At 44.5% G+C, this 62,974-nt stretch overlaps 2 protein-coding genes across 4 annotated transcripts; one reads left to right on the top strand and one right to left on the bottom strand.

Annotated features, from left to right (window-relative positions):
• Positions 1-6,575: 6,575 nt before the first annotated feature.
• Positions 6,576-11,425, top strand: SYCE3 (synaptonemal complex central element protein 3). 2 transcript variants are annotated; one of them, XM_067565685.1, is made up of 3 exons: positions 6,576-6,590; positions 8,444-8,552; positions 10,989-11,425. In XM_067565685.1, the coding sequence occupies exons 2-3, from the start codon at positions 8,444-8,446 to the stop codon at positions 11,156-11,158; spliced, it is 279 nt and encodes a 92-aa protein (XP_067421786.1). In that variant the 5' UTR covers positions 6,576-6,590; the 3' UTR covers positions 11,159-11,425. The 2 variants fall into 2 exon arrangements, with proteins under 2 accessions (XP_067421786.1, XP_067421785.1); XM_067565684.1 differs by lacking the exon at positions 6,576-6,590 and adding an exon at positions 6,818-6,954 and having other exon boundaries at positions 10,989-11,424.
• A 10,919-nt stretch (positions 11,426-22,344) lies between these two features.
• On the bottom strand, positions 22,345-60,880 carry YBX3 (Y-box binding protein 3). Of its 2 annotated transcripts, XM_067565677.1 has the most exons (10): positions 60,529-60,879; positions 55,028-55,091; positions 52,597-52,630; positions 40,034-40,123; positions 39,026-39,148; positions 32,350-32,547; positions 28,000-28,094; positions 25,670-25,841; positions 24,858-24,958; positions 22,345-22,916 (listed from the first exon to the last, which is right to left on the bottom strand). In XM_067565677.1, the coding sequence occupies exons 1-9, from the start codon at positions 60,737-60,739 to the stop codon at positions 24,893-24,895; spliced, it is 1,053 nt and encodes a 350-aa protein (XP_067421778.1). In that variant the 5' UTR covers positions 60,740-60,879; the 3' UTR covers positions 22,345-22,916; positions 24,858-24,892. The 2 variants fall into 2 exon arrangements, with proteins under 2 accessions (XP_067421778.1, XP_067421779.1); XM_067565678.1 differs by lacking the exon at positions 32,350-32,547 and having other exon boundaries at positions 60,529-60,880.
• Positions 60,881-62,974: the final 2,094 nt, after the last annotated feature.

The following is a 62,974-nucleotide window of genomic DNA, read 5'->3' as shown; positions in this document are numbered from 1 at the left end:
GCCGTCTGCAGGCACCCACCGTCTGCTGGCGCTGACCACTGTTGCACCCGCCACGTGCAGGTGGCGATTACTGCTAGCTCCTCTCTGCTGGTTGTCAGTCAAGGTTTCCTAGTTCCTCCAGTGATTCAGTTCTTAGTGAATTTCAGCTTTCTGCTTACAGGAAAACCTTCTCTGACACAGAAACAATATCCCTGTTTTTAACAAACAAAAGACTTCACAAGGAATCATTAATTCTACCTTTTAACAGTGGAAGAAGATAGTCAATCCATGCCTAAGACTAACGTTTTGCCAGGGCTAGCACCATCTTAACAAGAAACTTCTCACTTTCTTCTTCTGCCCTTATAATGCTGACATATCCATCTGCCACCCTTGTTGGGCTCTGTTTAGGTGAGAGTGAATTTTTCATCAGAATAGGCTAAACACAAATCTGATGCCATTTGTTCATACAATTGAAGGACAACTTTTCATTACCCCTGCAGTTAACACAAAAGTGACTTGTAACACAATACCAAACACATTGACGATTTTCCATCATGCTCAGCACCTAGTGTGCTTATGCAATATGCTGAATACTTAATTGTACTCATGCAAATAAAAGCCCATGCAAACAACATGCCCCCCTTTCAGCTGCCAAGCAGGGGGAGTGCAACTCAGACTTTGCTTACAGGTATAAGACAGGTGGCACCACCTCCTCATTTTTTCTTGAGAATGTTAGAAATAATCAAACAGGTTGTCCCGGGGGTGGATTGGGGAGACGGAACTCTTTATTGCCTGCTCATTCCCCCTCGATGCCATAAGTGAGAGACGAAGGGGTTTCTTTACAATCCTTTTATCCATAATAGTATGTAACTGTATACATTTCCAGCAACTTCCAATAGACCCTTATTTGGTTACATTGACACCTGTAAAATGAATATTAATAACTACATAAAGAATACAATTATACCCGCCTCTGTTTGTTGTTTACAGGATTACTGCACAGAGTGCAGGTACATTACCTTGAAACTTACTAACATTCTTTAAAATATACTGTATGCAAGGGAGGAAAAGAAGATAATGCTGTATTCCCACCAAAGACCTTGAACAGAAGGAAGAATAGTTATTTGTTAGTCTCATTCCTTGCGCAAATGGCTAGGAAGGGAGGGAAAGAAGAGAGATAACAGACTCTAGCTAAAATTCACACCAAGTAACAGAAACAAGGTTTTGCCTGTGCTATGACTCCATTCCCAGGAGCTTAGGCCTGACCACTTGTCCAGCTTTTAACTCTTTACTCTCCTACAGAGAAAGGCCTGGCTTAGGCACTTAACTCCAAGAGATGCTTCACAGCTGTGAATTCCCAGTGGAGGAAAAAACCTCACTATGGCCTGGATTTAGGTGCTTAAGTCTTTTTGAGGGGCAGAGCTTAGGCCAGATACACTCTGCTTTGCATTTCTTACTCACTAGATTCAGAAGCTACCCACTGATTTTGCTGGCTTTTGTGAATCCCTCTTATAGGTGCTTAAATCCAGGAGCAGCCCTATCTATTTTGCCAGCCAGCAAAGAAATTTTTTTCAGAGCCCCCTGTCCTGCTGGTTGAGCAGCAAAAGCGTGCAGTGCGGGAGGCCAGCCAATCAGAGCAGAGCAAAAAAAAGAATAGCTGAATGACAAAGCAGCATGACACACACTGGTAACTGGCACCCAGAATGACCACCTGCACACCCACCCTTAGAACCAGCCCTACCTAACTATCCCCATTCATTATATAAGAAGCCTGGCCACCTAACTCAAGCTGTGAATGCCACACTGCCTAAAAGTTAGGCATTGCAATGCTGCATGTTACAACGCCTAAGTCCTTCTTGTGAACCTATCCCTAAGCGTCAAGGCCTGTTGTTATTTTAATCCTTTTCTTCTCTATTTGTTATGTTCCTATGGATAAGTAAACAATACATTGTTTTGGAGAGGCTGTTCTCTGTCACTCATGTTCATAGTGTTCATTGTTCTTAGTGGAAAGTCTATAGCAGGGACAAAACCTAGTTGGACCTGTTGAGGACCCACAGCTGGTGAACAGGGATGCTGTGACCTGGGGACCCAGCCTAAGAATGGCATGAGTTCCAGGATTCTACCCTGAGAGAAGTATAGGTGCGGGTTTGTCATCTGGAAGGAGTGTCCATGGAGAGACTGAGTGAAAGTGTTAAAGGTACAGATCACCCTGAACCATAGCAGTATTACAGGGGTGGCCAACACACGGCTCTCGAGCCGCATGCGGCTCTTTGCTCATACACATGCGGCTTTTATGCGGAAGATGGAGGGAGTTCCCGTTCCTGGTGGCACGTGCGGCAGCTGCCCAGCTGAGCACTGCGCCCAGCTGAGCCCAGCCGCTGCGCTGCTGCTGCTGCAGCCCCAGCCGCCGCCATAGCCTCCGGGGCCCTGCGCAGCTTCCTCTTTGAGTACGACACCCCCCGCATTGTGCTGATCCGGAGCCACATAGTGGGGCTGGTGAACCGGGTGGTGCAGCTGGCCATCCTGGCCTACGTGATCAGGTGAGCTCAGGCGGGGCTGGCACAGGCAGCGGGTCCCCGGCCAGCCTCGGGGCTGGGCGTGACTGAGCAGCCCCTCCCTGGGCACCGCTGGAGCAGGGGAGCCCGGCACCCCACGGTGTGATCTGCCCCCCCCAAGGAACTTTAACTTTCATCTGTGAGGCTGCTGCTGGGGAAACGGGAAATTCCCACTCCCCTCCCCCATCTCCCAAGGGGATTCCAGGGGAGAGCGTCCCCCCTCGGGCCTGATGGAGGGCGTCTGACCTAGACAGGAGGAGGATGAGGGGTGCGCACTGTCCTGACTCCCCCTGCCCAGGGGGTCAAGCGATGGCTGGAGGCAGTGAGGGCGTGGGACAGGCGAAGCTGATACACCCTTGTGTAGTAGCCACGTTTCTATGTTCGTGTCTTCCATCCCTTTGTATGGGGGGCTGCCTAGGGCAGAGAGTGGACCTGGCCTCTCTTTGTTTGTGCAGCTCCTGGGCAGGGTCTGTGGGGTGTGTGGTAACAGTAGTAGTACCCCGGGGCTGCCCCCAGGATACTTGCACTCAATGCTTTGGGTGCCAGGATGCTGCTGGAGCAAGAAAATTTGAAAGCAAGGATTGCCAAAAGTCCCAATGAGTCAAAAATTGCAACATACAAGGTAATAAACAAACATTTTGATTGTTTTGTCTTATTGTAAATTATTGTTTCAATGTATGTGCCTCCAGTATGTATGTGTGTGTTTATACTGTACTGTATATATATACACACACACAAAAGGTAAATGTGGCTCTTTGTGGTAGCTATAGCTATTTTTTGGCTCTTAGTCTGTGACTGGTTGGCCACCCCTGCAGTATTATATAAGTGTCATTTTTTTAAAAAGTATTTAATAAGTAAATATAATTTTTAAAGCCTTAAATTAATCTCTTCCCCCTCCCTATTCCTTAAAGGGATATTGGCAGAAATTTCTGAGTGAGCCAAGATATGTTGAAATGTTGATCCTTTCATATGATATCATTGGAAGAGCACCCTACTCTAATTATTATTATACAGCAGCATAAGCTATTATTGCTAAACTGTACTAATTACATAAATCGTGGAAGGGAATAATTGTTAGATAAACAAGTATTGTGTGATGCCTAATTTGTACTCATAGAATCATAGAATCATATAGAATCAGAGAATATTAGACTTGGAAGGGACCTCAGGAGGTCATCTAGTCCAACCCCCTGCTCAAAGCAGGACTAACCTCAGCTATATCATCCCAGCCAGGGCTTTGTCAAGCCTCAGCTTAAACACCTCTAAAGATGGCAATTCCACCACCTCCCTAGGTAACCCATTCCAGTGCTTCACCACCCTCCTAGTGAAAAACATTTTCCTAATGTCCAACCTAGACCTCCCCCACTGCAACTTGAGACCATTGCTCCTTGTTCTGTCATCTGCCACCACCAAGAACAGCCTAGCCCCATCTTCCCTGGAACCCCCTTTCAGGCACTTAAAGGCTATCAAATCCCTGCTCATTCTTCTCTTTTGCAGACTAAACAAGCCCAGTTTCCTTAGCCTCTCCTCATAAGTCCTGTGCTCCAGCCCCCTAAACATTTTTTTTGCCCTCCGCTGGACTCTCTCCAACTTGTCTACATCCTTTTTGTAGTGGGGGACCCAAAACTGGACACAATACTCTAAATGCGGCCTTACCAATGCCGAATAGAGGGAAATAATCACTTCCCGCGACCTGCTGGCAATGCTCTTCCTAATGCAGCCCAATATGCTATTAGCCTTCTTGACAACCAGGGCACACTGCTGAATCATATCCAGCTTTTTATCCACTGTTATCCCCAGGTCCTTTTCTGCAGAGCTGCTGCCCAGCTCGTCGGTCCCCAGTCGATAGCTGTGCATGGGATTCTTCCTTCCTAAGTGGAGGACTCTGCACTTTTCTTTGTTGAACCTCTTTAGATTACTTTTGGCCCAATCCTCCAGTTTGTTTAGGTCCTTCTGTATCCTATCCCTACCTTCCAGAGTATCTACTACTCCCCCCAGCTTAGTGTCATCCGCAAACTTGCTGAGGGTGCAATCTAGCCCATCTTCCAGATCATTAATGAAGATGTTGAACAAAACCAGCCCCAGGACCGACCCCTGGGGCACTCCGCTTGTGACCGGTTGCCAGCTAGACATGGAGCCATTGATCACTACTCGTTGAGCCCTATGCTCTAGCCAGTTCTCTAACCATTTTATAGTCCATTCATCCAACCCATACTTCTTTAACTTGCTGATAAGAATACTGTGAGAGACCACATCAAAAGCTTTGTTAAAGTCAAGGTATATCACATCCATCGCCTTTCCTACATCCACAGAGCCAGTCACCTCATCATAGAAAGCAATCAGGTTGGTCAGGCATGACTTTCCCTTGGTGAATCCGTGTTGACCGTTCCTGATCACCTTCCTCTCTGCCAAGTGCCTTAAAATGATCTGATCTGTCCGCATTAAACATCCACGACAAGACTAGATCCAATATCAACCTCATAAAAACATAGATACACATAAGGCCAACAGCCTCCAGGACATAGGTTTAGGGTTTCTGATTCAAATCCTAGTCCCAATCTCTTGCTTCGCTGGGTCAAGAGAAGGATGGAGACAGTGGCCCAAGATCTGAAGTTTTAACCCCACAAACATCTTCTCTGATATGGGAACAGATTGGTCCAATTCTGTAGGGTAGATGGAGAGACAAACTAGATGGACCCACTGGTACACTTACTTAATCTCAAGGTTTTGGCCTGAGACTTAGCATTTCAGACATTTCTTAGGTTCTCAGGGTGATTTCCAAAATCACAAGACTTTTGGTGCAACCAGAGTTGTCAGTGCCCAAGTTGTGGAGCTGCAACAGCTATGAAAGTAACATGAACTAAATTGTAGAGACGTGTCTTTTCCAGGCAGTATGCAGGGTAAATATGTCTTGATTCATTAAGCCTCCAACCACCCTCTTGTCAGAATTCACTTAAAATTGGGGATAGATTATTCTTTTAATGTAAAACAATTACAAATTTAAAATTATTCAATGTCAGTTGTTTTTAACTGGAGCTGGAAACAGGTGTATGTGTGGAATGGGAGCAAGAAACAGTAAATGTGGTGTCAGAGCAGAGGACTATCTCAGGCTTTTCAGTTTCCCAGTGTAGGTAGCTGTTTCCAATGATAGGTAAAGGATGAGAGACAACTAGGTGGGCCAAAGATTTGATCATGTGGTATAGCAGGAGTCAGGACGCAAGATTTGCTGGATTAATGGTTTGGTAGATATAACATGGCAAGAAGCACCGAATAGACCAATGGTTTGATCTGGTACAGCAAAGTCAGTTATCAAACTAAATGGACCAGTGGCTTGATAACCTTGTATGGGGCATGAGGTGACACTGCAGTAGGTGAACTGAAGACATGGTTTGCTACTGTGGTTTAGGGCAGGAGGTGGGACGCAAGGTGAGATGGGCCAATGGGCTAATATCGTGGGGTCCTTGTATGTGAGGGACCATGGAACTTTCTGTATAGCCCGTGGGTGTTTTACTGTTTAAAGCACTGTTACACCCCTTAGTGCTTCCATCTGCCCTTTTGGGGAGGGAGGGAGGGGTATTTGGGGGGAAGGGGGGGTGCCTGGAGGGGACTCTTTTGTCAGATCCAGATAACTGGATATTAAAGAGAAAAATAAAACTTGAGTTTAAATTAATGAGGCGCAGGACTGTCAAACCAACGGAAATCCTAACCCCCCCTCCCCTCACACACACATTTAATTCACCTCAACGCCCTAATTATTAGCCCAGCGCCCCAGTATTTGCCCTTCCGATTATTTTTTTTACTCCGTCTTACCTGTGAAACGTACCCTTTATTGTGGACGTGCGATAGAGCAAGGGAGGGAGCAGATGAGGGAGAAGAGAGGATGATGAACAGGGACCATCCCTTTTTAGTTTCTCGCTCACACCCGCTTGTTTTATTTTCTTTCCTCAGTTCGAGAGGCAGCAGTGACACGTGACAGCAGGCAGGGCTCAGGATTAAAGCACGTGGGATGGACAGGGCGGAATAAACCAGCCGCGCGAGAGCCGGGGGAGGGAGGAGGTGCCCGCCTGTCGGGAGCGCGCGGCGGCGCAAAACTGTTTTTCTGGGGCGCGCAGAGACGCAGCGTTGATTTGAGCGGCGCGCGTTCCTCGGATGGGGGAGGGGAGGGAAAGAAGACAGTTGGTGTGGGCGGGAAATGGGAAAGAGGGCGGGTGAGGCGCTTGCGGTCGTTTAAACTGGGCTATAAAAAAACAACACGCCGCGGGCGGGGGGGGTCACGGGGTCCCTGCCCGGGGGCGGGCGGAGTAGCAGAGGGGGATAGTGCCTGCCTTGCCCCTCCCCCGTGCTGGAGACCCGCGCGGGGCGGGGCGGACTGTGTCTGTCTGTCTGTCTGTCACGGGAGTCGCCCTGAGCGCGGTGACAGGTGTGGGGGGGCTCGGCTCGGGGCAGGGCGCGGGCGTTGAGGCAACGAGACCCTGCCTTGGGCAGACCCCGGGGCAAGGGGTTAACGGGACCTGCCGTGGGAGAGCGGGGTGGGGCAGGGCAGGCAGCTCCGTCCGCCGAGAGCCTGCCCTGGGGACGGGGCAGAAGAGTTTGCCCCTCCTCTGAGGAGCTGAGTGAGCCCTGTGCATCCGCGGACGAATACAGAATTGGACCCCCTGTTGCCATTTTGATTGTGAAGCTCTCCCCTCCCCCCATCCATGTTGTATTGCATCTCTGTCTATCTGTGTCAGGGGTGCTCTGCCCAGACTGCGGGACCTGGCTGCCATTGCAGGCTTGGGGTCCAATACTTTGCATCTTTGGGAGTCTTAAAAGTGGTGTAGGACTGAAAGTGTGCAAACAGGACGTGCTGTGGGACTGGCAAGAGCCTGTGCTGTTTCTGTTAGCAGCAGGCCTTTGAGATAAAGGGTCTGTCACTCTCCAGGCTTCCTCATGAACTTTGCATGGGTGGTAGTGGGGCTCCTTTTAGTCTCAGGCATCTGGGATTAGGCTGGAAATCTTAACTTTTCTTTAAAAGCTTTTAAATCCAATGGGGAAATTGACTTCCTTATTGACAATAGTTATTCAAAATAAAAGCTAGAAAAATAGGCCCACCAAATGTAACTGAGAAATTACCCCCTGACCCCTTCAAAAAAAAAAAAACAACCCACCAACAAAACACAACCTTTGAACTACATGTAGCTCTGATGCCAATGTTTTGGGCTTTGCTCCTTGTCACAATAGGAGATCAAAGTAATTGAAAGTCCCTGGTAACTGTAACTAGTTACATTTTGACTAGTAACATTTTAAAATTTGATTGCTTGAAATTGGGTATCTAAATCTATATTTCAGCACCTAAACAAGTGGCCTGATTTTCAGGTGTTTAGCTCCTGCAACTTCTGTTGAGGTCAATGAATTGTGGAGGCTCAACGGCTCTAAAAATCATGCTATTTATGTGGGTGCCCAGATATGCTATATAGGTGCCTAACTTTGAACACACAAGTTCAGCTTTGGTGTATTGGGGAGATTTTACAACTTTCAGTGAAGCATCAGTTATTAGGCACTGCCAGAGCAGGTGAATGAGGGACCAAATCCAGGATAGCAGAAGATTAGAAAGGATCTGTTAATGGTCGGATTTAGTACAGTGACCTACCTATAAAGTTCACAAAAGGCTTGAGCCTGCAGGCTGTTGATCTTTGTGTCCAAAACTTTTATTGATTTCAAAGGGAATTGAAAGTGCTAGGCAACACACTAGCCATACAGCATCATCCAGGCTATAAATGAATTTATCAGCTGAATCTAGGATATTAATATATATAGTTTTGTATATCTTTTTAGAGATACAGTTTAAAATGTTATTTTTCACTTAGTATGAAAAAGTTTTATTTCCTTACCCCCAGTTTCCAGATTGCCCCACTCTTGTTTTCTTGTAGATGGCCAAATCTGAACCTCAGGAAAGAAACTATGACAACATGGTAAAAATGCTGGAGGACCTGAACAGGGACTTAGAAAAACTGCTGGAAGAAATGGAGAAGCTATCAGGTGTGTTTTATTTCTGGGGAGGATATAGATTTTGCTGCTAAAGGATGAAGGCATTACAGCACTACGTAGAAATAATAATAGTGAACATGTAAGGGTAGAGGAAAGTGGCCTCCAAACTTCTCAGTAGAGCAGAAATATAAGAGAAAGATTCAGATCTACTAATTTATTAATGGGATTGAGGTCTACTAATGACCACAATGTATTACACTGAGGGAATATATCTGGAGGGGAACATCAGTACCTGAAGTCCTTAGATACGACGTTGATGACAAACATGGTATAAATGTCTGCAGAAAGAGACAGGCTGGTCATATTTAACACAATTAGTAATCTGGAAGGCAATAATAGCTCATCTCAAAAATGAAATTCACAGATTATGCTAAAGTGGGAGGAGTTGGTAGTGAGAACAGAAAATAATACAAAGGAATTTACAGAGCCTAAAAACATGATTAGAACATAAACAAAATGAGATTCAGTTTGGAAAAATGTTGGAAGAGCTGTTACCTTCAAGATCAGAGAATGACAAACATTGATTATCTAACTGGTAAAATAAAAGGTTCCTCTGTGAAAGTAATAGTGTTGTATACGTGATGGGAAGGGGTTTAGATAAATGTTTCCACGTTTTTATGATTCCCTTCTATATTTCCCAGTAACCTCCTCCTCTTCAAACAATGCAAGCTAAAGTGCTTTAGCCAGTCCTCATAGATAAGGTGCTCACCTATGCTTCTCTACATTGTCAGTTCTGGAAAATGGAAAGTAGTTTAAATGTTAAATTACTTATCAGGCACTGGAATGGACGTAACCAATGACCAGAGATGCCACCCAGTCAGGGACCAGACTTAGAGCTAAGTTTGTCTCAGCAGAAAGTCACTCTTTCAATTCATCTAAGATACCTGAAAGTGAAATATGGGGGGGTTTCCTCCATCAATATGCGGAATGCGCGTATTTCTTTATTGTAGGGTCATGTGTGAGTACCAGACAAGTTTGTTAATAGAGTCCCTAAAGCAAATGCTGATTTGTTATTACAAGGTTGTTACTGACCACAGGACTGCATATGCTATTTTGTTAGTTACTGTGTGGCTTCCCTAAATCACAGCTATCAATTTTTCAGTATGTGCAGAATGCTGCTTCTTACCTTGACATCTACAAAAAGGCAAGAAGATCACACATTTCCCCATCCCTAGTCCTCAAACTCCACTGACTACTAAAGCTGGAGAAATACTGCAAAAAATAAAATAAAAAATCTTTCAGCAAATATTCATTTACATTTATAATCAAATTTGCTTATAGTATGTTTGTATTGATTGTGCCCATTTTCTACAGATATTCCAGTGAATTAATTTATTGAAAGGGATGTTTACAGAATCAGCAAATTTTAAGTGGGTTTTAAAGAATATTTGTGCAAAGTGAATTTCAGATTTGTAAATTTGAATATCAGCATCAGATTCTGAGGCCTTGTCTACACACTAAAAGTTTCCTTCAATTTTCTCACTGCTGCAGCACAAATGGCAGTAAAACTAGGAACATTAGTGTACAAATGCTTCTAATGGCTGCCAACATTTTAACTCCATAGAATTTTGAGACAGTCTGTACAAAAGTAGCTATAAAGTTTTATTGATATGCTCATGAGCATTGGTGGGCGTGAATTGTTTCTCATTGTAGGATTGCTTGTGAGGTGATAGGCAGTTTGCACCGATTTACTGTGATATTAATGGTAAGCACTTAACTGCTTATCGTAGGATTGCTCACAGTAGTTTGTGTAGACTGTCTAGGCACTTGGAGCTGCTCACATTGGTTTGGTGTTGTGGGATTGATTAGGAAAGATGGGGTTATGCACACTGATTTGTTAATGCAGGGCTGCTTGTGAGCACTAGCTGAGTGCGCGCTTTGATTATTATTAGAGCTAGTTGGAATTCTCTGGCTGAGCTTTCTTCAGTCAAAAAAATGCCAATCCCTCAAAAGCAAAAAGTTTGCAGAAACTGTTGATTTCAATGAAATTTTGTTTCAAAAGAAAATTTGAAAAACGTGTTTGGTAAGATTGAAACATTCCATTTCTGCCTTTTCAGAATAGAATTATATAATTTTCCATTTGAAAATGACATTTCATTTCAGTATTTAAATTTGATATAATGTAAAGTAAAAAAATTTAAAATTGGAACAAAACATTTTGATTGACAAAAAAATTTAATTGCGTTTCATGGGAACTTTCTTTTTTTGTTTTGTTTAGTTTTCACTCTATTTTGGAATGGAAAAAATTCAAAATTGCAGAAAAAAAACAGTTCCCACCCAGCCCAATTTATTATGTTGTAGGATCACTCAGCTATGAATTAGAACTGGTAACCATTCATTCCCACTACTGTTCCCCTGAATATCAGTTGTTTCCCTGCCATTCTAACATTGCTGAAATTCTAATATCTGTTGGTTGGGTTGTTGTAGTGCAGGCAACCTGGATGGCATATGATATGGTAGTTATGCGTACAAACCCAGACTTGGCCAACTCCATGAGGCGACTGGAAGATGCATTCCTGAACTGCAAAGAAGAGATGGAGAAGAACTGGCAAGAGATGCTGAAGGAAACTAAAGGCACGGTACAAAAACAGGAATAAACTGCCCTCAAACCTGTTGATGAAATTGCAACACATAGGAGATCATTTCAGACTCATTTTTTCAGTCATGGAAGATCTACAAATGGATTATCTTCTAGTTTATTAAGAATTATTGATGTGGCTATATATACACAAATGTGTTCTGCCAAATACATGTAATGTTGAAAACAAAAGTAATGATGTCTATTTTTATCTATTCTTATCCTATAATTTTAGGCATAGTATTGTAATTATATTAATTATATTATATTTATCATATATAAAACTGATCTCTTTTTTAGTGTCTTTCTTCCTGAAGGATCCCAATCTGATTTACAGATTGTAGATGTAGGGATTTCTTTGTCCTCCACTAAAAAATAGATGTTTCTGGAGTGGAATACAGCAGTTAGTTTGCACTAGCAACAGGCTTTAGAAAACAAACTAAAGAGTGATTTCTGCAGTTGAAAGAACAGATAGAATTCCAGATTGACCCAAAATTGTTCAATATGGGATTGCAGAGGAGATGGATTAATAGTCTATGGCAAATTTGAATTTTTATGATCACATCCATAGTTATTTCATAGTGTTTCTTTGACTTTTTCATTCTATGGCATATTTCTCAAAATTGTCCCAATAAGAAAGCTATTTTAATCTTTGTTGAAAAGAAGTTCTATGTGTTATTACACTGTGAGAATTGTATAGTGCTTGATGGGGACTGTGTTGAATTGTTTCAGTTTTCTTCCTATAGTGGAAAATATACTGTCTGCACCTGACAATCTAGTGCAGTTCCTCTGATGCAGTCACAGACATCTTCAGTTCCTCCTCATCTAATGCTAGGAAGCAGATGGTGGTAAGCTATCACCATGGGGCACCATAACAGCTCAGAACTCCCTAGCTCTTCCACCAGCAAAGCCCTGAAGAGTCCAGGCTTCTCCAGGGTTCTCTCTTGGTACTAGGTAACAGAGCTATACTGAGTTAGCTGGGGGAAGGAACAATACCATTCTGATCTCCCCACCTGGGGCTTCTCCAGGGTAGAATCCAAGCAGGCAGATGAAAGAAAGAAGTAAGCTTCTGATCAGCCCTTTAGAGTAGCATGGCAAGTGCCAGGCTTTGAGGTCCCCTTCCTTCTGGACCAACATAAGGAGAGAGTACTACACTGCTACAGACTGGGGACTGACTGGCTAAGGACCTGGGGCTGAAAGTGGACAAGAAGGTGGATACAAGTCAACAGTGTGCCCTTGTTGCCAAGAAGGCTAACTGCATATTGGGCTGCATTAATAGAAGCATTGCCAGCAGAGCGGGAGGTGATTATTCCCCTCTATTCAGCCACATTTGGAGTCTTTTTCAGTTTTGGGCCCCCCACTACAGAAAGGATGTGGACAAATTGGAGAGAGTCCAGAGGAGGACAACAAAAATTATTAGAGGGCTGAGGCACATGACTTATGAGGAGAGGTTGAAAGAACTAGGCTTGTTTAATCTACAGAAGAGAATGTGTGTGTGTGGGGGGGTGGATTTGATAGCAGCCTTTATAACTACCTGAATGGGGGTTCCAGGGAGGATGGAGCTAGGCTGTTTTCAGTGGTGGCAGATGACAGAACAAAGAGCAATTGTCTCAAGTTGCTGTTGGGGAGATCTAGGTTGGATATTAGGAAACACTTTTTCACTAGGAAGGTGGTGAAGCACAGGAATGGATTACCTGTTGCGGCGGGGGGGGGGGGGGGTGTGGAATCTCCATCCTTAGAGGTTTTTAAGGCCCGGCTTGACAAAACTCTGGCTGGGACGATTTAGTTGGGGTTGGTCCTGCTTTGAGCAGGGGGTTGGACTAGATGATCACCTGAGGTCCCTTGCAACCCTAATTTTCAGATGTTGAAGTATTAGTTATACTCAGGCAGGGTATAATCCAATGGGTTTAGCCACGACTTTCCAAAAAATATTATCACTGCTGAACTAGGCAGACCACTGGCATAATAGAACTTAATATATCAGGGTAGATGAATTCTAAACCCATGCTGTTTTCAATCCTGAAGTCGGACTGGTCCATATGGCAAATCCTATGTTCCTCATAACCCTCATTCCACTTAAAGGAGTTCTGTGTGTTTTTAGAATAAGAGACTCAACTAGCTTGTTGTGGAGATTGTAGGGTTTTATTTCTTTCATGAATCTCACCACTTGTGTAGATTTTCCACTTTGCTGGGTAGCGTGTGGTTGCAACAGAAACCAGATAACCCACATTCAAATACACTGGTTTCCTGCCAGTATGGGGATGCAGCAATTTTTCAGTGGTCAGGATGTGAAGCAACAGCACCATCTAGTGATCAAAAATTGGTACATAAATTGTATACAATGTAGTTGTAGTCATAACTGTCTCAGGATATTGGAGCGACAAGATGGGTAAGGTAATATCTTTCACTGGATTTCTGTTGGTGAGAGAAACAAGCTTTTTCTCTCTGGTACATAAACTGGCATTTTAACTGATTAAAGTTACTGCACTGACACCTCTTGAAACTGAAGTACTCTCTGCTGAAAAGAAGCCAAATGCCAAGAAACTGCAGATAAAAATGGGCAGTTTGAATTTATGGGCTGAGTTAACACCTAGTGAACTCCACTGAAGTGAGGGTTGTACTAGGAATGCATTTGGCCCTGTGTCAATTATCCAAAGATGGTTACTATTACTGTATTTGGGAAAGGTTCCTTCTACAGAACAACTACAGCTGCAAGGGCTGCATGCAGTGCCACTTTCTCCAGCACTACTGCCCACCAAAATGCCAAAATTCTGACTTGGAGGGACCACCTATAGGAAAGAGATGGAGTCTAGCTTCTCTGGCCACTTCATTCCTTATCATTCCTTAGCCTCTCTGCTAAGACTAGGGAGCAGGTCAATTTGTGTCGGTTATGATTGTGATTCATTTATTTATTTTACATGGACTCCTGGACAGATACTTGGAACCAAATTAAAACTCACTCACTTCATGTAGACAACTAGGCAGTTGGCAGATAGTATAGAACCTTTCACCTATGCAGCTGGGCATTAGTTCTAATCCAACGTCAGGTCACAGGCACAGGATGTGTCTGAAGTTCAGCAGTCTCACTTTTTGTGCACTATTTAGCAAAAGTGCCTTTCAACTCTTGCTTATCAATTCTAATCCAGACAATCCAAGCATGGTTAGAGAACCAACACCATTATCACCTGATGTCCATTCAGTAATTTGAATGAAATGATTTCATAGTCTCAGTACAGTTTTCTAAAGAGGATGATGTCCACATTACAGAAACCACTAACAGCACTGCCAGTCTCATTAGAGGCATTAAGGAATGACTGGACCACAAGCTGGACAACACTCACGAGGAACAGTCAACACGGATTCACCAAGGGAAAGTCATGCCTGACCAACCTGATTGCTTTCTATGATGAGGTGACTGGCTCTGTGGATGTAGGGAAGGCGATGGATGTGATATACCTTGACTTTAGCAAAGCTTTTGATACTGTCTCTCACAGTATTCTTATCAGCAAGTTAAAGAAGTATGGGTTGGATGAATGGACTATAAAATGGATAGAGAACTGGCTAGAGCATAGGGCTCAACGAGTAGTGATCAATGGCTCCATGTCTAGCTGGCAACCGGTCACAAGCGGAGTGCCCCAGGGGTCGGTCCTGGGGCCGGTTTTGTTCAACATCTTTATTAATGATCTGGAGAATGGGGTAGATTGCACCCTCAGCAAGTTTGCGGATGACACTAAGCTGGGGGAGTGGTAGATACCCTGGAAGGTAGGGATAGGATACAGAGTGACCTAAACAAACTGGAGGATTGGGCCAAAAGTAATCTAAGGAGGTTCAACAAAGAAAAGTGCAGAGTCCTCCACTTAGGAAGGAAGAATCCCATGCACAGCTACAGACTGGGGACCGACGAGCTGGGCAGCAGCTCTGCAGAAAAGGACCTGGGGATAACAGTGGATAAAAAGCTGGATATGATTCAGCATTGTGCCCTGGTTGTCAAGAAGGCTAATAGCATATTGGGCTGCATTAGGAGGGGCATTGCCAACAGGTCGCGGGCAGTGATTATTCCCCTCTATTCGACATGGGTGAGGCCGCATTTAGAATATTGTGTCCAGTTTTGGGCCCCCCACTACAAAAAGGATGTGGAGAAGTTGGAGAGAGTCCAGTGGAGGGCAACAAAAATGATTAGGGGGCTGGAGCACAGGACTTATGAGGAGAGGCTGAGGGAACTGGGCTTGTTTAGTCTGCAAAAGAGAAGAATGAGCAGGGATTTGATAGCGGCCTTTAACTACCTGAAAGGGGGTTCCAACTTGAGACCATTGCTCCTTGTTCTGACATCTGCCACCACCGAGAACAGCCTAGCCCCAGTCTGGATTGTACCCTGGTATGTCACACCTAAATCACACACACAAGTATAAACACCATCTCATTGAAGTAGCTCAGAAGATCAAAACCAGAAATTGTCTCCTAAACAAATTGGTAAGGTCTATCTGGCGAGCCAACATGCAAATACTGTATAGGCTGAGGCTCACTTTCTGCTACTCAGTTGGCAAATAGTGTACCCAGTTTGGTTAAATTCTGCCCACGCTAGACTAGGAGGCACACAGCTTAATCAAACCATGAGAATTATTACAGGCACACTGAAGCCGCAAAACTTACAAGGTTACCAGGCCTAGCCAATATTCCTCCACCTAACATCCAGCATCAGAATTCAGCCAACAAATTGATCATCAAGGTACGGCAAATGCCATACTTGCCACTGTTCAAGGACATATGCCCTGCCACTGACTATGTAGCAGAAATCCTATCTGGACGGTGCTGCACTTCATCCACCTGATAAAATCATCAGCTCACTGTGGTGGGAAGAATGGGAGAGACCCTCTGCCAGTATCAGGAACTCCCCTATCATCTCCAGAATGGATGAACAGCTACCTGGCTTTGAGCTCCCACCCCACCTCTGGAGCCATCTTAACAGGGTCAGGTGTGGCATGGTTTGCTGTGCCAAGATGAACCATGCCTTGGGCAAGAGGGGACCACCCAGAACAGTCCACTGTGCATTTATGGTGCTGTGGAGGATGCAGCACACATGCTGGATGATTGCTCTTTTTCTATTGGGCTTCCCAGAGTTATTTCCAAACTGAGCACTGCTGACTCCGAGGCCATTAACTGGCTTAAGACCATTTAGCTGTTGATTTTTTCCCCCCTTAACCTTGCCTTGCTTGTCTTGCCCACTTGCAATAGCTATATATTTACATATTCCATCACTGCTAAATTCACAATTTTAAAAAGGAAATATTTTAAATATTCAAAGTTCTTTCCTTGTCTTTGTGTTTTAGGCATGCTGGACTCACCTCTATATCTTTTTGTACTTTTCACTATATTCGGTATCTTGGAGAAGTGGAAGAAGTATATATACCTGATGTGCCACACACAGCTATATAAATCACACGAGGTGTCATTTCTGTTGGATTTATGCAAGGCTTGAGTACTGGTGGTAGCTCCGCAAGGATTATCTACTGTTTCTGGCTGATGCAGATTAGACTGAATAAATGAGTTCAAGAAGAATAGCATCCCTTAGAAAACTCATATTAAATAAAAGTAAGTGATTTAATAGGAGAGTGACTCCAGTATTCGTTGCAGTGACCCCTAAAACCATCATCCTGCGTTCCAGATACTGTCCTAGAGACTGGAAATTGCTGGATATTTACAGCTTGGCATAGACATAGCATATTTATTGATCAAGAACTTTTTAAATGGAAGATGAGCTGTTTTTTCTGAAGGATCAAATATTTACTTTTAGTTAAGGGAGGCAATGAGCCACTCCACAGATCAGGTAAAAAAGACTTAAGAATTCTGGACACAAAAGATATATGAAAGTGACACAGGCTTAACACACGCACGTATGCACACACATACACATACAATTTCAATAAAAGCAACACACTAAACACTAACGACAGAATCCACAAGAATATACATCAATTGACCTTTAAGCCTTTTACTCTTGGCCACAGGATAGAGCTTGTGGCCTAATCCCCAACCTGTTAAGGAATCACTTTATACAAAACTGCCCGTGACTAACCTTCAGTAGTTGATTTATCCGACTGGAGATAAGACTGGCTAGTCATCAGTCCACATAAAATCTTAGTAAGCATTGGGGACTACATGTGCTATGACAATAGTCAGGAAATATGGTGGAGACCCGTGAAGCAGACACAGTAAAGCTGGACAAAGTTTCTTCTTCCTGTTTGTTGTTTCTTCTGGGAACATCTCAGAGTGACACCTAAGACACTCGCATCCTTCTCACAACAGGTAAGATGGCTCTGATTCTCCTCTCACTTATTGATATGCTGATAATATATCAATGTACTCCTTGATAGTACACTTGAATGAACTCCTGAGCTACACCAGTGCTTGACCATATGTAGTGAAAATGGCATGGACAACATGATTAAGTTCTTGAAGTGACTCTGCATATTCCCACTTTGAGTACTGCACCTCCTGGTGGCCCTTGATGATAGAATCTTCTCCAAGCAGCGCCTGCTGGAGTGCACATGCTCCCCTTCCCCTAGGTATCTCTGAATGTTCCAAGGACGAGGCTATATAAAGGGGCACTGCACTCTCCTGCCTCAGTTCCATGGCAGGCCGAAATGAATTATTCCAGTCCCTTAGAACTGGGGTTTTCTCTACTGTAAGTGTCATTTAGTCTTCTTTTTATATAGTATAGTAGTATAGCTAGTGTTATAGTACAGATCGAGTGTATAGATGTTAAGATCACTTCTGTAATGTTATGGTGTATCTACAGAAGAAAAAGTCAGACGTTGAGTTTGTGCCTATCTGTTTTCCCAGCATCAGACGAGCATGTGAGATGTCTTAAGTATCTGGACAAAGAACACTTTCCCTCCAGTTGCTCCATTTGAGAACTTTCACTCCTTGAGCTCATAATAGGCAGACCAGTCTTCGGTTTCTGTTGCTGAAAGAAGCTCTGGCTACTAAACCATCCAGTTCCAGAGGTTCATTGGAACTGAAGACTAAGAGGCCAGATTTGGCTCCAGTGGCGTCTTCAAGTAAGAAAAGCTTGAAGTCATCAGGATCGTTATTGGTACCAGGTTCCAATCAGCTGATAAAAATTGCCAATGCTTCAAAGGCACCGGAGATAGAAAAAAAAAACCCTTGGCCTGTCAAGGAACTGAAAACTATGTTGGTTCCAGCTGCACTGGTGCCAAAGAAGAAAAAGCCATGGGAGTAGATGGCCATTGTGAGCAGTGCCCGATCCCGCTTGCCAGACTTATTGGATCCATCTAATACAGACCTGGCCACTATAGTTCCAATGTCAAAATTCAAGTCTTCAAAGCCCACAGTTGGGCAGCAGAGTGTTTCTCTGATAGCTTGTAACTCTGTGGTGCAGACCCATCCTCCACTCCAGTTCTGGAGCTGTCATTGAAGCCAAAGATAACAGTAGTGGCCGATGTCCATCCTCTTCCTCCTGAGTGACTGGCAGCCATGGTCTTTGTAGCCCTACTGGATTCAGGCACAACAGTTTTTTTTATCATCTTCCTCATAGATAGAGAAGCGAAGTTTCCTCTGATCAGGATCTGGGGGCATATCAACTCTCGGATCCAGCACCTCTGGATCTGTTGGCACAGACAATGGTACCAGATACACTCTCTGAAGAAGAGGAGAAGGTATTGGCTCCTGTTTTGGAAAAAGGAGCAACTGGACACAGATCTCAATGCAGACTTGCCACCTCAAGAGCATGTGAGTGTGGCTTCAGCATCCTCCTTTCTGAGGCTGCACTACGGTTCCATGACGTTTTGAATTGTATGGTAGCCACATTGAATCTACCTTCAATGGTTGTGGAGGAGACCTCTCAGCCTTTGATGCTTTCTCAGGGTTCCTAGGACTGTGAGTCACCTTGTTACACACCTGTCTCAGCAGAAGACTTGCTGGTGGTAAACTGGGCATCAGCTCTTTGTTAACCACCCAAACACTATCCTCAGAAGCTTTGCCAGCTTTCACTTCACCTTGCAGGTAACACTTGGTGTACCGCAGTCCTCTGATACCTCAGAAGCATCTCCCTTTAGTGTACAGCCCCTGTCACTGGAGACGCTGTAATTACCAAGACCATTGTTGCCAAAGAGACAGTGTATATATACACTACTTATATATACTATAAGCTACAATTCTGGATCAGATCTTTTATAACATATACTATCACTGTAATCTATTTATGGCAAAAACAAATAGAAGTTTATTAACAAAGAGCAGAGATTCACAGATTCAAGTGAGTATTGAGTAAGAATAACAGAAACAGAAATGCTTACAAATAAAACAGAAGTATAGAGACTAAAATTTAACTTAACTGGTTACAACCCTTCTTTAAAGTAGTTTCTCATTTAAGCTGTTCTGCATAGCTTGCTGATTTTCAGTTAAACAAGGAACCAGAATATCACAAACCACTTCACACTACCAAGGATATCCCTTAGTGAAATAGATAACAAAATGTCCTGCTTTTCCTTATATTTTTCAAAGCTTATTGTCTTTATTTCTAGAGCCAGGGTGATCCCCTGTGGATTTTACATCCTCCTGTCAACATTTTTTCCTGTTGACCTAGTATGCAAATGTAACGCCCATTGTTTTTGTCTTCACAATGCTTAATCTATGTTAGAGACTGAGACCATTGAATAGACATGCTTTTATCTGGCAGAAGACCTGTTTGTCCACTCTGCCTTATTACAGACTTTAAAAGCATAATATCAGTAAGTATCCATAATTCTTTGTATAGTGTTAACACATTTCACAAATGATCAATGTGTCACTGGCTTTCAGTTGATGCCTAATAAGTCACTTTTTGGTGAAACACATGTGTCAGGTGCAATGAGTTGCTGATACAGAGTAGTGAACTACCAGTAGGCTTTTCTGCCATATACCCTGTATTTGACATTGTGGGAACTAACTCCAGGAATAGAAGGTCAGTTCCTATTTTGGATGGACTTTTGCAGCCTGCTAAGGCTATTTGGCCAACTCTTGCTTCCTGTCAGTCTGTATCAAAGAAGGCAGACAAACTTTACCAGGTGCGGTAGGAAGGGTTTCATATTTTCACACCCAGTGGTGGCTGCTGCTAGAAACAAATTTAGATCTGATCTACTCCAACAGATAAAGAGGGGAGGAAGATTGATTGACTGGGGAGAAAGGAGGTTTTTTCCCCCTTTTCTCTGGATATTTAGGTGGCTAATTATCAGGCTGTGATGGCCCACTATCATTTTGAAAAATGTGAAAAAGATGGCTGTTTTTGTGCAGCACTTGCCAGAGGACAAACAGAGATTGGCTAATACTCTTCTCTCATGACAGAACGTGGCAAAACAAGCCCTCAGGGCATCATGCGATGCTCCTTCCAGATTCTTCTGCTAGAGCTTTGGCATCTGCAGTCTCGAGGAGGAATGCTTGGCTGTGGTCATCTTTCTTGGCAGCAGATATGAAAGTTATAGTGGAGGACCCCCATCATCTGTCACTAGGTTGCCTCACCCATTCAGTAAGGGGTCCACACTTCTCCGACCTTCTTCTTGTTGCTAACATACCTACAGAAATCCTTCGTTACCCTTCACGTCCCTTGCTAGATGCAACTCCAAATGCGCGTTGGCCTTTCTCATTTTATTCCTGCATGCTCGAGCAGTATTTTTATACTCCGCCCTAGTCATTTGACCAAGCTTCCACTTCTTGTAAGCTTCCTTTTTGTGCTTAAGATCACCAAAGATTTCTCTGTTAAGCCAAGCTGGCCGCCTGCCATATTTGCTGTTCTTTCTGCACATTGGGATAGTTTGCTCCTGCCCCCTCAATAAGGTTTCTTTAAAATACAGCCAGCTCTCTTGGATTCCTTTCCCCCTCATCTTAGCCTCCCAGGGGTCCTGCCAATCAGCCCCCTGAGGGAGTCAAAGCTGCTTTTCTGAAGTCCAGGGTTCATATTCGGCTGCTCTTTCTTCCTTTTGTCAGGATCCTGAACTCTACCTGCCTAGGCTGGCACCCACTTCCCCTACCTAGGATGTTGGTTTCATCCTATTGATTTCAAGGGGATGACTCACATGCTTAAAATTTAAGAACATGCTTAAGCACATTGCTGAATCAGGGCCTAGCTCATCACAGGCTCTAAAGCACTTTTTGATCCTTGGATAAAAGGTGATAAAGCACAAAGTCTTACGAGTCATTTAGAAGAATCTACTAGCTAGATTGGGAAGAAGAATGGCTCAGTGATTGGGGCACTGGCCTGGGATGTAAGAGACCCACATTAATTTCCCTGCTCTGCCATGGAATGTCTATGTGACCTTAGGCAAGTGACTCAGCCTGTGCCTCATTCAGCAACAGGGATCCTAAAGAGATGAGCTAAACTGCCAATTGAAACACTATGAAAATGAAACCCCTACAATTGAGTCAGTCACAAGGTACACATTAGATTGGGGAACCGGAAGTTCAAATATCTGGGTTCCGCTCCTGGCTTTGTCACTGACTCACTCTAAACATGTCAAGCAGCTTGATTGTGGACTGCACATGGGCATCAGCTTACCACAAGAAACACTGGGTTTGAAGCCCAGTGACTGAAGCATCCCTCGGCACTGAGAAATAGAAATCCCAAACCAGGGACAGGACAGAAAAAGAAACTAACCCTCTCTCCTATAAAACCAGAACATTATTTACAATACAATTTTCAGCAAACCAGAGCACTTACCAAGGCATGGCAAGCAATTCCAATGACCATCATGAGCAGCAAGGAGGAACTAAGGGGGATATGGGAAGGCTGGACCCTTTCTACCAACATACAGTAGAACGTGGCAGAGGGTGTTTGAGCTGCCCTGACAGGTACCACGGAGGGAACAATTTCTGACAACTGTATGTGGGGCACATGCACACCACAACAGTGAAATGCACTTGTGCAATCACTCAAAGAAGGGATACACCATTGGTTATGTTTGTTCTATGACAGCACCAGGGAAGTCCAAGGAAGGAGGTATTACAGCAGCTTTGGGACCACTGTACACTGGCTGTGTTGGCACAAAGTGGGCATAACACAAGCATATCTGAATTTCTGTACATGCTTTTGAGCACTGTAAACAAATGAAGTATATTCATGACAGCCTGAAACTACTATACTTTGATCTTTCAGCATTTAAATACGAAAACGATAGCTGTTTTAAAAGTAATAAGACACTTCTACCCCATCTGTTTGTTTTTTGGAAGTTAAATCACTTTTATTTGTGAGGAACATCACCCACACTGCACATTTTCATATAGATCTTACAAAGGAAAGCGGAAATTTCTCCTCCCCGTGTCCTGAAATTAAGCAGGACTGGCACAAAAAAACCCCAAACAAACAAAACCCCTCATCACATCTGGGAGGTTTTAGTAGCACCAGCATCCAGTAAAAAAAGCTTTTGACTTAAAATTTCATATCTTTGGTTGATTTTTTCCCCTCCCCCACCTTCTCTTTTTACAGTTTAGTACCAAAAGAAAAACTGGAGGGGGGAAAAAACAACACACATTTAATAGCGAAATGGTGAAATTTAAAAAACCCCGCAGTTGCCATGGAAGCTGGGGAGGTTGCTCTGTCTCTCGCTCTCTTTCTCTCCATGCATTGGTTGTAGGCGTTCCTGGATCTCAGCTGCTGGTATTTTTTTTTTTTTTTTAATTTCTCTTAAGTTCCGATGTTTCTAATCTTTATTGTTTTTATCACTTGTTTTCATTTTATTGCTTGGATCTTTCTTTGGTGTTATTTTTGTATTTACACTTTAGGGCACCTGTAGAAGAGTTAAATAAAGAAATCACTTGTTTCATTTTTACTTCAAATACTTCTCCCTCCATTAACTCCTCGGCTTTGTCTACATTAAAAGTTAGTTAACTTTTAGTCTTATCTGCACTAAGTTTGTAGCTACAACAGCAAGGAATGTGGTATCAAAACAATAAAGCTGTACGATTGTTGGCTCTAAACACAGCTTTCATCCACACACTAGTGGTAGCAGTCACCAGTCACAATGGGCTGCCCTTTTCAGCGACCTTGTCTGGCACATGGTTTACTGTAACCAGTTAAACAAAACAAAACAAAACACACACTCTTATTTTGCAAGGTAGACAGGACTTCCACTTTCCGACAATGCTTGCATTGCACAATGCTAACTCGTTGGAGGAAGGTGGACCAGCCAAGATCTTTGAGTAGGTGGCCATCCTGGAGTACACTGCACTCCAAGCTGCTGGTGCTGCTCTGTGTGCATCCCACCAGGCACTCTGTCCCCTGCTGAGGTGCTATGGGACAGTACCAGTTATTCCCAGAATGCAACTGACACAAATATAGTGAGGCAACGTAACAAGTACAGACACAAAACACCACTGACACATGGTTTTGTGAAAAATGCTGTTGCTTGGACACAGCTCAGGCAGAATTTGTCTTCGCTGCGTTACTCATGACCTAGTTGCAAATATACAGTTGAATCTGTAATACTCGTAGGTCATGTTCCCTCTCTTACCTGGTCCACACCCCCTCAGAAGCCGCAGCCATGGGGCGCTTCCTCTCTATCCCCGTGGGGGGCTGGCCCATGCCCTGATGCACTCCCCCAAAGGTTCCTCTGCACCCCCCTAAGGGGACACACCCCACAGTTTGGGGACCTCTGAACTAAGAACTGTCTGATGGAAAATTGACTTTAATGGAATAGTGTGATTAACACAGTAGCGTCCCAACATTGTCATAAAACAGTTTGATATTCCTTGTGTGGACAGAAAGAAAAGCATGATGTCATGTTATGCTATTATGATGCAGGCCTTTAAAGATCAGGGGCCCTAATCCATCTCTCATGCAATTCCTTTGAGATCAATGGAATTGTGCCAGGTTTTAATTTGGGCCCAAAGCTAAGACCCAGAAAAATCTTCAGGATTCTGTATTCTGGGATGAAACCTCTCTCCCAGCCATGTTCTTCACCCCCTATTCCTGATGTCATCTTCCACCCACACCTAAGTCCTACATCTTCCTCCCTAGTGTGGGTTGCACAGGACCACAGAGGGGGGGGACCCCCAACAGAGTTGGTTGGACTTCAAATTTCAAGAAAAGGAAATCTCCACCTGGAGATGCAGCTGGGATTGAGGGAGGGATCATGCACACACAGCGAAGGGAACTGCTGAAGATTTCAGAATCATTTCTGTATTATAGAATATAATTGTGCTATTTAGCCTGGTAAGGGAATTTGCCTGACATTCCCCAGACTGGCTATCAGGTGGTACTATTACATCTTATTACACATTTAAAAAAAAAAAAAAAGGAGGTCCCCGCTGCCCAAAGGCAAAGCTTTCCGCAGGACACTTGTTTCCAGCGTGACTACCATATGGGGACACAGAGCTACAGAGGAGACAGAGGGAAAGATGAGGCAGCAAACACTGATAAGGCTTCTTGCACTTCATGAATACCCATCCCAGGGCCCCACCACTGCCATCAAATAAACCCAACTTCCTCTAGCTGCAGTGACTGAGAGGATGTTGTCATGTGACTTTTGTAAGCCTGACCTGTCAATGTGCAAAGAATCATAGAATATTAGAGTTGGAAGGGACCTCAGGAGGTCATCTAGTCCAACCCCCTGCTCAAAGCAGGACTAACCTCAGCTATATAAGGGGGAATTAAGATGGTACTGGCTCACAAAATCATCAGGCCATAGGACAAAGGTCACTCAAACTCTGGATTTTCCCATTTTCCTTACCTGATGGATATTAAAGGTGCCTCGGGAGCCGGACATTATTCAGCACTGCTCTGCTCGGTCACTGGAGCAGGGTTCTCGATAGCTGTTTCGGCCACCTTGGTCTGAAAGAACAAAGTTACATGGAGTAGGCGAATGATTATTTCCAGCCCCTTCCTCTATTTAGTATTGGAATCAATAATGGAGACTTGGAAAACCCCCCACAAATGAATCCTCAAACATTGACCATAGTAGAGTTTTGCCTTTAGGACACTACTTCCAATTCAGCTCCAGCATGGAGGGAAACCAGCTGTTTCATATGGATTAGGAATGAAACCCAGAGCCTTTCATCGCTAAACTTCTTGTTGGACTCTGCAACTAGGTCACTGGGACGGACTGGTTCAAAACTATCAAGGAATGGGATTTGGAGCCTTCACCTCCAGGACACTGGCTCCAATACAGCACCTTATCTGAAGAAAGATGGATGGCTCAGACCGAGTGGGGAAAGGCAATAGAGTTCCATCACCTCAAGGGTACTGGTTCCAGGTCAGGAATGGCCAAGAATTATTCCCATCTGATGGCTGGGTGAAATGAGTGGTTTGTTCTTGAGCAAGTTTCTAATGGGACAGGTGATGATACAGCCATCCTCACATTCAGCACCTCTTTTGGCAGCCTCAACACTCAACTATGACATCCCCTGCCTTTCAGCATAGGGTTAGGCACGTGGGCGGCAAGCGAAGGAAGCTAATGGCTACACAGATGTCTTAGGTATGCATGTCAGCAGCACCAGTCCCAGAACTCAGTCTGCCTTTCTATATTGCCAGGGATGCACTCACCTCTTTGCCATCTTGGGATGGAGCACTGGGTGGGCGGGGGCGGCGCCGATAATTATATGGGCGCCGGTAACCACGACGGGATGGCTGCTGGCTCATAGCATTGGCCTCATGCTGATTCTCCTTGTTTTCAGCCTCTCCGACCACTGGTGCAGGGCGTGGACGTGGGGGCCCTCTGAAGAGGTGGAGATACAGAGAAAATAGGAAAAAAACCAGTAATTGCTACCAGGTGATAACAGCCATCTCAAGCAAGTTCCCTTTGAACTCTAGGAGACCAAACTTAAACTTGGTTCAGCTGTGAATCAGAGATGCTGCAGACCCGTAAGTTCATCCACTCCATCTCCTTGTAGCAACAAAGGACAAGATACCCACCACAACCCCATGAAGGCTTCCTTACCTACCCAGCAGAACACTTTTGGTTTGGAGAGTGTCAAGTCAATACAGCTGAAAATGGTGACCAAAACTTACTGCTCACCATCCAATTTCCATTAGTTATGTAACTTAAGCCATCCTGACACTCACCATAGGAACCATGGGCCAATTCAGCTTTCCAGAAATGAAGGTCTAACAGGAAAGCCTCAGTCACTCTGGATTTACAGCAGGGCAAAGTCCTGCTCACTGACCTCTCAGAGAAAACAGTACGTCATTCACTGGCTTCAAATGTACAAAAGTGATGTCATCCCCATAGGAGGGGCACACAGGAAGGATATGGGACTTATTCATGTGTGCAAAGCTTGTGTTTCTGGAGCTGAAGGACAATGACTCTAGTCCTAGTTCTAACAGAACGAGTATGTGATTTGTGCTGAGGGTCTGTTTGCAGAATGAGTTATTACAGCTGATCAGAAGATCTGGCCTTACTCCAGATGAATGCAGTTCAAGGCTTATCTCACACTCATCATTAATGCCCTCTTTGTGTGATAAATGGGTCACATTCAGGACAAGCATCTGAATGGTCCTTTCAAACTGGAAGGGCTTCGTTCATTAGAAATGGGGCCAAATCTCAAAAAAAGTTTGGTGGTTTCCAGGTTCAAGCCTTGAATGAACGTTCAGGCAGGTCTTTATTTTACCTAACCATGTTCGGTCATATCAGTCCTACTCATGAAACCAAAAGAGGTCAAAGAATCCTAATTGTGATGTGTAATTAGGTTGTGGCATAGTCTCCTCAACAGACATGATGGAAGCGCCATTCTTTGAATCATTTAACACTAGGAGTGGAGAATTTCCTGTTGAATGAAGGGAACACTCCTATATTGGCCACTGGGGGGAAGATGGAAAACACGTAACCCAACAGGAGTCTACAAACTTGCTATTGGAAGGCACCCATGCTCATGTGAAATCCATCTGACCTGTCACTATGTTATTTTTATCCCAGTCATCTAATAACTCTTTTTCGTAGGGTGGGGGAAGGGGGAAGAAACTGGAAGTTCTCTAACCCCAACCCAAAAGCAGTCTTGTGAGTCCCCTTTTAAAAAGCATCACATTTTCTCTGACAGGAATAACTTCACAATAATTTTCCTTTACCTCTGCCCCCATAGCCAGGGTTAACATGAGCATTCAACAAACATTAGGCTTCTCTATACAGGGAAGACATTGTGGAATACAGTGAAGTGTGAATTTAAAGCACAATAGCTATTCCAGGATCCTATTCCATACTAACAGTGCCTTTGTGCAGTTCAGCTTAAATCCACTTGGAAAGTTGATTAAGCTAAACCACCTGAAGGCACTCTCTGTGGAATAAGTGTCTACACAAGAAAACTTGTAGAATAGTTATTTCCCCATGCAGACAATCTTGAGGTCCTCCCTCAAACCTAGCCAAACCCCTCAGACTGGAGCCCAAGCTCTGAAACCCAGCAAGGTGGAGGGTCTCAGAACCCAGGCTCCAGCCCGAGTGGGAATGTCTACATTGCTTTTTTTAAAAGCTTTTTTTAAAGCATGAGCACCACAAGCCCAATTCAGTTGACCCAGGTTCCAAGACATGTTGCTGTGAGTTTCGGGGTTTTTTTGGTGCAGTGTAGATGTACAGGAGAAGAGAGAACATGTGACAAATTTCAAGATGTTGCCAATTGTTGAGACACCAAAGACTACGGAAGAGGATGGGGAATTCACATACCCTAGTTCTACTCCTGGCTCTGTAATTCTCTCACACGACTTTAGTATCACCCCTCCCTCAGCTTCCCCTCTGTAAAATGGGTAGAATGCTTTTTACATAAAAATCTTAGTCAAGTATTTTGAGTTCTGGGGACCGAGTATCAAATGACATTAGGGCCTATGTAGGCATTGTTATGGCCTAAATCCAATGGTGTTTTCGATAGCGGAGGGTGGATGGTACAAACCTGCGATAACGTGGGCGATAGGAGGGATTCCGATGGACTTGCTGATGAAGCTGTGTTCCTTCTGGGGCCCCGTCCTTGATTTCCCCTTCACCTCCCTAAGACCAAACAAAAGGGTTACAAATGTGCAGGGAGCTGATGGACAATTTCTAAACTACACAGGGTTGGAATGAAAATCAATTATTCTTTCCTCTTCTGATCACGGGACATGATATGAAAACAAAAGGGAAATGTGATAAAGTTAGAGGTATGGGTTGGATGAATAGACTACAAGATGGATACAAAGTTGGCTGGATCATTGGTCTCAACGGATAGTAATCAATGGCTCCATGTCTAGTTGGCAGCTGGTAACAAGCAGAGTGCCCCAGAGGTCGGTGCTGGGGCCGGTTTTATTCAATGTCTTCATTAATGATCTGGAGGATGGGATGGATTGCAACCTCAGCAAGCTTGCAGCTGGGATGAGTGGTAGACACTCTGAAGGGTAGGGATAGGATACAGAGTGACCTAGACAAACTGGAAGATTGCCCCCCCCCAAAAAAATCTGGTGAGGTTCAACAAGTGCAGAGTCCTGCACTTAGGATGGAAGAATCCTATGCACTGCTACAGACTGGGGACTGACTGGCTAGGCAGCAGTTCTGCAGAGGAGGACCTGGGGGTTACAGTGGACAAGAAGCTGACTATGAGTCAATAGTATGCCCTTGTCGCCAAGAAGGCTAACAGCATATTGGGCTGCATTAGCAGAAGCATTGCCAGCAGATTGAGAGAAGGTATTATTCCCCTCTATTCGGCACTGGTGAGGTGCATTTGGAGTATTGTGTCCAGTTTTGGGCCCCCCACTACAAAAAGGATGTGGACAAGTTGGAGAGAGTCCAGTGGAAGGCAACAAAAGTGATTAGGGGGCTGGAACACAAGACTTATGAGGAGAGGCTGAGGGAACTAGGCTTGTTTAGTCTGCAAAAAAGAAGAATGAGGGGGGATTTGATAGCAACCTTTAACTTACCTGAAAGGGGGTTCCAGGGAGGATGAAGTTAGGCTGGTCTCAATGGTAGTAGATGACAGAACAAGGAGCAATGGTCTCAAGGTGTAGTGGGGGAGGTCTAGGTTGGCTATTAGGAAAAAGTTTTTCGCTAGGAGGGTGGTGAAGCACTGGAATGGGTTACCTAGGGAGGTGGTGGAATCTCCATCCTTAGAGTTTTTTAAGGAGCAGCTTCACAAAGTCCTGGTTAGGATGATTTAGTTGGGAGTCAGTCCCGCTTTGAGCAGAGGGTTGGAGTAGATGACCTCCTGAGGTCCCTTCCAACCCTCATCTTCTACGATTCTATGAATTAAACAGCCAGTAAATTTAGAACAAATGAAAGCAATGCCTCTTCATGTTGTATATGACTGACCTGTGGAACTAACTGCTGCAGGACAGTCAACAAATATGGCTGGATTTTAAGAAAAGACAGACAGTGTAATACTGTCCATTAAAAGGTATTAAGAACAGATACTTCAAGGTGCAGAATAGTCAGCTACAGGGGACAAGAGGCTTTGAAAACATTATACAATTAGTCAAGTGCATTACAGGGATTTTTACTTCTTTGAAATTGAAGGAATATTTAATGTTGGAGGCAGTATACTGGAGTATATGGACCAGTGAGCTGAACTGTCAGGAGCAAGATACCAGGGTAGATGGATCAATGATCTGTATAGCAATTCCTAGGTACCAAAGAAGGAAGAACATGGTCAGAAGGCTCTCACTTTGACAAAGAAGAGAACGAGCCAGCAGTGCCCCTCCCCTTCCTCAAAGGAAACAGATGGTGGAAAAGCTACTTGAGGAATTCCTACTCATTGCTCTAGAGAAAGGCAGAAATCTTACCAAAATTCCTCAATCCAGAGCACCACATGCTCTTGTATTATTCATCAAAAGAAGAAATGCACTATGGGAAGAAAGCTACTGATGGAAAAACATTACTTCTAAACACTTTTGGGACACTAGATGTATCTTTGGGCTGAACCTCTCTTGGTTGAAGGCCACTCTCTGGCTCTAAGTCACGTGAAGGGAACATCCACCTTGACAAGACTGTTGCAAGATATACCAGTATTATCCTAATCCTACACAATCAAAACCATTCCTAACCCAATCCGAACTATATTTCTTGCCACCTAATGAAGTAAAGCCAATACGTACTATGGGGAGTTTGATATAGATTACACTAGACTGATTTGGAAGAATTATTTTAGGTTGGAGGGCCCAATCCTACAATCCAACTCTTGCAGTCCCTATTTCAATTCATTCCAAAACATTGTAATCAATCCAATTCAAGTTTATTCAATGCAGGCCACATAAATCCAGTTAAATCTATCCCAGTATCTCTAGACCAGCCTAACTGTTTTCATCAAACCAATTAATTCAAAATATGTGCCAAGGAAATTAAAGATTTAAAAAAAATCCTATTAAGTCATCTTGTCCACCATGCTAGCAAACCAGGATTGTTCCTTTCCCTACTTGGCATTTTCACCCTTCAAATACTTGAAGGTTTTATCATATTCCCCCTTACTCATGCTCTGACAAAACTATACATATTTAGTTATTTTAATCTTTCTTTACAGCCCCTCTTGCCAACTCCTTGGTAATAGATCTATCCCAGTATTTTATTTTATGATACAAAGGTTTACAATTTAAGCCGATATAGAGATAGATGTGTATGCGTCTGGTTACAGAGATTTGCTTATATCATTACTCTTGTGGAACAGGACTGCACAGATGCACCAGGAAACAAAATATAGAACCTTTTGGCTTTAGAGCACTGATTCTAATGGTCAGTTTGGGGCAAAAACTATCTTCATAGGCCATAAAAGAGATTTCAGATATGGAATGAGTTTAATGGGTTTCAACCAGTTCCTAGTGAGTCAGCTATTATAACTCCACCACCACATTTAGCATTAACTGAATTCTTAACTTTCTTCAAGACAGAGGTAAGGTACAATAGCAAGGGCAGTTATGTTTGGGAAGCTTGTAGTGCTACTGCTCAGTGTACCAGATGTGGAAAATAGCAGGACTTTGGTCTCCAGGAGTTGACAATCTGATTCTTTTCACTAATGCTAAAACTCATGGAATGGGGAGGAGGAACACCCCCCACTCCCACTCCCACACCAAAAAGAACATTAAAATATCAGGCCCTTCGTGTCTCCAAAGTTCCCTTGAGGCACATGCCTGCACTACGAACACCTGCAGTTTTACATGCTATGCCTGCATATAGCTATACCAACTGTTTTTAGCAGCCAGACACAGGCAGCTGCTGAGGTGGAGGAGGGGTGGAGAAGAGTGGAGAGTGAAATCAAGACAATGAAAAAACAGATAGAAAGCATGCTAAAACAAAGGGCACGTCATAAAATGCTATTTGTGGGTGGAAAAAACTGACGGACAGAAAATTAACTAAAGGAACCTCCATAAAATGCTGGCTAAATGGATGGTACTGGTGAGGGTGATCATCCATGATCGGAAAGGTGTAGACACTCAGGAGGGAAAAAGACAACTTGGACATTTAGATTGGTTTGAGATGGAACTATTACTCTTATCCCTTTCAAAAAAGAAGAATCTCAATGCACTACAAAACAGGTGACAAAATAATCTCAGTTTCAGAGCTTTCCCCCTCTCCCCCCCCATTACACCTTTCATTCTTTAAAATGAATATGGAAGAACCTATGTTGATCACAGGATCCCACTGTTCTCTTCCCCTATCTTTCATGGGGTGGATGGTGTCTGGGCACAGACTGAGTGAAGACACACAGATCTAGATCAATGGTTTCCTCAAAGTGAGATCCGTTGAATAAACAGATGATCAAAAGAGGAGACAACTTTCAGAACTTAGCAAAAAGTATGGTGGGAAGGACGGAGAGTTACTGGCTGGTCCACAGAAAATGAAAAAGTTGGGGAACTACTGAACTATTAAAGATATAAATGCATAGGGAAAGCAACAAGCATCCCATGGCTCCAGTGAATGCCACAGGTGTGGGTGGGAGAGATCTGGGTTTCTCAACCACTCCATCAAAAAAAATAAATTTTTTTTAAAAAGCAGACTCTTGATGCCTCAGTCCTCCTAAGCCCTATAGTTACCATCTGAATGTCACAGAGTAACATGGCTTGGCTACACTTTTTTTTTTTTGAGGGACAATTATATTGTTTAATGAGGATGGAAGTGCACCAACAGAAGACCAAACACCAACAGAAGACCAACCTGAAAGTCCAGTCACAGCTGTGTATGAATCACTCCACTGAGAAGCAAGTTCACAGATGTAGCGGTAGATGGGGCAGCAAGGGAGAAGAGAGCAGAGCAGGGCAGTAATCATAGTTTCCAGGTGCTGTTTTACCTGCGTGCCATCAGCAGCATGGGAATAGACCCGTGAGCGGCGGTCAAAGGTCTGTCCCACGCGGTAAGGTGGGAAGAAGCGCTGCCGGTATTGTGGGCGTCGCAGCTGGTTCCGCGACCCCGGGATATGCCCGTCGGTGATGGGAGGATCGAATCCTTCACTGCTCCCGCTCCCCTCCTCCTCCTCCTCACCCGGGTACTGGCGAAGCAAAGAAACACAGAGTCAGAACCAGGAGGAGGAGAGGGAGGGGGCAGATGTCTAACCAGTGCCTCCCCTACATAGATCCAATGCAATTACAGATTGTACACACTTGAGCATCTTATCAGGGAGAAAACAGTCCCTTTGTGTGACTCCAGTGCAAATGCACCTGGACAGCAACATTCAGCTTCAGGCACCACAATGCCAAATAGATGCAGTCACAATGAAGGGAATTAGGATTAAAAAGAACAAGAATGATGATGGAGCTAGAAGGCCTGATTTAAGAGGGAAGGTGGAAAGATAACATGCAGCCTAGTTAAGGAACAATTAGAGTGGGGAGTGGCACAGTGTGAACATTAAGTGGGAGGAACTAGTTGTAGGGAGAGAGAAGTACTAAGGACCATGATTGGGAGCAAATACATCTCAAGCATTCCCTTTGTGTATTTGCCTGTTCTAGTCTTTGTGCCTTCTTTCATGGTAGCCATAGGCTATTTTGTACTCCCTACCCTAGCATGCATACCTAAATTCCTCCTGAAGACTCACTTGTGCTGTAAAGCCCAATTCAGAACAGCAGCCCCTCCCCCCTTTGTAACAGATGTGTGGGCTGCAGACAGACAGTTACTAGGAAAAAAATTCCCATTCCCCCCACATCTCTGAGGAGCCAAGACTAGAACCCTGGTCCTTCACCTTGAACAATATAGGCCTGTACCATTTAAACTACAGGCAATCTCCTTTACCAAGATTAAAGCAGGTCTACATTACAAACATGCAGCAGCACAGCTGCACTGGTGCTGCTGCACTGCTGTAGCGCTTCTGATGAAGATGCTCTAAGGTTTTCATTTTAGTATTTAATTCAGTAAAATCTTCCCCTTTTTCATTTAAATGCAGCTTCTAAAGAATTTCTAGTTTGAGCACTAGTGTGACATGAAATCCAGGGCTTTGCTATAGTTTCAAGCGGAGCACATTGGGGCCTTGATAAAGGTGTACATGACACCATGATACTAAATGGCAAAGAAATAAAACAAAGTTCTGTAGCAGAATCTTCATCTAGGTCTCCCGGCATGTTGTGTTGTCTGTTTACTTCTGTGGCTTGTATACGATTGACCATACAATTATATACACAGCACTAACCGTTTATATGGAGCTTTACAAGCATACCATAGGATAGAGGTACTCTACCCACTCATCCCCAAGAGTTGACCATCTCAATGTTCTTTCCTACTGCAAATGAAGTTAATGGCAAAACTCGTTACAAATACTTGCTACCTCTTCTCCATAATCTAGAAGTGACATGTAAAGAGGTCTCCTTTCTTCCTTCTGGTTTTTGTTTTTCCAAAGTGAATTTTAAACTTTTTTTTTAGGCTTTGAAACATCAAGACAATCAAGCCATGTCTTTCCATATTTTTGCTAGAGCACTACTACAAGGACCAGTGAATAGGAGTGGTAGCCTTCACAGCCTGCAATTACAAGTCTGATTTTCACAAAGATCTTCTCTCTCAGGTTTTTCTTTCCTCCTGACAAGCAGTTCACACCTTCATTCTCCACTCTGTTACACCAGGTTTATGACATTGTAACTCAGTCTTCAAAGAAGTGAAGAGTACATAGAAATGATTTAGCAGAGTTAAGAATCAAGTGTATTTGTGTTTTCAAACTATCTCCCCAAAATAAATCTTTTCCCTTCAGTCCCTTTTGTAACTGAGAAATCTGGATGCCATAATCCTACCAATTCTTTAGTCATCTAAAAGTCTTTGGGGGTAGAGGGGAAGAGGGTAGAAAAGACCAAAATTTCTAATATAAAAAAGTTATGCAGGGGTAGGGAAGACAAACATTTTAATATATTCCTCCAGGCTATTTCTCCTGGCTAGAGATTATAAAGCAGGAAAAAAAAAAAAAGGCACAGATTCCTCCACCTTTACAGGAACATACCAGTTACCCAAGTTCCATCTAATCCAGCATCTGATCTCCAATAGTAGCCAGCATGAGATACTGTAGAAAATGGTTAAGAATCCGCAGTTGGGATGGGGGGCGAGGGGCGGAGGAAGAAGCGTGTGTGTTAATCTGCCCTCCATGAAGGTCTCATCCTAATAGTCAGAGACTGGCTTAAATCTTGAAGTTCTATATCCCTTCAATGACCCTCATTTGAAAATTATTATAACTCTCATATCCCTATTGTGCTAAGACTATCCCTCTGAATCTTTTTAAGTTTTTGGCCTCAACAACATCCTCTGAAAGCAAGTTCCACAGTCTAATTATACATTTCCTTGTGTTAGTTTTGACACTGAAAGGTGGCAAATTCAATGTCCCCTTGTTCTTCTACTATGAGACGTGGAAAAACAGAAGCTTTAACCTATATGTACACACACGCACACGTTGCTTTATATACTTCTATCGTGTCTTCTACTAGTCATCTTCTTTCTAAGGTAAACAATCGCAGTCTTTCATAGGACAGTCTTTTCCATACTTATTCATTTTCATTGCTCTTCTCTGAACCCCGTTTATTTTTGCAATATTGTTTTAGAGGTGAGGTGACCAGCACTGCATGCAGTATTCTGTAGTGACCCAGTTCTCAGCTAGGCTATTCCTACTGTGGGGAGAGGCAATACAAGGGAGATAATTTTAAAATGTAAACTTTTTGTAAACTTTAAAAAGTAAAAAACACCAGAAATTTGGTAGGAATGTAATGTAATATAAATATAAAGTAACAAATACTTGCTTAGAAAAATAAACTACAAACACTACAAAAGAAGTTTGTAACCAACACACTGTCAGCAGAAGAGAAAAATCAGCTTCTCCTCTCCCTAACTGAGTTGAAGCTAGGCTTTGCAGTCATCCCACCTTCACCCATCTCTGACTTGCGATGATCCTTTGTTTTGACACTCCAATAACCACCTCTCTTTCCTACAGGTGCGACCATGAACAGCTCCTTATCTGGACAGCCACACTCATTTCTAAGGCACCCAAAATGTATTCTCTCCATCACTATCCCAATCGTCATATGGGGTTATACCCCTTACGGCCAGACTCATTGCAAACTGTGCTTCAGCCTCCAGCTTCCTCTGGCAAATCCCTTTTACCCCAGCACCACACCTTTTTGTCTCCTTCTTTAAACTGCCTTACAACTCCTTCCCCCACCAGGGGATTCCAAGCCCTCTCCCTGCTCTCTCATTGCCTGTCTCTCTTCCGAGGACAGCATTCTGTGCTGCTGCATCACAGTTGCAGGCCCTAATATCCCTCTTGATTGAAACTGCAGCAGCAGCTAGTGCCAGGGCCAGGAAAACTACAATTCCAGATAAAAGCATATCATGGATTCATGTAGTAGCATCATATGCCATTCCTTATGCATCTTGTTCTCCTTTGACTGCAACTGTACAATAAGCAGAGGACTACACTGAGCTGTCTACAAGGATGTCCAGGCCCTTTTCTTGAGTAGAATAGTGAAATGATTATTTGCTCCCATGTTGCCCATTTACCTACATTGGTCAAGTCTATGTAGTTCTCTCACAGTCCTCTTTGATTCTGACTAACCTGTTACCTGCAAATTTTGCTATCTCACTGCCCTTTCCATTGTTAAACGCTAGAACTAGTACAGAAGCTTGAGTCATCATACAAACCTTTTGCCATGAGGAAAGTTGACCATTTATTTCTACTTTGCCTCATCTCCCAGCCAGTTTTTGATTCATGACAATACTTTGCCTCTCACCCCATGATAGTTTCTTTAGTAACCTCTTGTGGGAGATCACATCAAAGACTTTTTGATAATCTAAATGAATTACATCAGCTTGTTCTGCTTTATCTGCTACTTCAGTGGTTCTCACTCAGGGGCCTGGGGCCTCCTGGGGGGGATGTGAGCAGGTATCGGGGGTCCACCGAGCAGAGTCAGAATTAGACTCACTGGGGCCTAGGGCAGAAAGCTGAAGCTGCACTGCATGGGGCTGAAACCCAAGGGCTTGAACCCTGACACCCGGGGCTGAAGCCAAAGCCTGAGCAATTTAGCTTTGCAAGTCCCCCTGTGGCATAGGGCACCTGCTTGCTACCCCCTAACGCCAACCCAGGCAGAAAAACCATCTCTCAACCACACTGGCAAAACTTTTGTTTCAAGGTCAATGCTGAGGTCCACGTGCCAAAGGAAACCTGCTCCTGTACTGCTGAAGTCATTTGCCAGTAGCATGTTTAGGGGCAGCTCATATCACCTTTGGGGTCTCCTGCTTTTGTGTGGTGAGGGAACCCGACTTAGAGGAGGTCTGCCCTTCCGACTTGCAGAATTGAGGAAGAGGAATGTTAGTCATCAGGAGCGGGCACAGGCCTTAATGTTCTCTAGGGCTTCATCTGTTCAGTCATTAAAGAAGTGCAGGCACTCAAAAGCAGAACACTCCTATGGCCACTGTTCTTGCATTTCTGTGCAAGGTATCATATGCTGCTTTTAGGGAGTGCCTAGCAAGCACATGACCCTCAGTGACCAGTGTCCTAGGTCCTTTCTTCTGTTCCTCTGGCAAAAAGAGTCTAGGACGTGGCTCGTGGCATCCACAGGGCATAACTGAAATGGGACACGCGGCTTAATAGTTAGCCACCCAAACTCTTAGTAAGATGAATAAGTAGAACATCTGGCAAAACATCCAGCTTACAATCTGTCAGAGGGCAGAACAGGGGCACTTTACTGACCCTTCTTTCCTGTACTGCAGGTACCAGTGTGGAGTTTGCCAAGCAACACTATGGTAAAAACTGAGAGGAGAATAGAGAGTCAGATATCCTTGGCCACAGCTGTAGACAGAGCAACCTTCTACCTGGTTTGCATCTGTAATATGATGAACAGGGGACATATCATCACCAGTGCCATTACCTGTTTGCAGATGGAGAACATTTGTCATTCTCCCCACTAGTTACTGAAACAGTGTCTGTTCATAAGGAGGGAAATGGCTGAAGCACCAATGTGTTCTTTTGATGGGATACCATCCATATATGCCTACAAAAGGGACTTGAACAGTTCCTCTGAAAGTTTCATCCTATTCCACAGATGTGGGTAGATCCAAGGGGGTCTCCTACTGGTATCAGTGAGAGCAAACACAGGCTGTGTCAGTGGCAGATGAATAGGTGCTTGTGAGGGCACTGGTGCAGAGGAAAGAGAATGTGTTAGAAAGGGTACTGGTGCCAGTACAGAGGTTTTCATGGAGCCCTGTACAGAGGGCCACATAAGTTGAAGATGGCCCTGCAAGATATCCTTCTATGATGCCTTGATCTGAGGTGACAGAACATGACCATGGTTGAGTCAGGAGACTCTCCAGGTTAATCTCTGAAGGCACCCCCAGGCAGTTCTGGATTGAGACTAGAGAACTCAGTACAGGCACAGAGTTTGAGCAGCAAAAAAAGCAAGTGGTAGGGTGGCTTGTTGCCTTGACAGTGGACCCCCCCAAACTCAGGCACAAAGATGTCAAAAGGCATCACTGCCATCTGAACCAGTGAGGAGTCCATATTAGTTATTCTAGTTACTGAGTAGCATGGAGAACAGGCAACAGCAATGCCATGAGAGTCTGATGCCCTCATGGATGAGGGTATGAAGGAGAGGGATGTGGCTTCCTTTCTTTGCTGTTGCTACCTCCTGCGTTAATGCCAAGGCTTGAGATCTTAGCAGTTGGTGCAGATATTGCAACTGTAAATCTAAGTGACACCAGTGATGGATCTGCACCCAACAGAGAGTCAAGGAAATTCTGATCTTCAATCTGCAAAAGAAGGTTGTTCTGGCATTAGAACTGTCAAGTGTATGTCTTGGATCCTGTGTCAGAGGACCTTAGCACAGAGGCTGATCTGAATACCCTTGGAAGACCTGTCAAGTTATCAGGCTGTAGGCTTTGAGATGAGCCTAGAGCATCAAACATATCTCCCATGTGGTGCACAGAGTGAAAGCACAGCATTCTGTACAATGCTTTACTGAATGGGTTTTACCCAGGCATAGGAGGCATCAGACTGGCATAATCACCAGGCAAAAAATGCACTGCTTAAAGCCCTTGCACGGATAGGGCCTAACATGATCCCTGTATGGGGCAAGGAAAGCAACGGTTTATTCCAGTACCTTTTAGGCCAGTGTAGACAGAATCAAAAAAGGACCGAGTGAAGAGCATAGAGTGAGCACTTCGCTGTGCAAAGAGGCAAGTTTTTAAGGAGAAAAATACTTCACAACCAACCAACCACTTTCAAATGTCCACCTAGAGACAGACACCAGGAAAGTATACCTTCAGAAAAGCTCAAAGTGGCTTTGAATGTACTGTCAGCTCCACATGGTAGACACAATATTGGTGAGGACAGTGGCTGGTTAACCTCTCTCCTCTGGGCACATCAGGAGGAACATACCACTTGCCTCCAAGTTCAGCTGGATTGGTTCATCGTGACATAGTGCTTAACTTGGAATTCCCCAATCCTCAAGCAGGGAATCTCAGAATCTGGGCTTTAAGTCGAAGTGCTGGAACTAAAAATGAGCCTGACTTACATTACGAGGCGGTCCACGGCGTCTGCCATAATAGCCACGTCGGTAACGGCGCCTGTCTGCAGCATAACGACTGCCTTCCACAGGGACTCCGTCTGGACCAGTGACATTGGCTGCTTCTGCACCCTGAGATGGGAACAGAGAAAGGAAGTGATGAAGAACATGCAAGAGAACAAGACCCAAGTGGAAGGTGGACAGACGCAGAAAAAGGAAGCAAGATGGGGAATCAAAACACCTGTTTCCATAACTACAGAATTAAGACAAGACATGATTTTCTTCCCTCCAAATAGTGCAGGTTTTTTCTGACACTGATTATTTTTCCATTCTTCACAAAGTACATATGGCAAGAATGCAAAAGCAGACCAGATATTCTCAACCTCATGACCAGAAATATATTCACAAATTATAGTGAGTTCAAAGGACAGCAACTGATCAGCAGGCCAGAAAAATTGAATTATGAAGAGAGATTTATAGGAACAAAACCAAAAAACCCCTAACCAAAAATAGCCAAATAACCCCCCCCACAAGCACAAAATACAAAATCAAAACAATCCTGAGTAACTATAGCTTAGATAAATGACAATTAACAAGGAACATGAGTTTACAAGTATTTGAAGGGTACAAATACCAAGGAGGAAGAGAATTATTCAGTGTGGTACAAAACATGCAGATACATATCTACAGCCTTCCTATTTGAAAATATTAATCTGGTCAAATAAGGATTTTTTTTTTTTTGATTTTTTTTTTTAATTACAGCCCATAGAAGCAATGGGATGAAATTAAAGAGGCACAGTTTCAAAGTGGAGATTGTGATACGTTTTGGAAAGAGTCATCAGACTGGACAATAGTCTCCTGAGGGAAATGTTAGACAATCTGTCAGTGGAGTAGATCACTAGATTGGACAGAGCACTGGAGGATGTTACAAAGAAATGATCCTACATCCATCCCCCTTGGGAGAAAGGTAGCAGCGGACTACCTGAGAATACTTAGGTCTTTTTCCATCTCTCTCACCTTTTCTCCCTCGACCACATCAAACTCTACAGTCTCTCCATCACCAACACTGCGCAGGTATTTCCGTGGGTTGTTTTTCTTGATCGCTGTCTTTAAAGAGAGACAAAACACAGTCATCATCCTGATCAAAAGTCAGAGGTGGAATGCAAAAGAAATCCAATTCTCCTGGAGCAGTTCCCCCAATAGCAAGTTAGTGGCTGGCTGCAAGGAGATAGAGTGGCTGCTATCCTTGCCTCTGACCAATCTCAAACTATTCACGTACAGCCTCACACTGCTTAATTCAGAGAGGGCACTATCTAGTGATTTAAATGACCCTGAGCACCTTTTTAATCTCAGCACCCCACAATCCTTAAGGGAGTACACACTCTACCTCACACAGGTGTAATTAGGAGGTATTATTCTTTTTTTAGACATAGAATGAAGGCTCCAAGTAGATAAAGTTACTTGCCCCTAGTCACACACGGAGTCTGCTGTTGAGCCAGGAACTGAACCCAGGTCTCCTGGGTCATAGCTTACCCTTGTATGCACTATACCCTCCCAACAACTCTACCGTCCTCAACAATGAGTTGCATGGGGAGAAATAACCAAAAAGAATGCCATGTGACAAATGTTTTTAATGCTGTATTGATCTGTCACTACAGTGGTATTTCTGTATCATATAATGGAAGGGATATTCGACCATAGGGGTTTGTCTGGATAGCAGAACCAAGGGCAAGAAGAGGATGCCTTTTCTGATCATCAAACACCTTACAGCTAAAAGATCATTAAGAAATAACGCCAGATCAAATATATTAATGGTTCTAGCCCTCTTCATAGGCAGCATCCCTCTCCCCCCAAGAAGTTCAAACAGGTTAGGTCAGAGAAAGAATTAGATTGAGAGATGTTCAGACTCACAGGGGGATCTGAACTTGCTAACAGAACACAATCGAGTTCTGTTCCTGTAACTCGGGAAAAGTTCATTTAATTGCTTGTGGTGAAGCATAATATTAGAGAAGACTAAATAGGCCCATATGCCATTTTTCTCTAATGCTCAGGCCCTATTAAAAAAAGAACTTTGTTTTAAGAAGGTGGTAGGACACTATCACTAGTCAGAAGTCTCCAAAGAGAGGAGACAAGTGCCTGAAACCCAGTGGGAACTGCATGGTGTTTGGTATACGTGGGTAACGTACCTGGGTCTGATCTAATTGGGTCCAGAGACAGATACGGGCAGGAGGCCCAAGACCTGACATGCTTTCAGAGATCATAGAGGGCATAGGCAGACACTACCCTGACAGCATCTAGAATTTCTCTTCTGTGGACAGCCAAGGAGAGATGGGCAGTAAGGAGTTTGGCAGAAATATCATGATGGATGGCACTATTAACTTCATCTCTCTACCAGACCATCCCTCCTAATCCAGTAGTGCCCCAAAGTGTCAAAGGAAATGCAGGAAAGCTGTGCAAGATGTTTGCAACAAAACCTGAAAAACTATGTAAAACCTCTGGTTTTGGTCTCTGTTTGAATATCAAAACTCAGACCACATTTACTGAAAGGCTTTTTGATCAATTAGTGGGCCTACACCTACATCTACTAAAGCTAGTGGAACTTATACCAAAGACTTCAATTGAAGAAGCATCATAGAAACATAGGGCTAGAGATCATTTAGGCCATCTTCCTGTGCTGACGCAGGATTAAGTATACCTAGAAGTGCTTTGAGATCCTCACATGAAAAAGGTGCTATAAATAAGAGCTATGTATCACAATTAAACCTGGAGACAGTTTAGATCAAAATTAGGAAAAGAAAAAGAGGGTTACTCACCTTGCGCAATAACGGAGGTTCTTTGAGATGTGTCCCCGTGGGTGCACTACTCTAGGTGTTGGCATATCCTAGCATCCTTGACAGGAGATTTTTTTTTTTTTTTTTTAAACCAGCACTGCTCATTGAGGTCATGCATGCACAGATCCTGTCTTGTGCCACCGTTGGCGCCTTTTTTGGCATGCGTGGCCCAACCCCTTTCTGTTCTCTCTCTACCGTGAAGCCCTAGCTCTTGACTCCAAAGTAGAGGCGAGGAGGCTGGGTAGTGGAGCACCCACAAGGAGACATCTCACAGAACCTCGGTTACGGCACAAGATAAGGAACCCTCTGTTCTTTGAATACTGTCCCTGTAGGTGCTTCACTCTAGGTGACTCTCTAGCAGTATCCTTAGTTGGCAGAAGGGACTTTGGAGTCAGTAGGTAGTACAGTGGAAAGTACTGATAGTCCAATTGATGCATCAGCTCTTGATGCTTGGTCGATGGTATAATGTTTTGTGACATGTATGAGCTGAGGCCCAGGTAGCTGCGTTGCATATATCTATGATTAGTACATTACATAAGGAAGCTGTAGACAGAGACTAACCTGGTTGAATGTGTTTTGATCCTGTGGTGCTGATACACCCATTTGTGTGTAGCATGTATGGATGCAACATGAAATCCACTTTGAGAGTCTGCATGTGGATATGGTGTTGCCTTTGGCATGTTCTACAACTGATACAAAGTTTAGGGGATTTTCTGAATGGCTTTGTTCTGTCCAGGTAGAATGCGATGGCACACCTGACATCCAATCTGGGCAGGGTCACATCCTGTGTGCTGCCAGGGGTTGATTTAGATTAAATGCTGATGTGATTTTGGGAAGAAATTTCAGGTGAGGTCTAAGGGTCACTTTATCCTTGTGGAAGATTGTGTATGGTGGATGGCCATGAGTGCTCAGAGTTCACCTACATGTCATGCTGATGTGATGGTCACTAGGAATGATACCTTCATAGAAAAATACATTAGCAAGCACATTGCCAAAGGTTCAAATGATGGCTTAAATGATGGTCCTTAGGACTAGATTAAGGTCCCACAATATTGTGGGGAGGACATAGATGTGGATATAAATTTTGAATACCAGAAATTTCACAGTTGGGTGTGCAAAGATTGCCTTATCTATATGGCTACACAAGGTGGTGATGGCTGCTAGATAGACCTTGAGTGAGTTAATTTATAATCCTGACTCTAAGCTCAGGAGATAGTCAAGTAGTATTGGGATTGGTGCGGTTATGGCAGAGACCTGCTTCTGTTGGCACCATGAAGTGAACCTACCCCACCTTTGGAGGTAAGTTTTTCTAGCAGTGGGTTTTCTGCTGTTTAGTAAGATGTACCTTACTGGTTCAGAACACTCTGGTTTTCCTTGTCAGAACCAAGTTAGGAGCCAGGCCGTTAGATGCAGCTTCCTCAGGTCTGAATGAAGAATCCATCCTCTGTCCTGAGACAGGAGATTTTCCAACAGCGGGAGAGAGATTGGTGTGCAGACTGACATTTGCATCATATAAGTGTACCATGTTTGTCTGGGCCATGATGGTGCTATCATTGCTCTTGCTTTGTATTTGTGTGGTGTGTATAGTCCTGGATAGCAGTGGGATGGGTGGAAACCTGAAAGGGGGTTCCAGGGAGGATGGGGCTAGGCTGTTCTCGGTGGTGGCAGATGACAGAACAAGGAGCAACGGTCTCAAGTTGCAGGGCGGGAGGTCTAGGTTGGACATTAGGAAAAAGTTTTTCACTAGGAGGGTGAAATGGAATGGGTTACCTAGGGAGGTGGTAGAATCTCCATCCTTGAAGGTTTTTAAGATGAGGCTTGACAAAGCCCTGGCTGGGATGATATAGCTGAGGTTAGTCCTGCTTTGAGCAGGGGGTTGGACTAGATGACCTCCTGAGGTCCCTTCCAACTCTAATATTCTATGAATGCATAAAGAAGATCTGCATTGCTGTTGAGGAGGAATGCATCCCCCATCAATCCTTTTCATAGTCCTGCTCGTGAGCAGAAATGGGGACATTTGCAATTCTGCACTGTAGCAAATAAATCGATTGTGGGGTGACCCCATTGTTGGAAAATAGTTACACAGTGGGACCCTAGAAAACATCACTCGTGATTGTGACCAAATTGCCTGCTGAGGATGGCTGCGGTGGTGTTCTGAATTCCAGGTAAAATAAGCAGCTGAAATGCTGATGTTGTGGCATATACACCAGTTCCATAGTTTTATCACTTCTGTGCACAGGGAGTTAGATCTTGCGCCTCCTTGTCAATTTATGTAAGACATACAGACGATGTCAGTCATTATCTTTATTGATTTGCCTGCTACAAATGGTAGGAAACGAAGGCACACATTGTGGCCTACACGTAGCTCTAACAGGTTTATGTGTAGATTTGTTTCTTTAGCAACCACCTTCCTTGTACAGTGTGTTTTTGTAGGTGTGCTCCCCAACCCATCAAGGATGAGTCCATGGTGATATCCTTGGTGATCATGAGTGAGGGTGTTTCTTGTGTGAACGGGATCCCTGCTATCAAGTTGTTGGGCTGTGTCCACCATTTCAATGATTGTTTAGCTTTGTTTGGCATCACCAATGTTCTGTGTAGTGAGTGTTTGTGTGGTCTGTATACTGTAGGGCTTGCATGTGTAATTGTGCATATTGCACTACAAAGGTGGTGGCAGCCATATGGCCCAGCATTTGGAGACGTGCATACGTTCAAGGTTGAACTGTTCCTTATTGTGGATTCCAGATTTACTATAGCATCGAACCTGGCCCTTGGCAGAGACGCTCTGGCTGTGAGTAAGTCCAGGTAAGCGCCAATAAACTCTAGTTGCTGTACAGGTTCTAGAGTGGGCTTCTTGCTCTTTGGCATCAGTCCCAGCTTTTGGGATAGCATCAGTGTGAGATGAACTGCTTGAATGGCCTGCAGTCGACTGTGTGCCCTTATCAAGCAATCGTCTAAATAGGGGAATATTGCGATTCCTCCCCTGTATAGATATGCTGCTACAATGGCAAGCATTTTGGAAAAAACCCTTGGTGCAGTAGAAAAGCCAAAAGGATAACATCGTGTATTGGTAGTGGTTGGTTCCTAGTGTGAATCTCAAGAATCTCTTAGGTGTCAGGTGGATACTGATGTGAAAATATGCATCTTGAAGATCAAGGGCTGTACACCAGTCCCCCTTTTCCAGCACCGATATTATGGTAGACAGTGTGACCAGCCTGAATTTTTGCAACTTTACAAACTTAGTGTTCTGAGGTCTAAGATAGGTCTCCATCCTCCTCTTTTCTTTTGGGTTAAGAAGTAATGGGAACAGAAGCCTCTGCCTCAGTGTTAGGTGCCAGGTGCCATGGAACATGTCCCTCACCATTTGTAGTAGGTGTTTCATCTCTTGTTGTAAATAGGTTCTTGTGAGAGGGATGGGGAAGGGGACAGTATATCCTGAACAGACAATTTCTAAAACTCATTTGTCTATTGTGGTATTTGCCCACTTGTGGTAGAAGGGGTGCAATTGGTGCTTGAACGGGGTGGCCATTGCATCATTGTTGGCACTGGATAATGAGGGAGGTCGTGCAGGCCCTCGATCAAGAACTCAAAATTTAGGTTTTGGGGGAGCCACCTGGAATGTTGAGGACTATTGATTCAACCACCAATGTCGCTGATGTCTCTGTTTGGTGTGTGATTGATTGTATCCTCTGTGTTGAGAGTATTGTTGGCATCTTGAAATGTACAGCTGATACCTGTATTATTTTCCTCATCAGGTATGTATATGCTGAGGGTATAAAGCGGTGGTTTGCAAGTCCTTCCTCATATGCATGACTTCATCTATTTTCTCAGTGAAAAGATTCACCTTGTCAAATGGGAGATCTTCTATAGTAGCTCGTAGCTGCCTAAGTAAAGCTGCAGAGTGAAGCCATGATGCCCTGTGCATGACCATGGCGGTTGCTATGGTTCTGGCTGCGGCATCCACTACGTTGAGAGGCTTGTAGTGTGGTTCTTTCTACCAGTCAGCCCTTCTTTATGAAAAAGGATTGAAACGGTTCTTTTGTTATCCAGAATACATTCAGTAAATTCAGACATCTTTGTACAATTATTGTGATCGTAGTTTGAGAAGAGTGCTGCGTACTTTACCACTCGTAATTGCAGAGTTGCTGATGTGTAGACCTTTCTACTGAATAGGTCTAGTCTTTTGCCATTCTTGTCCTGTGGCATTGACTTGTACTGTTGTTGCTTGCTCCTTTGGTTAGCTGCCTCTATGACAAGAGAGTTCAGTGCCAGGTAGGTAAAAAGGAATTTTATATCCTTAGTGGGGATATAGTATTTTTTGTCCGCCCTTTTGCAGGTGGGGGTAACAGTGGGCATTTGCCAGATGTTGTTGGCTGGTTCCATGAGGGCATCATCAATGGGGAAAGCAATTTTTGAAGAAGCTGAAGTTTGCAAGATCTTCAAAAGTTCATGCTGTGTTTCAACAACCTCCTGGAATGGGATTTCTAGATTATCTGCCACTCTCAAACAACTCCTGAAACTGCTTAAAGTTGGCTGCAGTAGTGGAAGGAGGGATTATAGCCTCGTTTGGAGAAGAAAATGAATTGTGTGTGGGTGGTGTTTCCTGCTCCATACTTTCCTCCCTTTCCTCTGTAAGTTCAGGTGGTTCCAAGACTGTTGGGAGAGATCTTGTTGGTGATCTGTGCCTGTGTGGGCTTGGTCTACTTTAAGATCTAATATTGCTAGACCAGGTGTCCCAGCCTGGACACTTCATATGGTAGTGAATTGGCGGCCCAGACCATGGAGGTCCAAACATGGATGTGTGGGATGTCTGAGTTGAGGCTGATGTCTGGCTGTCTGTACATTGGGTGAGGAGTGTTGGGAGAACATATCTCCTCCGTCATCATCACTGGAGAATAGGATGGAGAGATGGGCTCATCATGAGTGGAATGCACTGGTGAGGTATCAGTGATGACTGAGGAGACGATGTTAACAATACCTCCTTTTGCTCATGTTGTCACTGTTTCTCTGTATGTTTTCGCAGTGCTGGTACTGTCAGTGCCGCCGCTGGCTCCGTACCAGGGGTTGGTGCCAAGGCGTAAAGGGGTGCCGACACAGTTATGGGCACCATTGGCACTGTAGACAGTATCAGGGTGGGTGCAGATGCCTTAGCGAATGCTGGTGCTGTATCACGTGTTGGTGCCATATGCTCTATTATCAATGTCTACGTTGTGGCGGTTGTTGCCTTTTTGCAGACCATTAGTTTTGACAGTGCTATCTCAGAGAAGGAATGTTTAGTTTTGCCTGACTCTGTACGGGGATGAGGGTCCTTTGGTGTCATGCTAGTGGGTATACCTGAGGAACCTACGGCCTCGTTGGTACCAGGTCTTTTACCCACTGTGGGCGGTGACCTCCTTTTCTTGGCATGGTCAGTTCCAGGCAGGGTTGAATGGCTTTTCCTGCTAGACTTTTCCTGTGACAAAGTGTTACCTTGTCCAGGGTCAGAAGCAAGTCTGAGTGACTTCTCCATTAGGATAAGTTTCAGCTGCAGGTCTGTCATGTTTGGCTCTGGTTTTCAAATTATTTACAGTGGACACATTTCAGTGTTGGGTGTCCCTCACGTAGGCATCTGATACATTGTGAGTGTCCGTCAGATACTGGCATTGAGTCCCTACATAAGGTGCATCTTTTGAAACCCAATGAACCCGGCATGACGCACAGTCCAGTAAGCTTTTTCTCTCTAACTTACTCTGTGAGGAAGGGTATGGTTGAAAGAAGGGGAAGGGGAAACCACACCACACTTACCCTTTTGTGGCCCGGGCGGGGAGGAGATAAGTACTAAGGCTAAAATTAAGAGTAAAATTAAAAAGCAAGCTAGCTATATTTGTACAGAAACTAACTAACTATTAAAGAATTATTTGATGAGCGGAGGAGAACTCCTGAGGGCTCCGCCTCGTACCGCAGACAGTTGAAGGAACTGAAGGGGATTGGGTTGCATGCACTGAAAAGGGCACCAACAGTGCCACGAGACAGGGTCTGCGCGCAACCTGGATGAGCACTGCTAATAAAAATTTCTGATCGTTGACGCACCAACACCTAGAGTGAAGCAGCCACAGGGACAATACTCGAAGAAGATGTTATGGTTTTGCTGTCTGAACTTGGACTCTATGGGTTCAGTTCCTGGCGGTGATGCAGACTTCTGCATGGCCATGGCCACGGCCACATCATTTAATCTGATTCAGTGTCTCCTTGCCTACCCCCATTTGTCAAATGAGGAAAAGAATACTCGACTTCCCTATATCACAGGGGTGTAGAATGGATAAATTCAAATTTGTGAGGTGTCCCGATACTATGGTGACTGAGGACAAACAGACTGGATAGTTTCAAAATGTGGTGTTATGAGATCTATGGATAGAAAAATGGCAATTCTTAACACTTCACTTAGATAAAATGGTGCTATTAGAAATATTAGCTATGGAGAGATTTGGAGGCTGTTCTACACAGAGACAAACACTGATTTTGTATTCATTCAAAAGTCAAACAAAGTAAGACACAGATTGTCAATGAAGGAATGGTTCACAAGGAACTCTGCTGAACCAGCAAAAAAGTCTTCTCCAAAAGAAGACCATAGCAGCACTCTCTCCATTACTGCTCTGCAGTACTAGCAACAGGTCTGAAACCAAGACTGACTCAGCCTTCCATCTTAGAGGTGAGAGCATTACAAATGAAGACAGTGGTCATTCAATTGTTAAAAACTTAAACAGTATTTCCTTCTCCAAGGAGAAACCTATTTCGAGAAGTTATTCTTCATGTGTCCTCTGATGATACAATCATATCATGGTATTGTGTAATGCTAAATAAATAGCCATGCTCCATCCAAGAAGCACCTGCATTTCAGTTGGGGCTGAAATGATTCTTATGTATTATAGGACTAAGCATTACTCCCAGTTACATCCACACAACCTGGTGGATATAAATGTTACATAGAATGGTATTAGCCCACCATCCGTAACGTGAACACAACACAGTACACCCACACCTTGAATGCCGTGTGCAGTTCTGGTTGCCCCATTTCAAAAGAGATGTTAGAACTGGAAAAGGTACAGAGAAGGGTGTCAAAAATGATTAGGGGATATGGAACAGCTTCCATATCTGGAAAGAATGAAAAGACTAGAACTTTTCAGTTTGGAAAAGAGACAACTAAGGAGGGATATAATCGAGGTCTCTAAAATCATGAATAGCATGGCAAAAATGAATAAAGGAAGTGTTATTTACCCCTTCACATAACACAAAAATCAGGGGTCAGCCAATGAAATTTAGAGGCAGCAGATTTAAACAAAAAACCAAAAGGAAGTAGTTCTTCACATAACGCAATCAACCTGTGGAATTCGTTGGAAAGGGAAGTTGTGAAGACCAAAACTAAACAGGTTCCAAAAAGAATTAGATTAGTTCATGAAGGATAGGCCCATCAATGGCTATTAGCCAGGATGGTCAGGAATGTAACCCCATGCTGTGGGTATCCCTAGCCTCTGACTGCCAGAACTGGGAGTAGATGACAGGGAATGGATCACTTAGTGATTGCTATTCTGTTCATTCCCTCAGAAGCCCAATATCCTGTCTTCAGACAGTGGCCAATACCAGGTGCTAGACGGACCACTGGTCTGAACCAGTATGGCCATTCTTAAGTTTTTAAGCACCAAAGAGGTATAGGGACTTAAGGGTGCTAAAGGGTTTGCAACTAGAATAAATTAGGTAAAATTTCAGGAGGAAAGCTTCAAGAAATATTTCTTCATCTATTCCATTATGCAATAGCCATAGCCTCCCAATGAGGATGGTAGAGGCACATCACTTGAGCCATTTATAACCCATAACAGACAGAGCCCTAGATGATACACCACAGAATGATTGAGCTGCGGCCAAGATAGTAGGGAAAGATAAGCAAGATGAGGTCAAATAGGTCTATCTAGCCCCAAAGTCTACATAATTTGTAGCCATCGCAAGGGAGAAACTGTTAATACAAAGCAGCCACGTATGCTCTAAGGAGAGAAGCATTTTAATCTTCATGCTCCGTGTATATATAAATAGCATCCAATAGCAGCAAATAAAGTGTGTTAACCCTCACAGAGATCATGAAATCGGCCTGCTCCCCTCCCACCCGTGTGTGTCCCTTCAACTAGGTCAGCCTTATTCTAAAGAGATTACATGTGTAATACAGCCCTTCCTCCATGCTCCCGAAGTGCTGGAGGAGGAGTCCACAGAGACCAAACAGTCACTACCCACAGCGGAAAGAGGCAGTTCAGAGCAGGATGTTTGTGTATGTGATTGATACGCCTTTCAAACTGCCACTCCCTGCCTGACTGTTCTCTTTCCTTCTCACTCAGGCAGGCCTCAATCTGCTTGACTGAATGCATCACCCTGAGGGGTGATGAGATCCCTCCCAGCTCTTGTAAATTAAACGGGGCTGGTTTAGTTTGTACATGGCTGGGAATACAACCAGGAGAAAATCAGACTACTGTAGTGGGGATATCACTTCCCACTGAATCAATACCAATTCCAATACCCTAGCATCTCCTGAAGGAGGTCAGTCCTTCAGAGTTTCAAACATCATTCAGTTTGGGCTCCTGGTAGGCTGGTGGGACAACAGGAGAAAAGGAAGGGACTGCGAATTCAGGAACATTCATCCTGGACCAAGTTTAAGACCAGCCAGAATGGTCTCGTTATAGATGTTGAGACACCGGGACAAATTTAACCCTAGAATAAATAGACATCTGACAATAAATGGCGTTTCACTCACCAACATCAGAGCTAAATTTTGCTCACAGGGAACACTCCTACAGGATTTTAACCACCCATTTTACCCATATATTGAGCTGTGGAAGGACAAAAATTCTCTCCCCATCTCCCCACTATAGGTCCTAAATCTACAGGCAGGATTCACAGAGCTGTGGTGAGAATCTGGCAATCTCCACTTCCCCGAGGACAGGAACAGAGGGCATGAGGGGGGAGAGTGGGTGGAAACTCTGCTGCATCAAAACACGAACTATCATTCTTCACATCTTTTACACAGGAATGCTACCAATGCCATTCTTGATTGCTGATTTAAAAAAAATCAAACAAAAAAACCAAAACACACTTTTCAAGAAGCATCTTTGTGCCTACTCCCATACTATTGTTAATAGCTGTAGGGCCATCTCATTTCCTTATTTAAATTTTTCCTTAAAAATATTTCACTGCCATGATGTCTATAATGATTGACAATGATTAGGCAACTGACTTGCTATCACCTTTTTCACCATGACCAATCTCATCTCACTGTTCCCTTGTGCTGACCCCTTCTGTTAGCAGTATCCACCTGCTACCTATAGCCCAAAACTTAAGACTGTCAGCTCTTTAGAACAGGGAGTCAGATATTGTACAGTGCTCAGCACATGAGGCACTATCCCCTAATGCAATATAAATAGTAATACATTACACACAAACACTCCTGCTATTTCATCGCTCATTGACATGTTCACAAACTCCTTAAAACTATGAGGTGAACTCTGACTCCTATCACCCAAAAGAACAGTCACTTCACTTGTGACTCAGTCACACCACCAAGCGGAACATCCTTAACACCAGTGAGGTTATATACACACAAACAACGTTACATCCGAACCAACCATGCAACCTATGTGTGTCTCTCCTCACCATCCAGTGGCTGGCTCAGATAGAGAATAAGAACCTCCTGCTTACAGATGATGGCATAACTCCTTTAGCTTTAAGCGGTAGAGGCCTGTGCTTTTGGTGCTTAAAGTTTCAGATTCTATACCAAATGCCAGCTCATGAGGGGGCATTTGAAATTGTGGATCTGTGGCATTTTGGATATGCTTCCTAAGAGGGGGCATACGTAGCCTGCTGGTCAAATGTGCATCTCTCAGATATTACAGTAATGAGTGTGGTGTAAATGCAGACAGCTGCTGGCCATATAACCCTCAGATTACAGTGGTAGACATCCTCAACTTCCCAGGTTATGGGGAAACACTTTAAAAGCATGACCTGCTGATGGCTCAGGGAACCTCATGTGTGCCAGCAGGCTGTTTGGTGACTACTCCCTGCCCAGTCACCTGGTGCATTCCCTCCTGCCTGTCATTCTTGGTTGCAGCTGTCTCACATTGTGACAGCTGATAGCATCCAGGCTGGGTAAGGACCAGACTGGATACCTTTCCTTCACAAACAGCAAGAAAGGGGACAGAAGAACAGCTTGATAGTAGGGCAAGAGAAGGAATAGGGCTGCAAATGAAGAAGAGAGAAGAAAAGTGGGAGGACTGGTCTGGTGCAGAAGAAATGGGGAGCGGGAGAATTAGGCAGGTGGGGGGAGGGAGGGGGGAAGCAGAAAAGAAGTTCATTTCACATAAGCCGGGTATCTCCTCCCCCACATCAACTGAGCAGTTACACTGCTGGAAAGGCCCCCTACCTAAACCACTGTGGACAAGACAGGAGGAGCTGAAAGACAGAGAAGGGAATCTGTAACTGTTACACGTAGAGGAAGCTGGGGGGAGTTCAGAGTAGGACAACCCCTTTAACTCCACTTAATGAGAGCAGCTAAGAGAAGGAATTTTTTCAGTGATATACATGAGAAGCTGAAGCTGTTCAAGATGACCCCTTTCGGCCCTAGTCTCTAAGAGTATTTAAAGATAGTATGGACAAGAGCGTTTGTTCTGGTTTCATACAGTAATGACAAGTTTTAAAATGTATAAAAGATACAAAGGCAGTCCATTGTCTCTCACTCACCTGATGAACAAACACATCTTCTTTGGTGTCATTTCTGTGGAAAAAGTTCAGAGAGAAGTAATCATGAGACATTTGATTTAGGCCTTTAGTTTTACTAGAGATAATCCTTGCAGTTCAACTCACCAGCCCATGCACCCCTTTTAAGGAGGAACAGAACCTGGAAATACATCTTCTGAAGTCTCCATAAGGAGCACAGCCCTGGGTTACCACACACAGTACAAACCTACATCCAGACCTAGCAGTGAATTCCCTCTCTATCATTTCCCTGACAGCAGGGGATTTTCCACCTTCCCCAGGGACCACCCTGTAATCTGTGGGCAGGCATCCAAGGTTTAGTCTGGCATGGGCAGCCAGACTATTAAATTCTCTCCCTCTCTTCCCCCATCCCCACAGGTCCTGCAACTAAAGCTCCCAGCATTTTATCCCAGAGGTCAAATGAGACTGTCAACAGGACGAGCACAGCTGTTAATAGGGCTCCTCTTACACCGAAACCCAAAACAGCCCAGGACAGGAGCTACTAGGAATACTCACTGGTAGGGGGAGAGCTAGACATGGGGGGGGGGGGGGGGAACCCACACCCCCTTATTAGGTTGTCTAGACAATCCTCCAGCCAGTGCAGGATTCTGCATGTGATACAGGCTGACATATCTGAGACCTCACAACCAGTGCACACACACAAATACGAAGCTGGGAAACCTTAATTGCCCTAAAAGAATTTCAGTCCCACTATACTGTTTACACTAAGGTACTTGAAGTTAATTCTGTTGCTTGTGAAAAGGTGCTAAGTTGACAGTCATGAAATCTGAGAGATTTCTTCCCCACCCCCATCCTTCTCCCAAGTATGCTCCTCCTTATTTAGGATGGTAGAATTGTATAAGAATAGAAGCCTTTTTATTTCAAGGCATAAATCAAGCATAACAGGGGTTAGAAACTTCCACTATGAGCTGGTTGTTCCATAATTAGCTACTACATGCTTTTTTGCACCCTCCTCTGAAGCATGTGGCATTGGCTATTGTCAGAGTCAGGATACTGAACTAGAAGAACTGTTGGGTCTAATCTCTACTTTCCCAGGAAGGAAGGGCAATCTCTATGGCCTACTCAACCTTTTGGCTTCCTTTCTAGGACTGATAACTGATGGGTCAGAGAAAGTTGTGAAAGAATTAATGTGTAACTTCTGATAATGGTTGTTATTGTGTGGAAACCCACTAAACTGAGCCCCAGAAAACTCATTTCACTGAGAATGTAATTGGAAACAATCACTACCTCCAAGGAACGGATGTAAAACCAATGACCTAGAGATGGAAGGCATGATGTTATTTTCCTTAACTCCAAGCCATTCATTATCCTCCTGCACAATCTTGGAAGCTGTGCTTTAGAAGGGATATGGAGCCCTCAGCATGAATCAGATCCCCTCTCCATCCCCAATCTCCATGCCCTATATGAGAGAGAGAGTCAGCCAGCCCCCACTGACCTGGGACTGTACTGAACGGTTCCCATAGCCCCATTCTCTCATTCCTCAGACATCCAGTCCACCACAATACAATGCATACAGCATTGTACTGGAAATGGCTTCCTGGATATGAAAAAGACTCTCTCTCTCTTCTCTGATCTCCATGAGTTATCTAACCCCCTGAACTGAGGATCGCATGGGTTCTTTTGCTATATCCATTTTCTGACACAGGATTTAAAAAAATATATATATTTGAAAACTATTTTTAAAATTTTAAAAAAATAAGGAAGTTTCTGTAGCTTGTCAACTAAGTTTATCACAGTGCCTTCGTAGCAAGCCATGTACCACTAGCTTTTAGCTCTCACATTTTTTGTTTGAAGTCATTTAGAAAACAGTTTAATAACACACAAGTGGATAACATGCCTTTGAGGGTGGGCTTCAACATGGGGTATAGAGCTAGTTTTGGTTTGACCCACTAGAGAGAGGGACCATTTCCAAAATTCAGATGTGGATCTGGACTTGATCTTTGGAACACCCTGTAACTTCTGCATGTTCAAGTCTGTCCCCATCTGTAATTATTAAATATGGCACTGAGGAATTTTAGTGGAGATTGGAACAAGGATGAGTGACCCTGTTTGGACAGAAATAAGAACACCCTTACTAAACCTGTCTTCAAAACTCATGTCTGGTTCCCGCCCAAACACACAGATTTGAAAAGGTTCAATAACTTCCTCCCATGATCTTGCTTTAACTCAGAACCTTAATGGTTATGGGGGTGTCCGGGCTGAAATGCTGCATCACAGGCCAGTCTTGTGGTATTTTGAACCCAACCAGAAACAGGAAATCTCAGAAATCTCAGAAAACCCCTCTTCCCGTGAGATTTCTAGCCTGATTTTGCAGACTCAAGAGTGAATAGCTCGATTAAGCAAGTGAACTGCGATGCTTGCACAAATTTAAAAAATCAATCAACAACAAACATACCTGTTGATAAAGCCATATCCGTTTCTGACGTTGAACCACTTGACAGTACCAAGAACTTTAGTGGCTGAAAATTAAAGTAAATGAATATAAAAGTCACCTTCTAGTAACACATCTAGTAGCTTCCTGCATCTAATGCAAAAGATGTGTGTTCCCCTTCCTTTATACCTGCAAATACTGTACTGAGTTATTTGAGACAGGCCAATGTGTAGCACAGCCCTATTATAGTCAGTGGAAAACTCACTTATAATACTTTGCATTTACATAGCTCTTTTTAGTTCATCTGTCCCCACCTGGGTAAAATAAACTGATAAATTGCCCTGTTTCACATATGTGGAATGGAGACTGAGGGTAAGCAATTTGACTGAAGTCAAACAGTAAGTCAGTGGCAGAGTCAAGAATGGAACCCAGGTTTTTGGATTTCCAGTCCTATTCTCACACACCACTAGATCATATCTCCCCCTTCTCAGCTACCCTTCCCACTTCTACAACAAACTACTGCCTATTGACCACCATGTGTGATCCCTAGCTTGAGCACGGGCTGTGCCAAGATACAGGACATATAAGCAGACAATCCAGCTGCCAAACTGGGGGCATCACTCTAGTATCCAGCTACCAAAAAGCAAACATGGCAGGGGAGTGCAGCACTAGAGAGAAAGAGGAAAACATTAAAGGCCCACAGATGACTCTCAGGCCATCTGGTTAAAGGTCCACCATTTCACTGATGTTATCTTTCTTTTGATTGCCTAGAAAGGAAGAATTGTCCAAGGAGCAGGTATGTTTATATCTGTATCCATAGAATGTAAGAGTTTGGTGTAAGAGAAAAGCTATATAGGGAAAAGAGAATCTGTAACTAGGGATAAAGAGACGAAAAAGAGCAAAGGGTAAGCATTTCCAGCTGGATATCAGAAAATGTCCCCTCAACAGTAAGAGCTATCAGGCTGTGGTTTAATCTCCTTAAGGGAAGTGTCAAAAGTCCCACTACTCGGGACACCTGGAAGTGGACCAAGCAAAATACCACAGAGAACCTCATGCTGCATCATTTGGAGTGTAGGTGACAGATATGTGACTTGACAGGTCTTTACCACAAACCAAAAGGGCAGCTAGTGATGCTGGAATTTTCCATGATCCCTCAGTCCCAGTTACCGAGAACTCAGCATGATCTTGAGACCTAAAATTCCACAGCTCCTGATTTGAAACGTTCTGCTAACAGTCCCCCATCCACCCTCCTTTACATGAGCCCTGCTATACGGTCTTGGAGGAACAAGTTTCACCAGGTCCTATAGCATGGGACATTCTCCCAACCAAATAAGTTTGCCAGATACTGCTGCAGTATCTCCACCCATATGTGAGCGTCTCAACCTCTTCATCCCTCTCTGCCATATGGTCTCAACCCAGAACTTGTGTGGGTTCCATCAAACTTAAGCCCTGTAGGAAACACATATCTCTTACATATAAAGATGTGACCTAAACTCCAAGACTATTAAGAGTTGAAGACTGACACATTTCTTTGGAAAGGAAATTTTTTCTAGCTTGGTAAATGGGTAATCTAATCTATTACCTTAATGAACCTAAGTATTATTTTCCAGAAAGTTAATATGCAGACAGACAAACATGCATGTTAAAATAGCAAACAGACTTCCTTGAATTTTATTATTTTTAAAAGGATAAAATTCACTTTGTGAAATTCATTAATTTCTAACATTTAACTTATTTGTATTGAATATACCTGCTTCAAAGAACAAGGAAAAGAAAGGGAGCAGGACTGAGAATTTGGCCAAAGCCCTTAACTAGAATTATAGGAACACGGCTATTACCAATACTAGATCAGAGCAGGGGTCCATTGAATATCCAGGCCTGTCCCCATCCCATTCCCCACCCCCTGGCCAGAGTCAGTACCGCATGCTTCAGAGGAAAACACAAGAAACCCCAAAATGGGAAATTAAGGCCCTACATGAATTGAGGGATGTCTGTCAAAACATTGTGACAAGCCAGACAAGCCATGAAAAATTGTGGAAAAATAATAATGGCCCTTATTATTTGCATTAATAAAAAGTCCATTGTTACTTTTCTGCAAATTTTCCACTGGTTGGCCGCCAGGGGCTCATATTATCAGCCCTGCACACAGCAGGGGCTCCTGCTGTCAAAACTGTGGTGGAAGCCTACTATTGAGGAATCTACTATATCACAACTTAAGTCGGGCCTTAGCGATTATGGAATAAAAACTGCCTCCAAGGAACACTATTATTTAACCCCATGCAATTAATGGTAGGCCTAAGTCTTTAAGCATGATGGTCTATACAATTTACATTGGACAAATTTAAAAAAAGAGGTGCCACTGTGGAAGTTGTCATTATCCATATAAATGTACCTCATCTCCACATGGAGGTATCATTTCTAGGGATGAGAGTTCAGTACCCTGGCCTTTCCACTTAGTCTGCCAAAAGGGGGGGGAGGAGAAGAAAACCAGTAAGTGTCAGTCATGGAGGCGATTTTTGTGGTGTGCACTCCTGTCCCACTAGGAATTGAATTAATTCAATTTTTGATTTTAACAGGTCCATGGAATGTTATCTGGAGCAGACAAACCAATAATTTCATAAATTTGACCAATTATACCAGGGAACTTCATTAAAAAAATGAAACTTGTGTCTGAAGAGTCAGAGATAATTGGTAGGTAACTAACTTTTCTGTTTATCCATCAAATTCAGGTGGTCTCGCCCCGTGTTACAATATGCCTCCAGTGGCACTAGGCTAGTTGGTTTCTTTTTTTAAAACAGAATCTAAGCATACATATTTGCAAAGCCATTAACATGGACATTTGAGATAACAAGATTTGTTCAAGAGACCACTTTCAACCAATGCAATCAAACCGCCACCCAAACAAAACATAGCAATAAGGCTGGTTTGTGGACAACAGCAGTGTTAACATCAGACCAAATTTAAGATTTTATCACTCTTATGGGGGGGGGGGGAAGTAGTAAAGGCACAAGTTCCAGTCAGGAAAGGTTTGATTATAACTGTATTTTTACTGGAGCTTCAAAAAGATATTACATCTTATCAGCTACTTTCTCATAGTCTACTAACGGCTACCATGTGCTCAGAATTGCTCTTGATGAAACAGAAAGCAAAGAAAGTGGGGGGAATCCACAATGATATTCTCCCTCTTGCATTTCACAAGACTCCTTCCATTTTCATTCCCAAGGACATCTTTTCTAATCTGCTCCTGTATGTCAGTAGCCATTGGACTTTGAACACTTCCCTTGGGGAGCCTACTGAAGTGTCTCCATACCTGTGAACATGAAGGCCTTTTCCCCAACTAGTTAGTCTCACAGCCCCAGTGTTATCACATTAACCATCTTGGCACCATGTTGTTACACTTTGTCCTGACAGAGACTGAAAACATCTCCCTTCTTCCATTTAAACTGTTCTACTGAAGGGATTTATAGGCTGTGATGCTGTCCTTTCTGAGTATGCAGTATCACGATACAAGAGCAATTTCACATCGGACTAGTTTTGTCCCCTTTCATCATGTGTTTCATTTTGGTTTTTTGGACGGGTGCAAACACCATGTGACAGAGCAGTTGCTAAAATACATTAGGGCTTCTTAAGCCATCCTACAAGTTATTCTGTCCAGTAGAAATTAGAATAGGTGGCAGCACTAGAAGTACTCCAGAATACATAACTGCTGAATACCCATCAGGAATCCCTGGTGTGCCTGAGGCACAAAGTCCAGTTCAGAACTCAAACTTGCAAAAAGTCTAGGGGATGGAATCCAGGAGTTTTTGCTTTGATGAATTTTTGCCCATCACAGTATTGCAAAAGAACTTTAACTCAATACTGCCAGAGTGACTGTACTCCAGAATACTGATGGATTATCCCAGTTACTCTGAGTATGGTTAAAATACCCTCAGAATGCCACTGACATATCTCCACACTGTATTGCTGATCTCCCCAAAATGGATCCAGCATAGTATCACTAAAGTAAACGCAGAATACTGCAAAACAAAGACTAGGAAACGGATGACCAATATCCGTATGTGACCCACCAGCTTGACCTGGCTTTTCCACCTGCTCTTCACAGAAAATATAAGCACCCATAGTTCCAGCCAGACTCACTTATCTCTCCTGGCCCGCAACCACCACACCTAATAGCCTCAAAAAGCCCTCCAGCCAGACCAAGGCCCTCCTCCTTTCCCAATGCTAGCCCCCCTGTACTAAGATGCTAGGGAATCCCCATCCTTCACCTAGGGCATTCAGAGGTCCTTAAGGAATTTGTTTACAAACATCAGTCAACACTATTAGGGGTCTATTGCAGGAGTGGGTGAGGCTCTGGGGTCTGTGTTGAGTAGGTGGTCAGACTAGAGGATTATAACGGTCCCTTCTGATCTTAAAGAGTATAAGTCTCTAATACGTGTCCAAGTGTGTCAGATCATGGGGAGTCTGGTGAAACAGGAGCATCATCCTCACAGGATCATTTCTGATGCCCGATACTCTGGCTGTGACTAGCAGGCCACTAGCTTCCCTAAAATAGTGATGGGCAACAGCAGCTACTTGTGAGAGGAAGCAGCAGGTCTCCCGACACGAAGATCTTTTTCTCCCTGTGGAAAGCAGCTCCCACGCACCCTGTGAAACCAACTTTACAACCATCTACCTCCATCAGAAAAGGGATATTGAGAATTAATTACAAACGTCAACAAGGTGTGTGAGGCAATAGCTTTTACTGAACCAATGTCTGCTGGTGAAAGAGACAAGCTACATGGAGCTCTTCTTCTGGTCTACCTAGCCTCTCTCTCACCCGCAGAAGTTGGTTCAACAGAAGATATTGCCTCACTCGCCTTGTCTGTCTCATAGCCTGGGACCAACAAGCTGCAACACCACCGCAAACAAACGTACCCCCCCCGGCCCGCCCCGCCCGCAGGTGAGCCGCCTCCGCCGCCCTCCTTTACTCCAGTCCGGGCCGCAGCGTGATGAAGCCTCCCCCTGAGCAGGGCGGAGCAGCGGGCTCCCGGGAAAGGCGGCAGCGCTGCTGCACAGCGCACGTCCCACAGCTCTGCCGAGAGGTGCCGCCGCCTCGGCTAGGGCTCGGCGCGCGCTGCGTAGGGCCCGGCCCGCCCCGTTTACACAGGGACTTTCAACGACGTCCTCGTGAGCGACACCGCCTCCGCCCCCGCCCCCGCCTGGGGAGCGCGGCCGCGCAGCAAGTCCCAGCTCAGCGCCTCCCCCCCCCTGCAGCGGGGGTCGCAGGACGCGCGCTCCCCACACGGCCACGACAACGGCCGCCGCGCTGTCCACGCGGGACTCCCGGCCCGGCCCGGCCCCACCCGCGGGTGTCTTGCGGCGCGGCCCGCCACGCGCCGAGCCGAGCGAGCAGCGCTCGCACGAGGCGCGGCCCGGGCCGCCCCGCCGCTGTCAGCGGCCCCAGCGCGCCGCACGTGCGGAGGCGCCCGCTGCCCGGCCCCCAACGGACGGGAGGGCTCCCGTGCGCGCCCCCGGCCGGGCCTCACCCAGAACTTTCTTCTCCGCGTCCGCGGTGGCCGCGCTGCTGCTGCTGCTGGCGGGGGCGGCGTCTCCGCTGGCGCTGGCCGCCGGGGCGCTGGCGCTGGCGGGGCTCTTGGGCTTAGCGTCCTGGGCCGGGGAGGCCGGCGCGGCGGCGGCGGTCGTGGGGGACGCGGGGGCCGGCGTCGCCGCGGGGCTGGTCTGCGCCGCCTCGCTCATTGCGTCTCCGCGGGGGGGTGGTCGGTGGTGGTGGCGGCGCGCGGCGCGGCGCGTCGGGTGGGTCGGTGTCTCGCGCTCGAGGTGGGTCGCTCGGGCTCCGCGCTGGGTCTTACTGCCCCCAAAATGGCCCCGCGAAGTTTTTAATACAGTCAGCGAGGGCCGGCCCCGAGCCTGGGGCGGCCTCATTAGCATTTAAAGGGGCCGCGCCGCCAGGGCGAGCCAGCCCCGCCTGCCGTGGGGACCGCGCCACACGGGGCGGCAGGGAAAGTTTGAGAGAGAGAGAGAGAGAGAGAGAGTGCGTGAGTGTGTGTGTGTGTGTGTGTGTGTGACTCGGTCTCCCCCCTGTATTCATCATCAGGGCTTGGGTGCCGAACAGACACCCCGCGGGCCCATGAGGACACGACACGACACGACACAGCCTAGCGCCCAGTTCTGCTCCTCGTGCAATCCCGTTCCCACGCCCAGGCACCTGGGGGCTGGTTTCACACGAGTGTAAATTCACTGATTTCAGTGGATTCTCTCCTGGTTTACACCAGTGCGAGACTAGGTCCAGGCCCAGTTTTTCTGCCAACAATAAAACATCTGTGACTTAGTGCAAGTTAATTTATCTTAAAACAAGGCGTTGAAAGTAATCAATGTAAGAAAAGAAAGTACATTGATGGCCCACCTGTGTCTGACACTTGCCAAATGTTGTGGCATTTGCAACCACATTTTCCATTGTTTTTAAAATGTTTTCTCTTTCCTCTTGCTGTTTAAAAACCCTTCACAAACAGGGGAAACTGACTGTGGGAAGAGAGGGGAAACAGTGAAACTGAATGTGCCCAAAAAGCCAAGAGTTTAAAACACAGGTGCATAAAGTTAGACTTCTGTTTTTTCATATTTATGCACCTAAGTATGTGGCCTCATTTTCGAAAGTGCTGTCAACCCAGCAGCGCCCTATAAGGATAATAGGTGCTGAATGATCCCTCGTTCTTCAGAAAATCAACTTCCATTCACTCATTTAACCTTGTCTCACAGGCTCCTGGTGGCATGGACTGAGCTTTATTGTTTGTTTATATAACAGGGAGCACTCACTAAATAAAAATCTAAATGATTATTTATTCTAAATCATTCTGGGAAAGTACCTATGTGTTTGTACAGCACCCAGGACACTGTTGATGGGCAATGGTCGTGCTACTGTAATAATGATAATAATTAATAGATTTTTTTTCTCCTCTGTGTTCTTCCTACTTTTCCTTCTCTCCTTCCCCTCCTTGCTGCTTCTGGGCCAGGTGTCTAGACTCTTTCCCAGTCCCTGCCCTTATGTCTCCTCTTATCTCCTGTTGCCCTTCCCATATCACTGTTTCCCCTCCTCACATTTCCCCGTCCCTCGTGGCTGCCTGCCCTCCCTGTCTCTTCGTAACCCTTTGCTGTCCCATCTCATATCTCAACTTCCTGCTGTCATTGTGTGTGTCTTCATAACTCTCTTTTCCCCCTTGCTGAGCTTTCTTATCTATCTCCTTTCCCCAGCCACGATAGTGTTGTCCTTGCTGCCCCTGCACCAATGTTTCTACTTCCCCCTTTGCTGAACCCTTCCATCCTCATCCTTCACCCCTTCCTCATGTCACTTCACTCCCCCTCACTTCCTCCTTACAGCTCCACCTAGTGTCTCTCCACTCTCTTCATTACCCCCTTCTTCTGTCTCTCCTCCCCCAGGAGGTGGAAGGGTGCCTGCATATACTTTGACCCTGCTGCCAGCTGTCCCCTGGTAACCAGAACCCCAATCCACCACAGATGTAGGCTATTCAGGTCCTCCAGTGATTTCTGCACATCAAGGCCTCAACCACTTGGAATGTGGGTTCTTCTTGGCCTATATGCCTCTTATTCCCATCTGATGTCCAGCTGCACCTCGGCTCACTGAGAACTCTAGTGAACAGAGAGTTAATTTCTTTTAAGAGCATTTCCCACTGAAGAGTACCAGCATACTGATGGCATCCCTCTGTTCTAAAGGAGCCCCAGACTGAGGTATTCCTTACCTATGAGCACTATGCAAAATTTTGTATTATTGAAAATTTTTGTGAAGCTTGAAAAAGCCTCTGGACTTAACGTGTCAGAGCAGGGAAAAAAATGTAACAGTGCCCTTTCCTCATTCACAAGTTACACCCACAATACCAAAGTCGCAGTTGTTTCTACTAAAATTATCAGTAGTGAATTAGTGAACTATTCTGAAACGCACAATGATCCCATGAGGCTTCA

The sequence above is a fragment of the Emydura macquarii genome, unplaced genomic scaffold (genome assembly GCF_026122565.2).
Source record: "Emydura macquarii macquarii isolate MOO-44397 ecotype Brisbane River unplaced genomic scaffold, CSIRO-AGI_Emac_v2 contig_2694, whole genome shotgun sequence".
Lineage (NCBI taxonomy): Eukaryota > Metazoa > Chordata > Testudines > Chelidae > Emydura > Emydura macquarii.
The sequence above is the reverse complement of the archived record's forward strand: the minus strand, read 5'-3'. Positions and strand labels throughout refer to the sequence as shown.

Excerpts from the sequence above, each read along its gene's own strand:
- SYCE3 (XM_067565685.1), top strand. The coding sequence starts at position 8,444 with ATGGCCAAATCTGAACCTCAGGAAAGAAACTATGACAACATGGTAAAA. Across the intron at positions 8,553-10,988 it reads AGAAATGGAGAAGCTATCAG|TGCAGGCAACCTGGATGGCA; the intron begins GTGTGTTTTATT and ends GGGTTGTTGTAG.
- YBX3 (XM_067565677.1), bottom strand. The coding sequence starts at position 60,739 with ATGAGCGAGGCGGCGCAGACCAGCCCCGCGGCGACGCCGGCCCCCGCG. Across the intron at positions 39,149-40,033 it reads ATGTGGTCGAGGGAGAAAAG|GGTGCAGAAGCAGCCAATGT; the intron begins GTGAGAGAGATG and ends TTCCCATCTCAG. Across the intron at positions 32,548-39,025 it reads GCCGTGGACCGCCTCGTAAT|TACCCGGGTGAGGAGGAGGA; the intron begins GTAAGTCAGGCT and ends TTGCTTCGCCAG.